This window comes from Spea bombifrons, chromosome 1 (assembly GCF_027358695.1).
Source record: "Spea bombifrons isolate aSpeBom1 chromosome 1, aSpeBom1.2.pri, whole genome shotgun sequence".
Taxonomy (NCBI): Eukaryota; Metazoa; Chordata; class Amphibia; order Anura; family Pelobatidae; genus Spea; species Spea bombifrons.
This window is the reverse complement of record NC_071087.1, coordinates 83825453-83897541: the sequence shown is the minus strand read 5'-3', so window position 1 is coordinate 83897541 and position 72089 is coordinate 83825453. Positions and strand designations below refer to the sequence as shown.

Below are 72089 nucleotides of genomic sequence, written 5' to 3'. Positions count from 1 at the left end.
AACTGGTGAAGTCAATAAATAATTACCAATTTGTCTTCTATTACATATATAATTTTCAAAATACCATGTGATCACTGATTAATGGGCCTTTAGGTCACTGATCATTAACCGATCTCAATTTTCAATAGCCAGTGACCTAATCTGATCATCATCCCTATCGCTAGCACTATACAGTATTTGTAACCTAACCCTAACATCTAACCGTACATAAAACTATCCACTAACAGGACCACTTACCCCTCTGCTAACTTCTAACATAAGCTCTAAGTATTTTCACTCAGCTGTTGCATGCTAACTGGTTCTGTGACACTAAAACACATTTGAAAAATGCAGCATCCATCCCTAAAATTGTCTGACATGTGAAAAGGTACAAAATGACCAAATGCTTTTTTCCCCCCATTAGAGTTGTGTGGGTGTCTTTGAAATCCTCAAGGGATATGCTTTCGGGGAATATATATTTTTTCAACATTTTTGTTGAGAAGCATGACTATTTCTGTACTCAGGGTGTGTTGCGCAATACAAATCATGAACTTTTTTGTTCTTTCACATATCCACTTAGAAAAATTATGGTGCAACTGCAAAGTGGATATTTTATTTTTTATTACATTGATTTAAAATATGCTGGGGTAGAATTAGCTGCATGGAACATGCCTGTATGCCCCTAATCAGATTCCCTGTCCTGTCTAGTTTAATGGGGTTAATTCTTAATATGGGACCTCTACTGTGTCTAAAATGAGACATGGGCTTAGCAAACTGATCTCTGAAAATTCCATGTATGAAAACTGTAATGTGCAAGTTCTAATCTAGAGCCTGCTGCGCCAAAAAAACTTTCGACAAATCACAAGTTCTCTCAGTAATTTTTATTTACCCATGGAAAGAAATGGGACAGATTAACACTCAAATGGTTAAATAAAAAGTAATAAAATGCCCCTAGCAAAAAAACTTTTAAAAAATCTATACTTTTGCTCAGCACTATTGTTTTTTCTGGCCGCTATTGAGGCCCAACTCGCAGCATTCAATATTTTTAAAAAATCTTGTTTGGAAGCAGTGATGCAATATCTTTTATACTTGGCCTTGGAACAACCACAGTAGATGCAAATAGCATTCATATGAGGACAATTGTCGCGTCTGCTACACCTGAGGCACTCACCGCAGAAGTTATTCTGCCCAGAGAACCGCTGAAGAGAGAGGGGCCCTCAACAGCGATAATCCAGGACTTAGATGATCCCAACAGTGAGGAGGCCTCTGTGTAGGCAGAATGTAGATGTGCACTGAGTTCTATGCAAGGTGAACAGCAATATGCGGTATACCAGCGGATCAGAACAGAAGGGGTTAATCTCAGAAGAATGGTCAGGGTAGCCAGGTCGGTAACGAAGCAGGTAGTCAGACAAGCCGAAGTTCAAAACACGAGGAGGTAGTCAGCCAAGCCGGAACACTAGAATTGACCACAACAGGGTGCCTGAAAGTAGCACAGACTGGCTTTTAAATCTGGCGCCACTCTCAAGCCCCACCTCAAGCTGACGTCATGGCCGCGCCTCTCAGCCATCCATCAATTCCCCGGGACCTGCCTCGCCGCACAGCTGCGCCCCCAGAGGAGTGACGGACGACCGGAGGGGAGGTAAGTGTAACTCCCTGGGAACTCCTGAGCTTACGAGCAATCGTAGGATTGCTCGTCGAGGAGTTCCCCAAACAGCCCCTCCTTCTCCCGTACCGGCAGTCAAGAGATCGACCACTGGCGGGAACAACCAGCACCTTGTGTATCCGTACGCCGCGAGCGGGGGGAACGCCCGCGGCCCACGGAAACCGAGGTTACAGTATCGGGTCTCCGCGAGCTGCGGACGGACCCCCATCTGCCAGCGCCGGAATCCGAGGCAGAGACAGCCAGCGACGGGACCCGCGGCTGTGATAACAAGTACCTTTTGGAGTTTTTTTTCTAATTTTTCTTATTTTCACTGACTATGTATAGTTGTAATAGGTCAAACGTGAAAATTTTGATGTCAGGCCCCATTCAGGCTGCGGAGATGCTTATCTCTAGTTTCCGCTGTCTCGCTACAGTTCCCCTGTCTCGCTAAGATTCCCCCTTTGCTGTAATCCATTCCTGGATTTCCCTGTGCTCTGCTGTTTACTTATGATACTTTGTTTCAGTCATGCTCTTAGCTTCAGCTTCTGTTTCCTTTATAAGTTGTGTCCCCCCATTTGCTATGTTTGTCCCAATCTGCAGTCTAAAGGTATTCTCTGTTCTGTGTATAGATTTAATGTTTAGCTTCAACTTTAGTGATTCAGTAGGCAGAGTTTAGTGCTAGGACCCACCGAATATTAGAGTACTTTGGCGTAGTGGTGGGCTCAGCAAGCTATGGCCATAAAATGTGACTAAATCTCCAATTGTCATTTTATAGTCCTAGGCTAATCCTGTATTTATGTGTGTCAGTCTTTTATGTGCCTTTGCCCTCTTTTTCCTGAATCTTCTGAGGATCTCGGTTCCTTTCTCCTCTCCCCATGTCCCAATTAAGATATCCTATCCTTGCTTAAAGGAGAAGCATCTGAGGATCTCGGCTCCTCACTCCATCCCTTGTGTTCTTTGCCTTGTTTCCCTGTCCTCTGTTGTGTCCTGTACCATGTTTGTCTTGTCTGGCTATAGGTTTCTTGCTTGGCCTCCCTGTTCCTTGCTCGCTCTGTCCCCCTTGCTTGCTATGTTTCTGCTGTTACTCTGCTTAGCTTCCCTACTCCCAGCCTGCAGCATCCTGCACATTTCTCTGTTGAGCTATGTCTCATGCCTGCTTCACTTTGAATGTTGGTCTGCCGGCCCAGGGACCAGCCAGCCTACCGGGAAATAAGTATATATATATATATAATTTTGAGGGTGCGTTAAATGAGTTAGTGGGCAATCACAGTTGAATAAAGACATAGCAAAAACTGCTCTCCTCATTTAGGGCAAACATGGTAAAAAAAATTCCTGAAGGGGTTAAAGTTTTCACAGAATGCTTTCCTACACATTCTTTGTTAATGGGGCTGCCCCAATAAACTGTTGCTTTAAAGTTTTCTGTCTAATGTGATCAATCATACTAGAAATGCCAATTAATGCTAAATTGTCTATGTAAAATATCAACTTTAGTGTCCTTTTCAATTTTGTCTTGAATATAGGCTCCTATTGGCTTTCTATAAATGTGTGACACATTCTCTTTATCAGGAAATGTGGAATGAAGTTTCATTTTTCAAGCATGAACAGAGGAACAAGAATAGTGCTCCAGTTCATTGTTGTTTCTACTATTATTGTTTTACATAGTTCAGTAACATTTTATTACGAATATGCCAATGTTTACACCACATCTAACTGTTGCTATAAATTTAAAATAATTCAGTATAATATAATTATTTTAACAATTGTAACATGTTTTACTAAGTGTGACCTGGAACACTTAATGCTTCTGTCTAATGTAATTGAAGGCATCATGGTCATAATCTATTTATTATAGATTATGTATAGTTTGCTAATTCAATGCAAAGGGGATGTTATTTGTAAATAGTGAGAAAAACTACCTAGAAATTGTTCCCCATAGAAGCTAAATGGTTTGTCGTGTGTTCCTTATACTTACTAGCACCTATTGCTTGCAACCTTAAGAACTAGTAAGGGTTCATATTATAGGACATTATACTATAGCAGTAGTAATCTCTATTCCTAGTCTTAAACTACTGTATATTGATCATACTTGTGAACGTCCCAGGGTAGGCGTCTTGGAGCTTCCTCTCCTCTGTGCATGAGCATGGCTAGCCACAGATAGTGATAAATGTTTTATCAATAATTCTAAACAATTGCAATAAAAGTACTTTTTTATAACAGCATAATTCTCTGAGTTTTTAATATTGCTCAAACAAGTTGCAAAACAATTTTCTTAGAATGGCTAAAAAAGTCTCTGCCTTGCCTCCTTCAGCTAAACTCCCTTTAAAGAGGAACGAAAACATATATTTCAAGTATCACAAAAAATATTTTCAAAGGTATTGTGCTGTTTTTTTTTAACAGTTCTTGTTTTTGCATAATATAATGTTTTTAGGCGACTGCATATTAATAATTTTATGTTATTTATTTTATCCCAGTCAAAAGGTTTGTCGACTACCTATTACCTACCCTTACAAAAAATTACTGCAGTTTTTCTGAAGTAATACTGCAGTTTTTTGGACATGAAAAAACTGCAATACTGCACTTTTACTGCAGTATTACTGCACATTTACTGAAGTTTTACTGCATTTGTACTTCACTGTACTGCAGTATTACTGCACATTTACCGCACTTTTTTTTTTATATTGCAAACCTACAGTTGTACTTCAATTTACTGCAGCTTTATTGCATTTGTACTTCCATACAAAAATAACTGCAGTACAACTGCAGTACAGTGAAGTACAAATGCAGTAAAACTGCAGTAAATGTGCAGTAATACTGCAGTAAAAGTGCAGTATTGCAGTTTTTTCATGTCCAAAAAACAGCAGTATTACTTCAGAAAAACTGCAGTAATTTTTTAATAAGGGTATTATTTGGCAACACTCATTGTACCACCCCTAAAATGAAACTATAACCTAAACTATAAAGCACTTTGCTAAGGTATTAATGCTCACTAAACCAAAAACCATACATCTACTAGACAAATACCCTGACACCTTATCATACTGCCATGCGGGAAACAATATAAAGATTCAGCTCATTGTGGCGTTTGAGCAGGAAAACCCTCCCAAAAATTACTGACAACAATGGCAACCTCCAGGTCTGCAGATAAAATAAGTTATATGTTATATTTATATGATCAAACTGAGAAGATCATTCTGTGAAGGCTAGCCTACATTACTGTGCACAACATTGTATATTATTTTCAAGGCGAACATATTTTTCATGAAACTTTCCTTTTAATCGCTATCATGCATATAATGTTTTGCTTTGAAATCTAAGACTTGTTATGGCCTTCACTTGTTTGTCCAATTCTTCCAATGTTTTGTCCTTGTATAAAAGATGTTCTACATTGGTAATCTCATACTCAAGATCAGCAACGTCTCTGGTGGTAGCTAATAATGCTAAATAATGATCATGGCATCCAAGTCTAAAGGGAATCTCTGAAAGCATCTTTATTTTATTTCGTCTTTAAAACAGCCATAGGGAGCTGACGAGTATTCAGACCTTAATGCCTAACAAATGCCTGTCCATGGATGGCTAATTATTATGCGTGAAAAGGCCTAGATATATGTAGTACTATAATGAGCAAGTGTTATCCGAATTACTTTCATTAGCTCCAAAATCCACAGCCTGTTATGTGCCATTACAGGTGGCTTAGCCAGGCAATGAGTTACTCCAGTTCAAAATTCAGACTCGCTGAGCAGCACAAGCTAAACCAGACATGCACATTGAATAATCAAGTCCTTGAATGCACCCTGTATGAATATCACTCTTATTCCCTTTTAACAAGCTTGTCTTGACACCACCCCAGCCAACATATGGCTATACGTCGACATATGTTCCACTAATACAAAAAACACACAGCAACTAACCAGTGTCTACTGCTTATGCTTTTAGTGGCCATACCTAAAAGAACTCCAAGTCATAAAAATAAGAAGGTGTTGTTGGCTCCTTGAACACCAGTAAAATCTAGGGGTAGTCCCATCGGCCCTTTGTTCCACTCCTTACATACTAAGCAATAGGGAGGGGTTTATCCTATACCTACAATACTTATTGCCCCGTACCATGTGGGCTAATATACAGTCATGTCCAGTGCACTCATTTTCACATGCCCACTTCTGCACCAAGAAGCATATATAAATACAGGGATTCATTTAGTTGAAGAAAAATAAGATCATTTTGTTCCAACCTTAAATGTAGAAGATTTATTTGCATTTAAAACAATGCCAACATTTCTGCGTAACACATATCGAAATAGAAACCTGCTGTGTCTGTTCAAAACTCACAGGAAAACAAACATATCAGTAAGATTGTATGCTCGGAGACCATGCAGAGGTACATATTGCTTGCATAATAAAGGTAAATCATCCTGGTGACAACTAATTTGCTTGCTAAAATAAAGAAAAGTTTATTATGAAAGTAGCCCCATAATACAGATGAGCCTGGATTTCAGTGCTCACTGCTGGTTTAGTAGGAGAGGTCAAAGTGGGTTTTTCATTTTCCTGTATTTTACAGTGTTATACAAAAAATGTGTAATGCTCATTCCAAATGAAAATGATCAACATGTATTAGAAACTAGACTTGTGCATTCGTCTTCGGGCGAACATGAAAACGAACACGAAGAGTGCGTTTTCGTGTTCGTTCCGAAGACACGCGAAGAGAAGACAGCGGCGGTAAAACGTAGGCGAAGACAAAGACAAACACCACGATTGGTTGATGCCAGAGGAAGACCCTGCAGGTGACCAATAGGCTCATCCCACTGGTCTCCCTCCCTGTTCAATTAGTTAAATGTCCGTACGAGCGACCAATAAAGTCGCTCGTACGGACATTTAACTAATTGAACAGGGAGGGAGACCAGTGGGATGTGCCGGGTAAGTTGCAGCATTGGGGTTTTAAAAGGTGATTTGTTAAAACAAATACATCTAAACGCGCTGTCTACCAAAAGGTAGTTATAATAAATTTACCAAATTTACAATATAGACAGAAGCCGGACGTGGGCATCGGTAGATGTATCTGAAGTTATATCAGATCTTATACAAAGATAAAAACAGTAGTATGCCTAAGCAAGACGTTTCGTTGCTTAATAATGTCCGATTCAAATAAATTATAACAGACCTAAAAAAAACATATATAAGAAGACATGTTACCGTATTATTTCCAATTTGTGGTGGATTTTTTATATTATAAATCACCTGACCTTTTTCTCCACTATGCTTCAGTGATCATCTTACTGGTTTACAATAGATGCGGTATTGTTTCTATATATAAATATTATATTTCTGTTTTAGGGTGTGTGTTTTTTTCTTGTTGTTTTTTTCTTTTTCCAAATACAAAGTATGACCAAACGTATGTGGACACCTGACAATCACACCCATATGAGCTTGCTAGATATCCCATTTCAAAACTATGGCCATTAATATGGAGTTGGTCCCAGCCTCCACTCTTCTGAAAGGCTTTCCAAAAGACGTTGGTGTGTGTCTGTGGAAATTTGTGCCAATTCAGCCAAAAGAGCATTTGTGAGGTTCTGGCGCTGATGTTGGACATTCCAAGTTTAAGGTCAGAGCTCTCTGCATGCCCTTTGTGTTCTTCCACACCAAATCATTTCTTCATGAACCTTGCTTTGTCAACAGGGGGCACATTCATGGTTGAAAAAAAGTGCCTTTCCCAAACTGGTACCACAAAGTTGGAAGCATAAATAAACATCTTTGCATAATGTAATATTACCCTTCGCTGGAGCTAACCCTTGAAAACACAGTCACCTACCGAGATGTTACGTAATAGATTGGCTGCTCACTGTGCAAACAGCTAGTAAAAAGGGTTCCTGTGAAAATAAGGCCGTTGTGTGATAGAATGACTAAGTGTTAGTATGTAAGTGTGTGTTAACTTACATACTAACCAATCAGTGTTCCGTCTGGACTTCTGCCTTATTCATCCCCAACCAAGTATCTAATGAATTAACAGTTGAGATATAATCTTGTTATCTTGTAAATCTGCCAAATGTTCCAGGTTTTTGGAAACTGCCTGATTTAATTTTCTGCTACCAATCTGAAAGATGAAGAAAACAACCATTTAGCACTACGATTTGAAATTATATCCAGCAAAAATCTATAAGGCTTTCAGCGACGATTCCTCAAAGATATTTTCATTTCCTGACTAATATTAGACTTCCCACTGTTGCCATAATTGTTTTAGAAGTTTATTACTGTAAATGTATTTACTAGATTACATACATTTATATGTCTCCCCATCGGCCTTTTTTTACAATTCCATGGTCTGTACTAAATAGTAAAATCAGCAAAAATGTATTATACAGAATGCAAGGGGGGGTTATTCGGTTAGCAGATGTGTTGAAGTTAGCTTGCTCCCGTTACATCATCATGCTTCATTTATGTTGATCTTTCAACTAGATTTTATATTAGTGTTTTAAAATTATTTTGGATATGGGGAGATATAACATCATTTTTGTCTCCTGTTAAAACTCACCTCAATCCACTAGACTCTTACAGTTCATTATGGATAAAACCCCAGTGATTTTGCAAGTAATTGAATTCTCTGCCCTTTTGTAAATAACCCATCTGAACTTTACGTTATTCTATAATTCACTAGCCAGCCTTGTGTTTTCTTGGAAATCTTGTCGGATAAAAAGAGAGATAAAAAGAAATATTTTTATTTTATAGCTCTTTATAACTTTCTAAAAACTCTATTGTGTATAATAATACATTTTCTGTAAAACCGATCAATTGTTTAAATATGGTTATTCTTATTAGATAGTATGGAACGGAGATCAATGCTGAGGCGCTACCTAATATTTGTAGAGGGAATGTGCTGAATGACAATAAAGGGAATCTGTATTCAACAGTTTTCTCTCCTTTTATTAATGTTGTATATCTATAGCTGAATGTCTTATGAAACCTACTAATTTTGTGTTGCAGTCAAGGATAGATCTTAAAGTCCATTTGTCAGTTTTTCTAAATATTGCATTCAGTTCTATGCACTGAACTAATTTGTTTCCACATAAAGGTTTTAAAAATAATATATTATAAACCCGAAACAAAACAAGAATTCAGCGCATTCCCAGTGAATAACGGTCAAAAAATCTAAGGTATAAATACTGGGGATTCCGTCACACTATATGGCCATATATTGCCTACAGTAGGCCGCCACTAAATCAAAATACCCTAAGTTTGGCGAGTCCTATCTAATTTTTCATGGCTATATTTTTTTACCAATGAGCTGAATCAATGGGACTGCACAATACTTAAAGCTGTGACAGCATCTTGAAACATAAAAAGTTCTGGCACTGAATCATCAACCTTCGAGTGTGTGTGTTTTTTTTGTTGTTGTTTATTTTTTTTAACGAAGCCCCGAGGGTCAGTTCTTTGCTGTAAAGCACAAAAAAGGGTTTTAGTGCCAAACTGGTGGCCACAATGGAAACCATACTTCCAAATCTTCAGGGGCCACACTCTACAGTGAAATATGTGAGCATCATAAAAATTCTCAGCACTGCTGACAAGCCTAAAAGACTGGGGCTAGTGAAAGATAAATATAAATATACTTAGTGCCAGGGTGGTTCTGAAGGTGCATGGTGCACTTACTAGAGGGCCACAAAAAAAAACTGTTCTGTGTACTGAAGACAGACGCACCCACTGTGGCATGCAATGACTATGGACCTTGTCTGGGGCCAAAAGATCAAGTCTCTTCTCTCTAATAGGTACTCAAATGATCTTAGCCAAAAGGCGTGTTAATACAGATAAAAGAGTATATTGGTGGAGAAGAGTTTAGACAGACAAGATTTGATTGGGTGGGAATAAAAAGAAGCAAGGGAGGTTGATACTCTTGAAAGCTCATCCTTAAAATGGAATGTTAGTCCAATAAAAAGGTATTCTTTATACTGCAATACTCATTTTATTTTAATTTACACTACTGGACTAACGGCTATTCTAAGCTTCATAGTTTGGGAAAGCAACATTTACTTTTTTACTTCTTGAGTGTGCTCATTAATGGGTTGTGATTTATAATATATTGGTCTATAGCTTGCCTAAATGATACCATGGGTATTTAATAGTGGAGGAATATGGAACTGTAAGCACTGTAGAATGTACAGGAAATAATGTGAGTTGGATATAAAATGTCATGCATTTATTTTCTCCTGTGTCTATATAATATCTATTAAAAAATTAGCACGGAAAGAAAAGAGACACACGTTGTATCTTTTTTTACACACAGCAAAGATAACTACATTACTGACATACCCCACTTTAATTACATTCATTTTTAAGGACATTTGTAAGGACATTGCAGCAGAACCATCCCCCTTTTTATGTATGCTCGCTTCGTGAGAATGGACACATCACATGATGACATCACCACGTCAGTTCATTTTTTGAGCGTCTTTAGGGTGTTTCCAGTTTTGTGGTGGAAATGTTGTAACAATTGCAGTGCAGTAGATCCATTGATAACAGAAAAAGTAGTGCTTAACAAAGCACATTTTCATTTCATTACATTCTCTGGACCCCATTGTATATGTTAATGTTGAATACGACAGTCTTCAATACATCATCATCATGGTGAGACTGTTGCGTGGGTACTTTTTGCAAGTAGGGTTTCCACCTGTCACAGCTGGTATTCTGCCCTTTTAAGCCAGTGCTGGCATAAGTTAAATACCAGCAATGCAAAGCTGATGGGGGAATGAGAAGCAGCTTTCCACTCTTCAATCTTCAATAGAGACACAGGTGAGCGATTACCTAGCAATCTTCTACCTCTCTCATTCTCCCAGCCACTCCTTTAAGTGTGTTTTGACATGCCCCTTATTTGCTGTTCCTGCTTTCTCTGGCCAGGCCTGCCTCCTTTTGCATCTGTTGGAGATCCTAGCTCTGCTCAAGGTAAGAGTGAGGAGGAAAATGAGTAAAATGAAGAGGGAGAGAAAAGAAAGAAAGGAAAAGAGTGAAAGAGACAGAGAAAGATGGAGACAGAGATGAACGAAAGAGAAGATAAAAGTGAATATATGATGGGGACAAAGGAATAAAGAGAGATCGGGAGACAGAAGAAAGGAGAACAAAAATAGAGGAGCAGAGTGAAAGAGAGGGAACAGAAGATAGGTGTGGTGACTGGGTGTGTTGATTGGGTATTATGGGTGTGATGGCTGATCCCTAAACCCTAAAGAAAGAAGACAGTAGAAAAAGAGGCAAGAGAAGAAGCTGGAAAGGAGACAGGGGTGTTAATCACTCTGCAGAAAAGGTAGGAAGATGTTGAGAGAGAGACTGAGAGACCATGAGTAGGAGTTTTAGAAAGCGAGTAAAGAAAGTGAGTGACAAAGAAATGCAAATAATCTGATGATGGCCGATGGGAGTTATGCTGTATCACCGTTAATTTCTGTCTCAGTATATAGTGAGTTATGGCGTACTACCATCAGTAGTTTGCAGGTGATGATTATGTTATAAATTAATATAAAATAATTATTAATAACATCAGTTGTTTCTCAAATAAAAATTTGCAGTTGAGCCATCAGGGGAAATATACTGTTTGGGGTAACAAGTTAAAAGTGTTTTTGCCAGATTCCCAGGATAGAGAGTTAATGAAATGAGCAGACTTGACAATCTTCTTTGTTGGTGGTTTTAGTAGTCATGTTGTGGAAAGAGTTAGCAAACTCCAAGCAAAAGTGTACAGTAAGCCCTGAAAACAGAACATAGGGTAGGCGCAAGGGCTGCATGACAGAGCTAGGCTGCCCACATAACTCATTGTCCTCTCTCCTGAGCACTGAGATACGGTGACATATCTAAAGGCATCCTTTTTAAGGACATGCAAGACAAACAACTTCTATTATAGCGGCTGTGCCAGCTAGTGTAAATGGGCTAGTTAGAATGGAGATCTCAGACCTCTGTAACTGGGCCATTAAGGAAGTGGTGCACTGGGAGATTGGCCCCTGGTTTGGTCTACGCCATAATATGCCGTATTTGTATCTTCCAGGATATTTGGGGGGATCAAATGTGGTACAGATTACTCTTGAGTTTTTATCACTATAGGGAATCCTTCAGTATACTGTATTCCCAGGTGCTCAAGGGCTGGACCAACCACGGAGGGAGAATTGTCCCATATCATCTGATTACATACTCTGAAATTGAAAAGTAGGCATTTATCCAGTAGCCCTTCTAGTATTTTCCATGTGTGCCCCATAGCCAATTCATGACTGAAAATATAGGAAACAAAAAGGCTATACACACAGCACCAAGTGTGATACTGGATATAAACAACAGTAGTGAGTACCCAAATTATGTCTCTGGTTGGCAAAAAAGTCTGAACGTTTATTTTGACACATAATGTAGTATGAGGATTTAAAATAAGCATATGATATACATTTTCTTGCAATTGACATAAATTAGCCTGCAAATAGCAGGTGCTAATGAAGTTTAATACAAATAATTAGAGGGTAATATATGTTGGAAGCAACAAAAAGTATGAATTGTACCAGCTAAATGTATGTCAGTTCCTAATGGAGAACTATTTAGAATAGTTGGCTGTGTCAGAAACATGCGTTATTATACTGCTACGTGTGTTACAGATGTGAGGAGTGCACTTATCACACTATCATTAAGGAACCGTCTTGTGACCCATCCACCATTTCTAACCTATTTTCTGGTTTCTCCGTTGCTGTCTAACTCAATGTCTTCTGACAACAATTTCTCGTGTTTTTATTTGCTATTCGTTGAAGTCAAATAGAGCCGGCCTTATCGCACAGATAGACTAAGCAGCTGCCTAGGGCACTCAGTGTGTGAAAAAACTGAAAAGCTTTCATCCTACAGTTCACATTTTATGAATTCAAGTGCCAAGATGTGTCAAGTATCTGACAAAAAGGTAGATAGCCTTTATAGCATAACCTAAGACAAGTAGAAATTGTATGATGTTACAAATACCAAGTGGACCCACCTAAAACTAACTTTCAGTGTTATGTTTAAATGAACTATGTGCCCAAAGTAAAATGCACAATAGAGTGACTGGAATGTGACTTTAAGAATGACCCTTGATGCACTTTCTATCCCTCTCCCTTCTAGTATGTGCAACAATAATGTTAACCCCTTAAGGACAATGGGGCGGTCCCTAAACCCATTGAAAACAATGCATTTTGAGCCTGTACATGTACGGGCTTTGTCATTATGGGGTTAAATACCTTTCAATAATATAGAATATGCTGTAAGGATGTTGTTTCAAAGGACACACATAATGTATTCATTTTGCTTTATAGGACACTGATGCCAGTTCCAGTTTTTTGCACAAGATTTCAGCTAGCCTTCAACTGTGACTACGTGTCCTGTTTGTCCGGAACATTTCCTGGTGGAGATAATTTGATTGTGATGGATGAACTTTCACAATAGATGAGGATGTAGCCTGCTGTGGGTCGTTACGTCATCTGCAGCTAAGTACTGTGAGGTGGCTCTTCGAGTAAGGCAGGTGGCCACAACTCCAGCCCCACTTACTTCTGCCTATGGCCCCTTCTACTCCCACTTCCTTTCTAGTTGCATGTCTTAACACACCTGAAACAGACTCCTGAAATGAAATAGCGTTTTTTTCCAATATCAGCTGCAGGTGGTTTCCAATGTGCTTTACTTGCTTAGCAAACTAAGGTACATGAAATATACATTTCACTCTCTACATATTTTTCTTGTTCTTTCTAAACCATGGCCAGCATTTAATGATATAGACTGCAGGACTAAAATTCTAAGTATACTTTTTCACTTTCTGTCAATTTCTCAGATGTTTCAGTTTCCAGCAGATAGTTCTATTCAGTGATGTATCTACCTTTGGGGCCGCCCTAGGTCCGACCTAAGGCAGCGTTCACCTCCGTGGTTGCAGTTTCTGGTACAGCAGAACCATGGGCAATGTGCAGCAGAACACTGGGGGACTTGACACCTAGTTGATCTAGGCCAGGATGCGACACTGGTTCTATTAAATCTTTTAAATCTTTTTTGAGTCCTAATCAGTTCATCGGCTATGATTTTCCTTTATACTAAAACAACTCTAACATGCCTCCCAGGGAGACTACTTCCACTGACAGGATTTGCTTTGTTATATAACAAAAACTGATATAGGACATAACTTGTAAAATAGACACAAATGAGATATTTTAAATCCATTCTGAAATGAAGACAGCGAGCTTGCTTAAATAGTGAAAGCGACATTCCGCTATTGTAAAATGTCTGGGCTACAATAACACTACTATAAAGGGCTGGACAGGGGCTGATGAGCATACCTGGGAAATTCTAGGTTCTGGCTCCCCAGGGCCCACTTCAGGTAGCAGCATGGCATTAGTGGGTGGAGCATCCATCTTAGTGGATGGGGCCAGATTCTCTGGGTGAAGCCCTAGAAATTGGCAGGTATGCTGATGAGGTGACCCTAGTACTTTAAGGCCAGCACCTTCCTGATGTTGTAAGCGTGGCTGGATATGAGAGGACGCATGTTACATTTGTATGCTCACATAGTGTGCACCTGAGTATATTCCCTGGAGTGGCTGATGAGTAGGTGAGCAGGTGAGTATAGAGCACTCTCAGCCAATGCCGCCTAAGTATCTCAAACAGGGCCGGCCCAAGACATAATATCGCCTGGGGTGAAGTTTAAAATGCCTCCCCCTGCCGACGCCAGGGGTCATTATCTACCCTTCCTCTCCCTCCCTCCCTATTATCTATCCAACCCACCCCGCCCCGTTGTACTTCACTTACCTTTCAGCAGTCCTGCGGCGAGTCTCCCTGCTCTGCCATGGTGCGCGCTGCTTTACTGCTGAGCGCCGGAAATTACGTCATATTCCGGCGCTCAGCATTACAAGCGGGCACTGAGACCGACAGAGGAGACAGAGGGGCGCCGAGCGGGTACTGACTCTTCCCAATGCGCTGCTCTTTGACAGGTTTTTAAAGTTGTATGATTGGTATATAAAACAGGTAATATGGGGGGATTTACAAGAGTGATCCAAGGTGCCCAAAGCCCAAGAACAGGTAGTTTAGATTTTTTTTTTTTTATCGTTGCCATTTAATTTTGTATGGTTGATTTATTATTGTTGTCTTTTTATATCTGACATTTGAAAAGAATGCAATATGGTTGAAAATTATTAAAATGTTTTGCAACAATATAACAAAATAATAAGTTATTATTCTGTAATCACAGCAGTGATTTAGAACAATGCATATGCTTTTTAAAATGATGAATTTGAATTTGCCATTTGAAATAATTAAAAAAGCAAACACAAAGGCACTTTCATATGTGGGAGGTTTACCCATATATACAGTATATATATCGAACAACGCGGAGTGTTTACGAGCAAATATAACACGGTCTCACAACAGGTTAGCGACAGCATCCGGAATGCGCACCATCGATATGACCTCCAATGAAAAATTTCTAGCTTCAATTTCTCATGAGTCTTAAATGATTATGTTACAGATATCTGCAAAATTGTTATGATTCCTTAATTTCAAATAGACAATATCGGAGGAAAGGATGTATCAGGTGTTTAAATTGCATTGCATGTGCTTACTCGATTCGGAGTACACAGTTTGTCCTAAAACTCATCAGATACAGAATCACATGTACTATTGAATGTGTGATATATATATATATATACACCGTATTTGCTCGATTATAAGACGACCCTGATTATAAGACGACCCCCCAAATCAAAATATTAATTTAGGAAAAAAACAAAAAGCCTGAATATAAGACTACCCTATAGGAAAAAAGTTTTACTAGTAAATATTAATTAATGTAAACTAATTTTCATATTTAATAAAAGCCATGATTGAGAAAAATATATTTTTTATTTCCTTTTATTTGCCAACCTGCCCCCCCCCCAGCTATGCACATCTGCCCCCAGGCTTGCCACTCTGCCCCCAGAAATGCCTTATACCCCCCTATTTGCCACTCTGCCCCATGATGTGCCTTTTAACCCTCTATATGCCACTCTGCCTCCATAAATGTCTTATACCCTCCTATATGCCACTATGCCCCATGATATGCCTTTTAACCCCCTATATGCCCCTCTGCCCCATGATATGCCTTATACCCCTATATGCCACTCTGGCATATAGGGGGTTAAAAGGCATATCATGGTGCTGAGTGGCATATAGGGGGTTAAAATGCATTTCTGGAGATATATATATATATATATATATATACTGCTAACAGCAATCACACTCCTATCAAGCCAAGGCAGCCAGTACATGCTGGAACCTGGGGATGTTAGAAGTGTGATTACAGCCTCCCTATGCCATGCTACCACCCCCACCCCCCTTACACATCCATGCTATCACACACACACTCATTCACAAACATTTAAATACTCATTCATTCCATTAATCACACATACACACATGCTCAAACCCCCCACCCCCTTACCTGAACTGCAGATCTCCCACTCGCAGACTTCTGCAGGGGCCCGGCTGTGTGAGCAACTTCTCTGGCCCAGCCCCCAGAGGAAGGAGGGGGGAGGTAGAGTTATGTGAGGACTGTGCTAGCTTCCTGTTTCCTGCTGCTAATAGCAGAGACGCTGCTCGCGATCAAAGCCCGGTGAGCAGCACGGCCCAAGCAGAATGAGGTCTGATTAGAAGACGACCTCGATTATAAGACGAGGGGTATTTTTCAGAGCATTTGCTCTGGAAAAAACCTCGTCTTATAATCGAGCAAATACGGTAATATATATAATATGTTCATGTGGTTTATCATATATCGGAAAAACTGATTTAACGTTACGTGACCGGATTCAGGGTCACAGATAATCGATCATGGCCTCATATTGTGATGGTGAATCAGATAACCCAGTAGTGAGACATTTTAGATAGATCTTGTCTGCTCCTTCAGCGTAAATTGTATTAGAACTTTGGATACTGTTGCCCCTCGAGGGTCTGAATGAACATTTATCGTTCTCTTCCTTTATAATGCCTCGCTAATTTTGCATGCAGCGACTGTCTTTTTTCTTTTCTTTTTATTATGAGCAACTTTTGTAATATTGCTATAGTTGCCTGTTTAGTCTAGAATTTCAATGTATTTCCAGTGTACAGTTGTAGTAGGTTGAGTGGTTCTAATGTATCTCCTTTAGGGTACAATGTAAAATGTAACAAATGTTATACCTTTAGACAATTGTAGCTGTGTTGTTGGTTCCTTCATACACAATAGGAAGATGCATGACAACGAGGTTAGCGTCTCTGGTCTCCATAGTAACTTAAGGTGGTCCTTTTTGAAAATTAATACACTTGTTGGTATGTTTAGTTGTTAGGAGCCAACGTCAGCAGTAATTAATTGTTGCGATACACAGGTGTATTCATTAATCGTTTAATTCCTGGCACGTTTATGTGTGCATTAAAACGGCTCATTGGGCTATTGTGAATATCTTGATAAAGGTCCAACATCTGGAACGAAACATTGATGATGTTGTTCTGTCAAACTCAATAAACTAGCTGATTTTCTATGATTAGAAGTCCCATGAGTGCGTGCTTATTATGGATGGTTGTTTATTGGCTGCGCTGCACCCGGGAATTGAGAACTTTTGTTCCTGATTTAAGAGTGCGGACACAAGTGGACTATACCTTGATCTGACCAGATTTTATAGGAACCAAAGAAAAGATTTTGCCCTCTCCTGAAAAAAGGGTACCATCTACAGCTTCATAATTTTTTTAAAAAACAAGTGTATTAAAACATAGCACATATATTAACAACGGTTTGGTCTTCAGGGTACTAAATACCAATGGTAGTGAAAGGGTTATTGGACTTGTGTTCTTTTACAATCCAAACTCACTTGAGTTTGAAATATCATAAAGCGAGATCTTTGGAAGAATTAGCTTATTCTATGAATAGCTCAGCAAATTATTGCATTTCTCACATCTACCAAATGCTTACCAACATCTTTGATAATGAGTATAATGAGAACTAATGATGTCCTATTTAGAATCTGGCACCATTTCTTACAAATCTCTGAGCTATTAAAACCCCTCCTCTATCTATTTTTAATTCAACAATTTTTACAGCATTTTCAAAGTGTGGCTCTTTTAGAGAATATTCCATCTCTATAATTCTTTTTCTAATAAACAAATCTGTTTTTTTCTCAGCCTCTCCAGGCATGCAGCAATTACATTCCTTGGACATAAATATATCATGCTATTTCTGTTATTATTTTTTTTTTAAAAAATAACAATATAAATCAAATATATCAATATATCAAATAAAGCTGTGATCTTCAAAATAACATTATCATTAAAGTTGGTGGATATGAAATAACAGTGGTTATGGTAGATTGGCCAATTTGTTACCAGACATCGCGAAATAACATATACATATGTTCTCTGTTGGTCATATTCCATTTATGAACCTGGCAAAGCATATTAACCTTTGTGATTGATGATAGTGATGGGCCACAGCTGGGCCAAACCAGGTTGAGAATCCCATTTCTATCAGATAAATGTCACAGTGTTTACCACTCTTTTTTACCGCCCTACAATTTTCTTTCCCTGTATCTTCCACACTTCCACCACTTTCTAAAGCGAGTTTACCATTTTTTCCTTCACTTTCTTACCCTTGCGGAAAGTACAGTATGTTTTATATATAGACACATTGCACTAGCCCTATGTATAGTTTTTACCTCACTGGTGTCTATTCACTAAAGAGCGACTTGGCCGTCAATTCAAATTTTGAAGGTAGCAAAAACACGTTTTATTGGGCTTTGTAAAAAAAAACCTTAGTTTGCTATTGTGCGTTTCAGAAGCATTCCACAAGATGGCACAACTGAGCTCTTCTCTTTGGTGTTTTAAAAAAGTATTATTGATAACAAAAGAAAAAACACTTTTTTTCCCCCAACACCAATAATGAAGCTATAGAACCACCTGAAATGATGTCATGCGGCAGCATTTGATGGCCTATCCAGTTGTCAGATGAAGCGTGTCAATTCCTTAATTCCAGAAAAAAAGTCTAATTTAGTTATAATGCCTTTGCAAGCTTCTTTAGACGTAGTCATGCGACTATACATACATTTGCTCTTGGCTGTTATCACTACTCTTTAGAGCTAATGTGTGATAGTTACTTATGTAACAAAAAATATAATTAAGAAAAATAAATTCTGAATCCTGCTACATCAGTAAAATATGGCTAGAATGGAAATTTTATTTACATAGTGACATATGAGTAAAATAAGTGAGCGAATAAACCAATAAATACGTAACCTGACCCCCATAAACACCTTGTTGACTATGCAAAGTAGCATTAACTAGGACATTGCATATGCAGATATGCGTACCTCTGCAAATATGTACCTACCTCCCCATGGGCCCAGAAAAGTCACACATTTAGGTGAAGCACCCTGAACATCACATGCCACCAATAAACACTCTAAGATTATTTTTCATATTTTGTATGGTCAACAACTGCGGGATAATTTATATTAGTTGCATAATTGTTTTTTCCCTCAAGTATCATCTTGAAAAGAAAAACACACAATTTTGGTATCCAAAGTTCTAAATTAACTTTTAAAGAGTTACTCTAATATTAATAAGCAAGTGATTAGCGATAAAAATCCAGAGTAGCCAAAACTTTCCAGCTAATGTTCGTTTCCCGATATTTTTTTTTTATTTATTTATTTTTTTTTTATTTTTTTTTTTTACGAATGTAATAACATTTTCATGATGAATATAAAATGATCTGCCTTAAAGCCCATTTTGTTGCCAGCGCACCCGGTACTCACTCTTTTAGCACCTTCCCATATATCTAGTGAGAACGATTGAAAAGTGCACAGAATTATCATTTTGTTAAAGACTTAAACGTGCATGTGGCTGGGTATGCCGAAAGCCTCCCGTTTTTGAAAGGGTTTTGAAATAGGAACATAATCTATTGTTTGAGAAGATCCTGGAAAAATAGCTAAGAACAAAAAAGTAAACTCTACAGAAAAAAAAATATTCTTTAAAACTGAGTGAGCATTGTATTGTGATGTCCTTGTAGTGTATAGTTTTAAAACTTGATTTGCTGTACAGCTAATTTCATTGAGGAGCTAAGACTGTTTTTTTTTATTGGTTATATTAATTTATTTTATCTCCAAGTGGTTACAAGACATTGGTTTCTTAGAAGTGCGGTTTGGGTAATTAAGATTGGACTGGAATTATAAATGCAATAAATGCCTATAAAAATAACACATTGACAGATGGACTCCCAGCAACTGTTATATGAATCAGATCCATTGGTTGTACTGTGCAGTCCTGGAAGCAATAAACACAAAAATTAATGTTATTATCATCCATCTTTTGAGAGTATTTTTACATTTTAATGTCCTTTGAAAATCAAGTCCCCAATAAATACAAGAAAATCCCACTCTCCTATCCCCGACTCATTATTATTATTATTTATTGTTTTATATAGCTCCATCAAATTCCGTAGCGCTGTACAATGGGTAGACCGGACATAACAAGTAGTATGTAACGTAACAAATTGACTTACAGAGACAACAGGTGAGGAGGGCCCTGTTTTAAGTGCATGTTTTAAATGTCTGTACAAACTGCTAGGCTTTACTACACACATACCTCTCACACTGCAAAGAGAAGGGACATTTGTTTCAGTGTGTGTGATTGTTCCGAGATTTACCTAATAATTATTATTTATAAAACAGGAGAGGACATACCCAGATGCCCAACCCCAGACCCGAGGTTCCGAGCACCACCAGACAAGAACTTCCCACCGAAATACCACCAAATGCTCTCCCCAGAGCATTCAGGCCCTAGATGCCTGGTAAGCTTTCACCCTCCACTGTGTCAAAATAAACTGCTCACCTAAGCACCACAAAAATAGAGAGGTAAGGAGGGTGGGACAAACTACACAAGGAACGGTGACACACAAAATGGCCCGTAACCTAATGACACCCGTCCTTAAATAACCTCCCAAACTAAAGAAAATGCCATCAGGCCTAGCCCTACTCAAGGTCAGTCAAGGCCCACTTCCGGCCCATTCTGATCTCCGTGGGCATCAACACAGTTAATTTTTTGCTTATGTACACATGGCTGTACCATCATACCCACCAAACATCTGGAGCTCGTAGAAATATAGAATACTGGGAAAGAAAAGATGGACAGAAAGATTTGGGCCCTATCAAGGACTGTCACTCCAAAACAATAGACACAGACACTGAGTCTATTATTCCACCTTGTGAACGGTGTGGTTTAGGTGGTAGTCCACCAGCTGCCCTGAGGGCAAATGTCGGCAAAGCTCATTTGGGGTTCAGAATCTGTAAATTGATGCTTTTTGATTCAAAGACTGTTGGAGTAAATACAATGAAAAAATATATAATTTATGTTTTGGAAATATACAAATGAATTTTGTGAATTTTGATTTATGTATTTAGCCTACATATTATGTCTCACAAACAGGACCCTTCCTGTTCCAGTATGATTTACCTTGTGTTATTTTCGCTGTTCCCTTCTGCAACAGAGCAACAAATTCTGCTGGTCCTCAATACATAAGTATGTAAGTTAATGTAAAAGTTGTTGGCTGCTCCTGCTTGTTTATATCCACAATGTTGAATGTCAACGACAGCTCAAGGCAAGCAATTTTTTGGAAGTCACAATTTGATGAATTCTCAATTTATCTAAAACTATTTTACTGTTATTTATGCTACGGTCACATTTAAAAAAAAATAATCACGATAGATTATAGATTTCTTCAGTTACATTTGTCTTTACAGAAAAAAAAAATTGTCTCACCTGTGTGTACCCAGGGATGTTGTTAAAATAGGGATTTTTGCTAAAGTTAAATACCAGAGTAGAAGGGTATAGCATCATATAAAACTTTTTTTGGGGAGTTCTAGTAAAAAGGTGCAACACAAAGGATGAGTGGTGGAATGTGTTGTAGTTAATAACATACCTCCTGATCTGTTCAATTATTGTGCAAATATCTCAAGTAGGAACGAAATGAAGATGCAACAAATCTATGTGCTAATACATGATCAGTTTACTTTAGGCTAATCTGATGGCTCTTAACACATCTTTAACAAGTTCATTATAAGGCAATCATTACCTTTTCTAAAGTAAAATAGAAGATCCACTGGAAAGAGGAAATAAGTTAATTAAATCATTTAGTTACATGGATTTACACACCTTTAACAATTTCCTTCCTTTTAACATATTTGAAAGGCACGGAGGGTGCCACAACTTTACAAGTGTAAGGATTTAGCCACCAAGGATGCTACAATGGTGTTAAAAATGTATGATTAATTACAACCGATCTCAGCCTTTTCCTGAACCATTTTAGCACCCAGTGCAAATAAAGACGTATGTTTACACTTTTAAGGACCTGTCTGAGAAACATGTACACTTACTACATTGAATTAAATGAATATATATATACTTTATTTTTTAAAGTTCTGTTTTGCGGTTTTCTGTCTCCACCAAAGGCATATCATGCAAGTATTTTATTTTTCCACAATCCCTCACTAACAATTGCATCGGAATCACGCAGTTAGCCCAAGCAGGAATTTGTAACACCAGGAAAGGGCTGGCACCTTCTGGCCCGGGAGGCAGCTACAGCCAAGGGGCACTCCCTCTTGCACTAACACACACTTAAACTAACACACACGCTAACACAAACTAACACACATATGCTAACAGATACATACACTCATGGTAAAACAGACGTATACATACACTTACACACTCTCTCCAACACACATTAACACACCAATTCTAATACACACACTTACACATACACGTACATACTCACTCCCTAACTCTTTTATCATCTCTCTCACTCTCCAGTAGATATGTCTTGAAACATGTTATTGAAATTAGTGCTCGTGTGTACTTATATTATGAAGAAAAGAAACACAATATTGCTCACAATATCACCCAGGGATACGTGAACAAACACCTTGTGTATGCTCAGTAATAACATTTTACAGGCATCATTAAAGGGACGTTCCAGTGTTCCAGACAGCCTCCTGAAAATCTGACATTTTGCACAACTTATTGACACCTTGAAGGAGCCAATCAGTGGCAGGTAAGAACTTCCATTGAAATCAGTAGAAGCTCTTTATGCGCATGGGGAGGTCTAAGATGTAAACTTAAGAGGACCAGTTATCATATGCATTAAAGTGTATATGATGGTTGAAGTGTCTATTTAAAAGAATATAACGATCAGCTTCAAAGGGCCTACTTTTGCACCAAAAATTGTGGAATGTAGAGGTAAATGCTACCTCTCTTGTAATTGAATATTGATATTTACAGATATATTTTACAGCCCTACACATTAAAGATACATATTCGACTGTGTTTAGTGATTAAAATAATCAAGAATAGTAGTCACCTTCGCCTAGATCTAATAAAACAGTCCTGGGTTTCTCTGCTGCTCTGGATTAGGTGACCATTAGGTCTGTAGACATTGGCGGACAATCTGCCATTTTGTCTGCGGGCTATCTAATTTCCTAGTTGATTCTCTATGGTATATTTAAAAACCTCAACCAATTACTAATGGCTGCTGTCCAGCAATGCAAGGCTGGTCAAATATTGCTTTTTTTTAAAAAAAAAACATTTTTTAACAAAATACTCTCTAATTCACATGTTTTCTAAACATGCAAAGACCAGTTTTTTTCCTAAAATTGAGAATTTAATTGATGACTTTGGGGTTTTACGAACAAAACAATGAATAATGTGTGAAGAAAAGTCATTCCATGCCTTTACTAATCATCATGAATAGCTTACTCACACTTTCTTCCTGCAAGAAGGGTTGACTTGCCCTTTATCCTCAACATGTTGATTTTTTTTTGTCAGTTATATGTGCGTACGGTTCTGGAGACCCCATCTCCAGATGGATATTTATATTTCGGAGGGCTACCAAAATAGTGAATGGATTGCAGCATAAAAATTATCAGGAAAGACTACGGGAGTGCAATATGGATGAAAGACAAGAAAGTCAAGATGTGATAAAAAGTATTTAACTATTTATAGGGATTTAACAAAGTAATGGAGGGAAGTTTATTTAAAAGGAGTAGAAATGTTAGAACAACAGCTCATAATCTAAAACTAGAGGGTCAGAGGTTTAGAAGTAATGTAAGGAAGTAATATTTTATGCCGGTAGATAAATGGAATAACTTCTGATCAAAAGTGTAAGAGGTTAATAGAGTAAAGAAATTTAAATATGCATAATACTATCCTAAATCTAAGGCCAAGTACTGATTAAAACCAAGAAAACCGGACAGACTTGTTATCTGCCATCAAATTCCATGTTTCCATGTTCCTAGACAGAACATCTCTAATACGTTAAGAAAGCAACCTCAGCAGATCTCTCATTTTATTATTTCCTCCGTAGGTTTAATTATATTAATTATTAAGTAGCATGAGTGGCAAGAGTAACAGCACCTTTAAGTTCTCTAGGGCAATAGAAAGCACTGGTTTCTTTAAACCCTTCATAAAAAATGTGACATCCCAAACATACCATGACCAAATATTCAGAAGCAAAGCGACAAATATAAAGTACATTTTAAAGAGACACTTAGATACTTCTAACCTTGACCAAACATAAACCTAGGCAGGCTCCTTGATAAAAACAAAACAAAACATTTTTTCCATTTTATTTGTCTCATAGGATTGCAAAAATGTAATTTCTCTTTTTCAAGGCTTAAAATGTGATAGTAAAAAAAAAAAAAAACTGTCTGCGCTTCTCACCCTAATAAAGTTGGCAACAAATATATAAACATAATATAAATGAGAGGTTTTGGTTATATGAATTGGCCAAAGCATAATTAAGCTCACCCGCCACGTCAAGTTTGGTAGGCCTCGTATGATACATTTGTATTATTTGAGCCTGTGACTAGCTTAGCGCCTGCGACATTTTTTCTTTCTTTTTTTTTTTTCTTTTAAAATGTGATAGTGTCCCTAGAAACGCAGGTTCTACTGTCACCACACATTGGCATCATTCAGCGTAAAAGTGAAAACACTTTTTTAATACATTTTTTTAAAGTACATTTTCATTAATAAGCATTAAAATCCCTTTAAAGTACATGAATAAAAGTTATAAAAATTCTCAGTAGGGTTTATGCTGGTGCTCTCTAATGATGATAAGTATAAGATAACAATAAAGCAGACATTTTTTTTAAAGGCATTAATAAAAATCAAATACTAGATTAGAAGGTTGTAGTCTTCCTTATATCCAAATAGGATGTAATTAATCAACACCATAAATAATATGTTTGATTAGAAGAACTATTTCCTTTTTTAAGAGACACAATTTCCTAATGGTGTCAAGAATCATAAACTTACTACTTAAGTGCACTAGACTGATGATTGGAATACACAAACACACCCTTAAAAAAATGTCCATCTTCAAACCCCCCAAAACAGCCAAATTACTTTTAAAGCTCTTAATCTCCAAAGTTTTTGAATCACCTTGTTGAAGTGCTTACATTAATCAGAAGAGAAAATGCATGCATTCTTTCACACTGATTATGATTAGATGATGAAGAGCCCAAGTAATCCCATCAGTGTCATCCTCATCATCACAGGTAGAAGAAATGTAGACAATGGCATTGTATTTAGTGTGACCCACATTGTCTATTAATCTAATATACACATTTTATATATATATATATATATATATATATAACACAATTACTGTGTACGTATATATATATATATATATTATATACACATTTTATATATATATAAAACACAATCACTGTGTATGTATATATATATATATATTACAAACATTCCAACTTGATATATAAAACACTGTACTATATATGTAAAACACAATCACTGGACAGAACCAGTACATACTCGTCTTGTACTGCATGTTATAATATGCACTTTTGTGCAGCCCTTGTTTTTTATTGCTAATATATGCTTAAGGACATCGGGGCAGGATTACAATGGAGAATTAGTAGGCAAATTCATGGGACAATGGTTAATTATTACAGAAATCATTGGGTGGCTGTTAACACTCGTACTATGCAAAGCGCCTCGGGCCGTCCTGGCCAGTTTCATGTCTTCAGCCCAACCTGATTTTTGGGGCTTTGCCTGCAGCTTGATGAAAGGCTGTCTATTTAAATGACAGTGTGCTGTGCAGAAAGCGGACAGTTTACATAACATAGAGATCATGAAATTCCCTCATCTGATCTCAATCGTTTCTGTGCGCACCATACTGCTCGCCTCCTCTATGAGCCTAGCATGGCCATCTAGATGGGGGGGGGGAGTGGGACTCACGGAGGGGATTGGATGCAGCGAAAGGCAAATGCAACAGGGGGGGTGGGGGGATAAAAGTTCCAGGGCCCCTCCCACAACTTTCTATTTTGTACAGGGCGATGTGAATGTTGTCCTTCACACTCTTACATGGATCTGGGGCAGGATGCGTTTGAGTGACGTTGATGAGCTTATTACAATCATCGCACGCTATAAAGAGCTCCCAAAATTCTGTAAATAAGACAGCATGGCACTGGGGACGGAGACATCACTGAATGACCACTCTACAGAGGGGATCAAGAGCAATCACATCAGCTTAGGTCCCCTTTAATATACTGGATTTTTGATGTCATATATTTTCATACTTATAGATCTATCTACTTTTTTTATATTTATACTTTTTTTAAATTATTATTATTGTTGCTGCCCACAAGTAGCAACCATTCCAACCCCCTTTCAGTTCTTCTTTACAAGGTTAGCAATTTTGTTAACCATTAAGCGATGATGGTCATTGTTTGGAATTTATTTCTTCAAGTATTCCTCCTGGTGCTGGCAAAAGCGAGTCTCAGGAGCGTCAGAGAATTGGGGAGCTGTAAACTCAACAAAAAGGTAAGCGGGAGATCATGGGGTAAAAGGGGAGATGTATTATATTAACCATCAGCCTGTCCTGTATCCATTACTTTAATGCTACATGGTCCAGAATAAACTATGCTCATTGATTTGTGCAGAGAAATAGCCATTCCCTTTATTATAGACATTAAAATAAGTTTGCAAAGTTGGAATAAATTACTTTAATTCTTTTTTTTTTATGTAAAACGATGGTTCTTTATGCACATATGTTTTAATTTCCACATATTTGCAATTCTTTTCATAATAAAGATTATTATTATTATTATTATTATTATTATTACCGTATTATCTTGTAGTCATGCAGTACTTTTTACTATACATGTATTCAAAATGTATGACAAAACCAGAATTGACAGACTAAGACCAACTGATACATTACGTATAGAGGGCCCTGCTCAGAAGCTTACAATAAATGTTTTTTTTTGGTACACTTTCTTAAATGATGTGCATAGAATAATGATCATTTATTTGAAATACAATAGTTACATTTGACTTTAAAGTGGTGCATCCTGGATATGAAAGCATTCATTTTGTAAGAGGATACTATTAGCAATATATCTTTCCTTCAACCATAATGTAAAGTAATGATTTGCTATAAGAATCTGGAATTCCCTAGTATTTTAATCAAACAAGTGGCATCTTGCGATCAGATTTTCCATGGTTTGTTTGAAGGTGACTTTTGCAACAAATGTTACAGTGAGATCTATTGCACATCTGCGCCTGCATCACAAGTCACCCTCTCACACTTAGAAGGTTACACATATTTGTATGTAGCTTGGGGGGGGGGGGAGAAATCCTTCTTCAAAATTGTTGAATTAAAAAGTAAACCAAAATCAAATACAGATGTTTTGCGTTCCAGACTTTTTAATCAGGCATCAAAATCACTTAGTGCGTTAATTCATCACCGTTGACTGATCATGTGGGTATTATATATGAGTTTTGCATCTGGTACAATTCAGAAGTGTAGTTCCAATCATACGGTTGTACAATTTAATATGTAATATATACCGTAAAACTGTAATGTATTATAAGACAAAAACTATGATCTTTTTACTTGAAAATGTAGATCTAAATTAAGAAATGTGTATTATAGCTGCATATTAAATCCACGATTTTACAATATCTGTATAAACTATGGATAACTATTAGTGAACTAGTTACTGGGGAAATACAAAAAGTTTAAGTGATAGTCATTAAATGCATTTTTTTTGTTAATATTGACCTTTGGCTTTAATGTACCATTGCTTACATAGATTAGATGTGTTCTTTTGTCTAATGTGGTTGTCTACTAAGCAAAAAAGGTTCTACTTTATAAAATTGGATTTTTTTTGTTTTTCTGTTTGTGACATCTGGTGGTTTGTTTTTGCTAAATAACCTGTAATTTGTAAGAGCCATTTGTACTTTAAAAGCAATCACATGCCCCAAATTGCCATTTGTCACTATCTTAAGACAGCTTTATTACAGAGTTGTGAAAATTATTTCTAGGTGCCATCCAAGATAGGTAGTTGAGTGACCTTAGATAGTGTCTGAATAATCGCTAAGCGAGATATCAAAAGTGGAAAAGTGTATTTCATGCACCTCTGATCTTCAAAAACTTTCATCGTTGGAGGAACAGATTGCACTGCTTGACAACCCCTGCCAAAATCAAACTTCAGAAATTACGCTGAACACAATTACGCTGGCCAATTTCCAAATCTAGCCAATGGAAAAAAATCTCCTAATCTTACATTAGTTTATAGCTTATTTTTCCCTCATAGCAGTGCCAATCACTATTCTTCTAAAATAAAGAAGGCAAGTGATACTTTCAGAGGAACCTGTGCAAAAGTGAACTGGTTTGTTAAAGTGTTTTATTTACATATTATAAGAGGTTACGTTCCCATGATCCGAATGATAATCTAGTGTTTACCTTTGCTTTGTAATGCAATGCATCCTTCTCCAGTGGGTTAGAGGAGAGGCCAACTTTCGGCTTGTAAGGTATCTTATGTGGCCCTTTGTTTACTAGTATAAGTATGTAGGCTTTATTATGTTGTATTATTGGCATAATAATGTATTAATGTTAGGTATGGGCCATTTCATGGTATTCTGAAAAGACAATATTTGGTTGATTATGATCTTCTGTCAAATAAGTCTAATGGCTATGGTTACATTGTGGGATGAAATGGAATAGCCTATTTACAGGGCCGTGTTAATGGACTATATTATTATTATTATTTTCTTTTATTTATATAACACCAACAATTTACACAGCACTTCTTACAATATGATATGTTCAGGGGGCATGACAAGAATAGAAATGACGGACCAAGACAAACCGATTCATTAGGTGGATATAACAGTGGCCAGCTGTTAATGTCTATGTGCATGTGTCTAGTTGTCAATGTAACTATTCCATTTAGGACATTTTTTGTAAATTAGGCATCTTATAGAGACTGGTTGAATGTTTGGTTGACAACCTGGGCCTCTGTTGAGTCAATGTCTGATGTCACTTATAACCCATACCTATACCAGCTATGCCAGTATCATGATTAGTAGTAGAAATTTCTTAAAGGCTACCAAATGGAATTAGAACTTTGTTTCATCCTACACATATCCAGCCACACAGTGACCAGAGGAGCAATCCATTAGTTGGTTTGGCTGCTACTTTCATACACTGACACCAAAATTATGTGTTTGTTTCACTACCTCACTAAAATATTTTTTCTGCCAGACTCTTCATGTCGCAGGTTCAGAGTAACGTGTTGTTCACATGCTTTAGCCAGTATCAAATATGGACACATGACCCCTGAATTTCCCTTGAATGGCTGGTTTTAGCAATAATATCACCGAAGAGAGGATTAGCTTCTTAGAACAAAGTTTTGCGTGTAAATGATCAGTAAATTAAATATAGACATGACATTTCCTCTTGACAATTCCTCTAAACTTTAGTTTAGTTACAGTGTTTCTTTGTGGCCATCAGCAGGGTTGATAAAGGTTGATAATTGCCTGTCAAATGGGGACAAGCAGTTATGGCTACCATTTAGGATGTCATACACCATGCAATCATTTTAAGCAGCTTTTCCTTGTGGTAAAAACTCCCACAGTACTGGTAGAGTAGGCCTCTAGGGCCACAAACAGGCCAGGAATTCTATGTAACCTTGCCTGAAAACAAGTAAGAATATTTTTTATTGAGATGCCTGTACTCAAGCTGAGATATCCACAAATTGTGGCATATTTGCTGCCCTCGTGTCTTGGTATAGAAAGGCAATTGTGAAACCCTCTCAGAGCTTTCCAAATTTGCCCCTTTATTGTATTGTGGCCACTAAGACCGGGACCTGTCTACAGAAGCAGATGGGTAAATAAACCCCCACAAATGGTTGTGATGTATATTCCACATGTTGCCATTAAGGATAAACTTGGAAATAAACAAGTTAGTGGCATAAGCTGTAAGCTAATTGATATAATGGCATTTGTAAGCTGTGAATAGTAGTGCTTACGGTGCCAGATAATGAGATCCAGTCAGGGGAGATAAAGTTGTGTGGAGTGTGTGAGAGTTTTGTTTGCTTTGGTTCTTCTTTTCTTGTATTATTTGTTTTAGTCAAGCTCTCATCCCTTTGCCAAGCACCTCATTCACTGCAATCTGACCCCTCTCCTCTCTAGCCAATGATCACAGGAGGTCGGCCTCTCTAAACACAACCATTTTTGCTTCATTAGGTCCTTTTATTCTGTCTCCTGTTCCCATTATCACTATTTCAATTTGCATTTTAATTAACCGAAATTCACGCTGCTTGTTCTCTCTTTTATCTTACAAAACACATAGTTAGCTTCACAATCGCACTGGCTGCACTGTTCAGTACAGAAACTGGTAATAATGTATAAATGTGTAATAAGTCCTTTCTACCATAAGTGTAGAATTAGCCTGCTCTTAAGAAATGATAGGGTTCAAGAATATGGGACATTCACACATACTGTACGTTCTATGCACAGAAACATCTAAATGACCACAGTAATACCTGTCTCAATGTAAAAACAAGGGGAAAAAATAAAATTTAGACTAGTGTTATTTTATTTACATTTATTACCTTAAAATTTTTATTTTTTATTAAAACATACATTTATTAAGCTAAGAAAATAAACCTTAGCAGATCTGTCATTTATGTTCTCCTCTATAGGTTGAACACAGACACTTTGAAGAAGTGTTTCCATTTTCAATCCCTACAACCTATTACTGTCCGCTTTTGTGTCACATGACAGTTAAGGGTTCCTGGGGAAAATTATGAATGAGGCACATTCTTGTAAGATTAAGGCATTATTCTATTGCCTTGTCTAGGTCACTGCTGCATATGTATTTTGGTACTCCTTCTTCATATCTGCATGGAAACGGAAAATAACAACAATAAAAAAAAAATTCTGGAAAGAGTTAATATATTAAACATAGAAGTGATACATCTAATGGAAAAGATCCTCTACGTTTTTGGGAATGAGTTACTCACATTTTGGCATTCAACCTCCTTTAGCCCTATTTCGTTTCCACGATTCCCTCCTCTGCTCAGCCCCTCGTTCCTATATCTCCTACCTCTGTCCTTTCACTTCCCTTTCTCTGTACTCGATTGAAAATGCATGCATGTGTGAAAGGATCTTTTGCAGTATGAATAGAGGTCATTTACATTGGTTTGTCTGCTTAATGGACAAGTCCTACCTGCACCTGCCAGTAATCTGAGTGCCCATAACCTGGTTCCTGTTTCCCGCAGATGAACTCTTCTAAACAGTTTCTTCCAATAAGCCTTTCCCCCAGGTGATTTCCAGTTGGTTTCCTAAAAACATAATCCCCATATAGCTATCACTTGCTGATTATGTGGTTGGAATGAGACTCAGCTTGTTGACTTGAATAGTTTTTCATATTTTAACATTATTCGGTAGACATTGGCAAGGTCCCATACCACCACTATTTTGCATTACTGATGCCGTCAGTTGGGCTTTTATTTTCTCAGACATTCATACAGTATATCATAGTCAGCTATCAGTGGTCCTCAGCTTCTACTTTTAAACTAAATTTAATGTAGTGAAGTAATACTACAAATTTCAGTGATATATTTAGAAGAGAAATACTTGATTAAGTAAAACTAGAACTTCATTTAAAGATGTTCGTAGAAACAATGCATAGGGAACAGTCACTGGTTTCAATATAGGCTTCTGTTTCTATGCCAACAGAGGGGATTTTCCTGGGTAAAGAAAGGAAAAAACTTACGCAAGGTATAAAAGTAATAGTAAATATTGGCTTTTGCAAAAATGTTTTCTCCTTCATTTTTGGATATTTTTTAATTAACATGTTGTGAATGTGTAATGGCCACTGGTGAAAATGTATTTATTTATTTCACTTTTGGCCTTTTTTTTCCCACAGGGTCATATTTTTTCTTACAGTTTTTTTTTGTAAAGATATATAAGATAAAAGCTAAGGGTTTCTTTATATTTTTATATATCTTTATATTTTTGTTTTATAACAATTGCCACATAATATTTTAATAAATAAACCTGAAATAAGTAGTAATGATTGCCGTTTATGACAGCTCATACAAAATGTAATACTGATCACATTATTTTGGTTTGTTTTGATCCACTCAGAAGGTATAATATAATTACAAATGCAAAGCAGATTAAATAAATGCCTGCAAACAATAAAATAAGCGTAACATACCTTACCTCATGAATATTCATTTTTTTCCAATATTATTATTTATTTGTACAGCAACATCATATTCTGCACTTTTAATAACATGATCACCTCATCACTAATATTAAAATGGTCTTTTTTCGGAAAATCTGAAATACATCATGTTCAGCTAACCTTAAAATATTTTGCATTTTGGCAATTAACACATTCTACTTGCAGGAATCCCAGCACGATATGTATTAATACATCTAATGTTTTGCAGATGAACCTTTATCTACATATTGCTAATCAGCTATTATATGGTTAATCAGCTTGGCTCCTGTAGAAGGTCATATATTGCCTGTGGCATATTGATAAATAGATGGAATGACAATGCCAGAAATGGTATATTTAAAAAAGATATTCTTTGGAAGAAGTACATTTTCCAGTTTTTAATGTTGCTTTTCAAGTGAATTATATTATGTATGGAGGACACACGTATTTATATAGGTGGGTTTGTAAATTGGAAGGCGTTTAAGGGAAGTCTTGGCTTTGTCTTGTGTGAAAGCTTAAATTAGCTTATTTGCGCACCAAAAGACCACTGCTGAGTTGTGTACCTAAATACTTGGGTAAATGTTTGACACAGTTTAGCCCGATATTGTCGATTCACAAATTTGCTACTTAGATTCTTCATGTTAAAATGTTCATGCTGTGCCGAACAGCAAATGTTGTATCTCATCCAGAATGGTAAAAGCAGGTAAATGAGCTATTTTATCACTTGACTGACTAAAGTAAAAACAAACATAAAATTAATTATGTATTAGGTTCTGGTGCTCCTCCGTGATCTGATGCTTTACGCCACTAATTGGCTACTTAAATCAGCCAATCAGTGGCAGAAAAGCACTCCCATTGAAATCAATGGAAGCACCTTCTGCACAAAACTTTGTGAATAGGGCTGTCTCATTAGACCCCTAGAACACTCATTGAGGTATCATATAATCAGAAAAAATCTTCTTAAATTGCGTGCTGTTTTCATGATTAAACCCTTATTAGAGGAATTAATAAATTACTGATCTGCTACAGTGTATCAGTTAAATTTGCTCTGGCAATTCCCCTAATTTTCTGTCGTGCAAACTTAAGCAGCCAAGTCTTCTCTCTTTCTACCACATAGAAAAGGGAGTGACAGACACCTTTAGTTATTTCAGCCGGTTGTGAGATTTATGTTCCAATAAAATACTCAGAGCTTTCCTATAAACATTGGTAACCACATTGAAAGACTTTAAGAACGTTGTTAACCTGTTGCTTAAAGAAATACACTTTCTGTAGGAAAATGGCTTCTCGAATCAAGTTAAAGATAAGACACTTCAATACCAAAAAAAAGAAAAATCACAAAATTCTATTTTTCAGGTGTGAATTATCTGTGATTGTGTATGTACTTCTGCTTCTTTAAAAATACATTTCGATCCAATTATTTACGGGTGCCTTGATCAACAAATCGCTCCAGCTATCTTTGGGGGAAGGAACATATTTTTATTGGATTACTTTTGCCCAGGCTGAATATTTTGCTTTGTATTATGCTAGACAGTAAATTGTGAGATAATATGCAAGACAACATAATAAAACTAATACAGCTCCATCATATTCCACAGTACTGTACAATGGAGTAAATAGGACATACCAAGTAGTGCATCATATAACAAATGTAACTTGCAGAAAGAAACAGAAAAGGGTCCTGCTCTAACAAGCTTACAATATAGTTTTGCTGAAATTTGCACAAACAACCATGTTTTCTAAAAAAGTATACATAATTGTGATATATTTGTGTGTGTGAATACATATTTGCATTTACATTTAGTCAAATGAGAATGTGTCAGCAGCTATGCTTGGCTGTTTGATCCATGATGGAAAGTATAACAGATGGTGATATAAAATATTGAATGGATATTTTAGGGGAAAATGTTTTTTTTTTTTTAATTCTCTCAAAAATGTCAGAAATATAAACATGTACGCAAACAGTTTTGGTACAAGTCGTAAGGGAACAGAAACACTGTGAAAAATGTAAAACATACATTAATTTATACATAGCAATATACAACAGAGATAAACGCAAATTCAGTTCCATCCTAAAATGGTATAACTGTTTAATCAAAGTTGATCTTCTGCCCTACTGGAATAGGCTTTTGAATTTAGTATAGTTCCACAGAACTGGAGCCTGACAAGTAAAATGATGAGCATTTGAGGGTCTTAGCTTTCAGATGAACCTATTAGGCATTTGCTACAATACATCTCCATAGCGTCCCTCTTTCTAGATTTTCCACTAACACAATTGCTTCATGATATATATTTCTATTGAATCCGATTATCCAGGGGCAGGCAGAAACCACTGGTATCTTGCTGTCTACATGGATGCAGTTGTGTGTATGCAAGCTTACAGAATGAAAGAGAAACATGGTCACTAAAAAAGTGGAAACTGAATGTAAGGCCCTAACCTCTTTAAAGTGCCATTACCACAACCTCAAAGCATAGGCCATCTATAAAAACGTAATTGTGCCTGTGAGAACATGTGACAGATGTCAGCACCATCCAAAAGGCTCTCATCTCAAGATGAACTTTAACACTCCACAGAGCCCAGGCAGCTGTCCTCTCCTTCACACCACATTCTGATGGTGCTTTGGAGGCAGAGGTCAGGGGGACTACAAAGGGAATTAACTTCTATCTGTAGGTCAGGGGCTAGATTAAAGGTAAAAGAGAGAAAGAAACATTGAGTGCCTAGCAATGCAAGCTAAAGAAAGATTTAACATCTGAGTATTGGAAGAGAGAAACGTGTTGCCAACCCGTGCGCAAATTGTATACCATATATCAGACTCTTAGAATGCAGCGTTTTATGTGCCCTGCAGTTTCAACCAAAACTGTATTATGTTTACAGTTTACTTAAAAGGATTGTATATCTAAAAAAAACATATTTTATTAAAATGCCATAACATGGCATTAGTCATAGAGCAATTCTAAACATTTCTACAGCTCATCACACTCTGTTTTTTGGACCTATGGTAAACTGTAATAGTTATCTTTTCTGAGCTTTAGTCATATTCATTTATTTTTTCCTGTAGTTTGCTTACAGAGTGTCTGATCGCATATCGCCCCCTAACAGTTTAGTTGCCCAAAGTGGGACACCTTTGTTGTGAGGCATGGTTAGAGGTGGGTAGGAACATGTTTAGGGTGGGATCAGAACGGGTCAACCTTCCCAGCTACCTTACGACTGTATTGAAGCAATTCGACAGGATATGATGTCATATCATGGTGTTTTGCTTTAATATGTTACAAGGTGGTTATGTGAGAACCTTTTTTGAGGTTTGTACTGCAAAAGCACAGACCTTGATCAATTTCACAGCTTACCTGGCAGTCAGGGGTGATCCTATGATCCCCCTAACTGGCCCATGATCCCAACTGCCCAAAGTGGGGTAGCTTGGTGGGATTGGACAATTATTAAGCTATACATGGCAGAACTGTATATTTTACTTCCATAATAACGACGGTAATAATCACTGCGGTCTGGTAAGACTGTTTAAATGGAAGGCACTACAGGGCAGCATTACTTTTAGTGGTCAAAAGACATACTAACGAGAAAGGAATTTGATGGAAATGGTGTAAATTGGGATTAGATGTGTGATTGGCTGTATATTTTTTTCGTTGTAGGTGTAATCACATTAAAACAACAAAAAACTTTCAAGAAGCATTTTCATTTTCTATGGAAACGTCCTATCATTGCAAGCTTCTCTGTCACATGAATATTATGCATTCCCTCCAATAATATTGACCGATGTAACATTTTACATGATTTTAAAAAAATGTTCTGCCAAGGATATATATATATATTATTACATATAAAGTTTGACATTTTGAGCAAATGCATTTCTGAATGGTTTTCAGAATTCCAACATTCTTTTAAATTGAACTTTCACCTCACCTCTGTTTTAATTATCATAGTTGTCACATCTTGTTTTTAGTTAGTGGTAACTGAGACAAGGGAAGTTCAGGGGTCAGGGAAGGCAGACCCTTTCATATGAAATATATTAGTTTAAAATATGGAGAGCTACAGAATTGATACTGATCATGAATGTATTTTGTTGCTGGTATAAAAGCCTGCAATATTATATATTAATGTATAATGTATTCATACTACAAAACCAAACTTGTTAATGCATATTTGGGTAAGAATGCTGGATACTTTATTTAAATGTTGTTGGAATTAAGTAATAGACAATACAGTATCTAATGACATCATAAGGTAGGGATAGCTACCAAGTAGCTTTCCAGCTTATTCATTAAACATTAAGTTGCTGAGTTGTGATAAAAGATTTTCTCACCAACCAAACTATGCACATACCTGGGGACCTCCCATATGTGCTCTCACCTCTGTCTTCATATAGGCCATCATGACATGTCTTGTTGATGGGGGTTGTGGATAGTTGCAAGTAGGTAGTAAAGGGACATAATTAGGTGAGAAGTGGGCCATGTCCACCACCAGGAGATAAAAGCCCATATTTGAGGACAGTAATCAGCTGACAGATCAAGTAGAGTTCCCAAGTATGACAGTATATTTTAAAGGGCAGCCTCATGTGATATTCTTATGAGAAGAGAACATTTCACTGACCTACTAAGAACTAAGAAGTCGGCCCATTCCTTCTTGCATTACAAATTCTCCAGGGTTGTCTCTTTATTGTGCATAGTTAAGTGATTGAAAATAAATGTCTCAGCTCAACTTATCTACAACTCTGTAGAGAGTAAAGCTCAAGCATTGGCTTGCCCAAGGATGCCCTAGAATTCACCAAAAGCTCAAGATAAGTGTGTTAAGGTTTGCCTATGCTACTAAAACAGAACAGTTACTTACGGGAAATAGCTTGTGTTCTGGTAAACCAAATACCTGTTTCAATAATAGTAAAGTGTGGTATTGAATTATAAAACAGGTGTCTCTAAACAGAACCCCAAAATATTTTCTTCAGTAGAATATTTTAAGTATTTAGGAATAAAATTGTGCTTTAATTATACAACGTAAAACCCTTTTTAGCATTGTTAGTGTATATTTCTGTTAAACATATGGTGAAAATTTTGTTAACTTGTTTTTAACATATTATCTTAATTAATCTTTTTGTTTGTTTGTTTTTCAGCAAAGCCAGTTAAACTCCTTTCTTTGGACAATAAAACGAGATCCTCCTTCATACTTCTTTGGTACTATTCATGTTCCTTATACAAGAGTGTGGGATTTCATCCCAGAAAACTCCAAGAAAGCTTTTCATCAAAGCAATATTGTATACTTTGAGCTCGATCTGACAGACCCCTACACAATTTCAGCTCTGACCAGCTGTCAGATGTTACCTCAGGGTGAGAACCTCCAAAGTGTGCTTCCTAGAGACATTTACCGTAGACTGAAACGTCATTTGGAATACGTTAAACTAATGATGCCCTCATGGATGACTCCAGATCAAAGGGGGAAGGGGCTTTATGCAGATTATTTATTCAATGCAATTGCTGGAAATTGGGAGAGAAAAAGACCTGTATGGGTAATGCTCATGGTGAACTCTTTGACGGAGGTCGATATTAAATCAAGAGGAGTTCCAGTATTGGATTTATATTTGGCTCAGGAAGCCGAACGTCTTAAGAAGAGGACAGGAGCAATAGAAAAAGTGGAGGAGCAATGCCACCCACTGAATGGACTGAACTTCTCACAGGTAAAATTAGAGAGTATGCCACATATGAAGCATAGCACTAACCGTTTGGATTAACACTGTACAGCACTGACATATATAAGATATAAGAAAATTATGTTTGCATTTTTTGGGAAGATTCTCAACTAAACATTGCTGGAAAAAGTGTGCCATCATCACTGAACCAGAACTGTTACTATAATAACAGTATACAACATTTGATATCTTTTAGGACACATATCTTGCCTGGTTATTATGGGTTACTTTTATGGTGCTTAAACCAACATTTATGTATGATGTAGTCAAAGATCTTGAACTGGTATATGAAAATTCACAGGTTGGTTAAAATACCTGATGGCCATTGGTTTGGTTTGGTTAGTCTTCTAGAGGTAGCCAACAGTAAGCACTACGTCACCATACTTCCACCGCAGACCTGATTTGATTCTGTAATATGTGTATAGATTTTGCGGTGTATACAATTTTGAAAACTGTAAAATATTAATCTTTGGTACAGTGTGTGTTAGGCTTTTTTATTGATTTTTTTCCAAGCAAGTGTGACAGAAGAAATGTTATTCAGATGTGGCAATCACAGGTGCTTTTATGTCTAAAAACAGAATATCATTAAAAGTGTTACAGAACTATTGTTAATCTTAGCTAGAGACTTAAAGTGGCAGCCTTTCATATTATGCTAATGTACATTTGGGCTCTGTCTGAACCCAATGAAAACTGTATGGGAACTCGGATGGTGACTTTGAGATTGGCCACCACTGAATATGTAAAATTACCAATTTAAATCAACAAAAAAATCATAGCAACCAATGTAACATTTCTTCTGATTATTCTATGGTTAAAGAAACACTATAGTCAACATATGCACTTAATGAATAGGGTAGCTCAGTATTACCTATAAATTAACAGTTTTCCCAGTGCAAAGGCATGGGGGATTTGTTTACCATATTACATTTTATTAGTGATATTACAAAATGTCTTAAAGGTAAGGTATGTCTTTTTTGCAGATGATACAAAGATCTACCACAAGGCATTCCTGGTGGAACAAGCCAAATGGCAAATGATTTAAGTACATTTGAAGAATAGTTGAGAGTGTTAAATCTACAGTTTAATGTTGATAAATGTAAAATAAAGCAATCGGGATGTAAAAATTCCAATGCAGAATATAACATTGGGGGCACTGTTCTGTCAGTGACAACAGAAGAGATGGACTATGGAATCATTATTTCAGAGGTCTTATAGAGGTTGTATAGTTAGATACATTAGTAGCTGGAAGAGAGGTTCTGCAACTTTACAAATCTCTGGTCAGGCCTCATCTAGAGTATTGTGTACAGTTCTGGAGACCCCATCTCCAGGAGGACCTATTGGAGAGTTCTGAGAAGAGATAAGGTGAATGGTTTGCAGGATAAAAATTATCAGTAAAGACTAAGGCAGCTCCTGCAGGACTACATGTCCCATACTCCTCAGCCAGCCCCTTAGCTCAAAGAACATTATGGGAGATGTAGTCCTGCAGCAGCTGGAGGGCCGCAGGTTGGACACCCCTGGACTAGGGAAAGAAGAGTGAATTGAGATGTGCTAAAAACATTTAAATACATTAAAGTGATTTAACATAGCATAAGAGGGAAGTTTACACTCACTGTCCACTTTATTAGGTACACCATGCTAGTACCGGGTTGGACCCCGTTTTGCTTTCAGAACTGCCTTCATTCTTTGTGGCATACTTTCTACAAAGTGCTAGAAACATTCCTCAGAGATTTTGGTCCATATGGACATGATGGCATCACGCAGTTGCTGAGTATTTGTGGGGCTGCACATCCATGATGCAAATCATCCATTCCACCACATCCCAAAGGTGCCCTATTGGATTGAGATCTGGTGACTGTGGAGGCCATTGGAGTTCAGTGAACTCATTGTCATGTTCACGAAACCAGTTTGAGATGATGTGAGCTTTGTGACATGATGCATTATCCTGCTTGAAGTAGCCATCAAAAGATGGGTACACTGTGGTCATAAAGGGATGGACATGGTCAGCAAGTATTGGTCAGCAATACTCGAAGCTCAATTTCTTGGCCCAAAGTGTGCCAAGAAAATGTCACCCACACTATTACACCACCACAAGCCTGAACCATTGATACAAGTCAGGATGGATCAATGCTTTCGTGTTGTTTACGCCAAAGTCTGACCCTGCCATCTGAATGTCGCAGCTGGAATTGAGACTCATCAGACCAGGCAACGTTCTTTCAGTCTTCCATTGTCCAATTTTGGTGAGCCTGTGCGAACTGTAGTCTCAGTTTCCTGTTCTTAGCTGACAGGAGTGGCACCCGGTGTGGTCTTCTGCTGCTGTAGCCCATCTGCTTCAAGGGTCGACGTGTGCGTTCAGAGATGGTAACTAGAAACCACAGGGCGCTGGTGCGAAAATTGCACCTGGGCCCCCAACCTTAGCAGCTGGTCTGTGCCATTATTGCCCCTAAACAGCTTGTCTGTGCCTTCTTTGCCCCCCCCCCTCCAACATACAGTCTAGCACACATATGTAAACACACTTACACAAATTACACACACTCATACTCACTAATAAACACTTCATCTCACCCCACTTACACGTACATCCTCACACACAAGCACACACAATTACACATCCATGCTCACACACACGCAATTACAAAATCCATGGTCACACTCATACACACTTACACATTCATGCTCACACATACACACGCACACAATTACACGTCCATGATCACACGCACAATTACACATCCATGATCACACAAACACAAGTACACATCCATGCTCACACACACACACAAGTACACATCCATGCTCACACACACAAGTACACATCCATGTTCACATACATACATAAATACAAACACATATACGTACATCCCACCTCCCTCCCACCCTCGCTTACATTATCTTTTTTTCAAGAAAAAAGAAATGAATTGCATTATATTATAAAACAGAACCCAGGTGCCAGAGTTTATGACATTTTTAAGAATATCCTGTCAGTATTCATCATTCAATAATAAATATTTCGCCTGGAAAGCAATTTCACCATTTGCCATTTGAGATAGGCATAGTTTATTTTCAGATTCTACAATAGTATGTTTGTTTGTGAAACTCATTTTATTGTAACTCAGTTGAGCCACATGTTGAACAGTGACCAAATACAATAGAATTATCAGCCAAGTTAAAGCATCCATTAGTCCATTGCTGGGGGGCTACATAAACCCCCACAATGATGAGCTGCTGAATAAAATTAAATGCAACGGCTACTGCCGTGCCAGCAACCTGACCTGTTCCAACTGAGCAATCACAGGTGACTGCATTGAATATAGTTTGTGGTTGCATCACATATTGTCACGTGAAATGTGCAACCAGCATTGTACCCAGCTCTCTGTATATATAACGGAGTGGTTTTAGTAGGTCTTGCCTTGCACATACTACTTATTATAGGTAGCGCCCTACATTTGACTTTGCCCCCCTCTGTGTATGATTTATGGAGGAAGAACCTTTATTGTCCCAGATCCCCAGGATTTCCACAAGTCTTGTTACAGGCACTTGGACAGTCACCTTGCCTAGACTGAAGTAATGTTAGTCTTTAACAGGGAAGTAGATATGATTGTGTTGGTCCCAGAGAAGGTAATATTTCCATAATCGTTAGTGATAACCTTTAGTGGCAAACATCAAGGACTTCTGAAGTGCCACCTGTTTGTGTAACTTATACTTTATGCTCAATGAATACAATGGCTCAATGCAACCCATAGGAAACTATTATGATCGTTACCTATTTTACAACCAAGCAGGCTGTCAAACGGAGAAACACATAGTTTTTTTTATAAAAAAAAACATTAAATGCATGCCGTAAAAGCTGTGAGATTGACATTGATTTGCATTAATGTTGTGTTTAAAGACATTAAGACATTTTAATGGATGTTTCTAAGGGATACACTAGGCACTTACCTTGAAATATTTGTAGCGTCATTGGAGCCAGTAAGTGTATTCCTGCTAAAAAGAGGCAAATATGTTTCATGTGTATCACTTGTATTTTAATAGGCTGCAGCTTAGTGGTTCTTATTTCCCACCCATAAGGCATTTTTTAGAAAATGAAGAGGCGTTTAGCCGTATGCTGTACTCTGGATGTAAATATGGCCCTTAGTTGATTGTGAGGCTAAGGTCACAGTGAGTACGGGAAGAACAAATAAAGTTGTGTCTAGGTAATTGGTGTACAATAATGCAAATATGTTATTAACTCTGTTACCATAAAAATTATATATGCTCAAAACCTGACATATGAAGAAACAAAGCCGAACAAAAACGTTCACACATAGCTGGGAAACAAATGATAGAAGTATTAGGAATGAGATGCGTAACTGGACATTTGAAGCTCTTAACGTCTTGATTGAACCAGTTTTATTAACAGCCATTCTGACCCAAAAAGCTAAATGTGAAGCAATCAGCAGGGACCATTCCATGGTTTCCATAGCAATTGCTCCACCTTTAGAATTATTTTTATAAATATGCCCAGTTTATCTATCAGACTGTTCCCAAAAGGTCGTTAACATACAATATGTGCATAATGTTTATGAGAGGAACCTAGGAATACCTGTGATGTTGCTAAATAATTATTTATGATAAGGGAACACAGATTTTTTTTCTGGGTTACCCAAATATGGCTAATAAATGTTCCCAAAAGATATTTTGTGGGAACAGTCTAATTCAGAACGCATTGCATTTTGTGCACAGTATGGACACTCGTATTTGTCACCTATTATTCTGGTAGTGGCTTTTGCCTGCTCGCCCATCCTTTGATCACTGACTGAAACTAACTACCGACCTGTTTCCATGGAAACTAATTGTTTATTCACACATCAGAGCCATCCCACAAAGTTTGACTAGCTTTCAGGGAAAATTGCCTGAAAACTTGGGAGATCACGCTGTTTAGTGTTCAAAACAAGTATATTATTTGTGCCGTCCTTGTAGAAAAACGAGTGAGTTCAGAAGATCAGTGGCATGTTTCTTTAACCGTTTGAAAACCATCTCGATTTTAATCAACAGAAAGGAATCAGTTGTACCCCGTGTATTTCAGGGTTATCAATTACACAGAAATGTCCCTAACATATTGTATACATTGACTGTATAGGTTGCTGTTCTTATCTCCTGCTACTTGCATTCTTTCATAGTCCTCTCAGATGAAACTTGTCTTTAAGGTATTTTCCTAGATTTTGGAACAATGATACCTTATCTAAATTGTGTTTAGGAGTTTACCAGAGGCGGCTAACCTAATGAACACTGATAAAGGCCCAACTGTGATTACAAAGCCATTTTGTAACATATACTGTTACATATACCTTATTATACAGACAACGTATTAGCATTTATTGTCTTGCTCCAATAGAAGTGTCTGACAAGTGCTTTATAATATGGAGGGCTCTGTGTGAGGCGTAAAATATAAGGGTTAATTGTATTATAAAATATTTTGTGATATATTCCCTTCACCATAGGAATACATCAAAGATATGCAAAGGTTGGATGTTTAAATATTTCACATGTAACACTAGTCAACTCTGCTTACGTTGATCAAGGACCATTCTTTGTCTTCTGGTCAATACGTATTTCCGGTGCAAACATTCACACCCAATGTAAATATGTTTTCTTATGGCAACCTTTTGTGCAAGCTGAGTTACTGCTAGCTACTCGATCCTCTGTAGTCCAGAAAGACAGCTCATGATTTATGAGTGGATCAGTTAATTATTATATAATGACTTTCAAATTGCTGATTAACATTTTTTTCCGTGTATAATCTGGGTATTTAATGACTAAAAAGACATGCTAATGTTTTGTTTCACCTTATCTATGTAGGTAAATAAATATCAGAATAATACCGTATTTGCTTGATTATTAGACGACCCCCCAAAATTTGAATATTAATTTAGGAAAAAAAGAAAAAGCCTGAATATAAGACTGCCCTATAGGAAAAAAGTTTTACTAGTAAATATGAATTCACATGTGAACTATTTATTTTTTCATATTTCAAAAAAACTATGATTGAGAAAAATGCATATTTTGTTTTTATTTCCTTTTATTTGCCACTCTGCCCCAGTTATGCACATGTGCCACCTAGATATGCCTTATACACCCTTTTATGCCACACTGCCCCCCAGAAACACCTTATACCCCCAATATGCTAATCTGCCAGATATGCCTTTTAACCCCCTATTTGCCACTCTGCTTCCCAGATATGCCTTATTCACCTATATGCCACTCTGCCTCCCTGACATGCATTTTAACCTCCTGTTTGCCACCCCCCCCCAGGTATGCCCTATACACCCATATATGCCACTCTGCCTCCCTGATATGCCTTTTAACCCTCTTTTTGCCACCCCCCGATATGCCTTAGACCCCCTATATGCCACTCTGCCTCCCTGATATGCCTTTTAACCCCCTATATGCCACTCTGCCTCCAGAAAACCATTGACCCTCCCACACACACACTTACCAGTGCATCCCTTTACTTATGGCCCGTGCTTCAGACTTCCTGGTGTCTAGTGCGGCAGCCGGAGTAGGTCTGTGTGATGCAGACCTCCGCTGCTACTGGCCAGTACTTCCGCCGGGGCTTCTATGACGGAGTGCTGGCATCGCATCACATCCGGTGCTCCACCATAGAAGCCCCGGCGAAAGTGCTGGCAGCAGCGGAGGTTGTCTGTGTGTATCCCGAAAACAGCGGCTGCGGGATTCACACAGATAACCCCCGCTGCTGCCGGCACTTCTATGGTGGGTACCGGAAGCTCATGTGATGCAGGCGCTCCGTCATAGAAGCCAACAGAGGAAGTGCCGGCAGCAGCAGAGGCTGCCAGAGAGGAGGAACCAGGTCCCCTGCAGTGGTGCCTCAGCAGTTGTAGTCAGACCTCTATTTGAGATTTGATTAGAAGACGACCTTGAATATAAGACGAGGGATATTTTTCAGAGTATTTGCTCTGAAAATGTTTTGTCTAATAATCAAGCAAATACGGTAGGTTTCTGATATTAACTACTTTGATAAGATTAATCAATATGTAGCTGAAAGTAAAAAATAAAAAAGACAAATTAACAGAAATAAATCTGTTTCAATCTCTTTTCTTTCCTTTGAAGCCGTTATGAAATGTTAATTAAGATTTTTCTTTTACCCATTGTACAGAGCTACAGAATATAATGGCGCTATAAAAAACAATAAATAATAATAATATGTTGGGTGTTTATCTCAGCTTTCTATGATGAATTACATTTCATCAGATTGTAGATTATGCTTTTTGTGGTCTGGAATGTATGTATGAAAGGCCAGTGCTTGACTGCGCGTTATGCCTTAGCCCTATGACTCTAATTTTGAACATAAAGTCTGTGAATCTAGGGGGTAAGAACTTTAATGGGGTGTTTGCTTACTTGAGGGGTAGGCATTAAAGTTTAAGATTTTAAAAAATCACGTAAGTATTATGAAGAACCAACCACAGGAGGAGTGAAAGTAGGAAATGAAATATTTTGTCATTGCATAAACCAAACACATTTAATTTGCTGGTACATTGGTACTTTTCCAGTAAAAACTTGTCTTGTAAGAGTTTTACATGTAAGTAATATTTCTGTAGACTAAAATGACCTTGCAGAACAGATTTGTTCACGTGACTTTGAACCCATAACCCCATCACTAGTTTGTTAATTTTCTAAACTTGCTGTTCCATTAGGAAGTAAACGCAGAATTATTTTATTATGTTCTTTTCATGTTCCTTTCATATATATATGCCCTTTAATGCATTTGATATCTGAGGTCCCTTTTCGTGGTGTCCTCTTTGAAAATGCATCGGGATTTCTGCACAACTCCTTTCATATGCATTTGCCCCTTTTCCCAGCCCCTGCTATTTTCTGTGAAGGATATGTGTTCAGCGAAACGCATCTCCCTGCGTTTTATATATTTAACTGCCAGTCAGTTCCATCTCTGGTTTGCAGAATGCTCCAAGTGGAGGTCTAACAAGACCCCAGATGCAGATGCATGGAAAAAATGTCCATTGATTTTAATGGGAGCGTTTCCCGTCAACGATTGGTTGCCTGAAGCAACCAATCGCTGACACTAAACCTGGGACCAAGGACAGGGAGCTGCAGCTCTGCAAATTATTATTTTCTTTTTTTGTAGCTTAAATAAATGCATATGAAAGTACTTATGCATTCATATACATTCATTGTTCAGGGGGTCCTTTCAAGTAAGCTCAATGAAGACTATTTAAGGTGCCCTTGTTACTAGTTGGGCACTCTCAGCTGTCAACTTCAAAAGTATCATGGGAGCTAAATCAAAAAATCTAGCTATGTAGTCCGAAGGCTCACTTTCTCTACTTATTTGCATGACAAAGTCAGATTAGTGACTTTCATAGCATTTGTGCCTTTTGTTGGGCAATTCTAAGCATCAAAAATGAATGTTAGGTTGAGATTTCAAGATCATATAAAAATAAAAAAATAGCATTGTAGCATGACAGCCGGTATATGAGAATAGAAAATCAGGAAACAAAACTAGCATGTTTTGCACTCAGCAGTGTTTGTGTGGTGCTATAGATTCCCCGGCCATAATCAAAGACGGTAAATGGCTTTCAACCCTGTATAAAGAAAGCAAAAGAACAGAATATGGGGCGAGCGTCCGAGCAGATGTGAGAGTTTAGTTGTGAAGACTTGAATGCTGACGGGGTGGTGATTGGCTAATTTGAGTTGCATAATGCCATAACCCATTCATATGCAAAGTGCAGCTTTGATCAAGTTGGATAAAAGTTCTGAAAAGTAGAGATGGTGGCAGTGGGTCTTTTGTCTTTGACAAAAAAAAGCATCTGCTGTTTTCCACACCACTCTCCCAGCCCCCTACAGCCTAAGAACTATCTTCAGCAATAATTGCATGGAAAAGTGACCTATCTCTTCTAACAGCTGAAAAAATAAAAAGGGGATGTTATATGTATGTATGTGTGTGTGTGTATATATATATATATATATATATATATATATATATATACACATTGTTTTGTTTTTATAACATAAATCATAAATTTATGTTGCCACTTTTAATTCCAGAACATTTCATATAGCTTATATAATACAGTTTTTCGTACCCGGCTATTGGCTATTTTTGCAGTTGGCCCCATTCAGTTGACACACACAATGGAACCCCGAATTCCTAAAAAAAGTCTTGCATCTTGTTCATATATTTCTTCTCGCATCCAGCTAAACATATTGTATAATGGTACATAAGTGGGAAGTTACACGTTTGCTTATGTGACATCACTCCATGTGTGAAAGAAAGATTCCAAGGCAGACAATGGAGTATAAATTTCCTTTTATTTTCCAAATTGTCAGATTATTAACACTGATAATTATGCCATTAATCAAGCAGGAAATGCACTGAAGCTTTGTAATTATTTATTTTGGAAATTCTTAATTAGCTCCACTTTACATTACATGTGTATCACACTTTTCTTTGGAAAATCACATGATGAAATGTTTAACTAACTTTACTATTTAAACAAAAAGATGCTTAATAAGGACTTTAAGCACTATAAACTAACTTGAGTAGATTTTTCTTAGAATGACTGCCACAGGCCAGTGGAACAGCAGCAGGAGAGAGAGAAACAGAAGGCTGGAGTAGGCTATTTAGACATAGACACCAGAAAAAGCACCTGGTACTCAGGGAAGTGCAGCAAAAAAGCTTTTATTTAATCATGTACACCCCTGCTGTCGGAGTGGTTTGGTCTGTTCTCTTCCTCTCCCTCTAGCTGATCTCTTCCTCTTCACTCTGGCATCTGCTCCTTCACAGGCACAGAGTCACTGCCAGGACAGAGACACACACTTAATTTCAAACACGTATTGTGCTAGGGTTACTTAATACAGCTGTTAAGACTATTTTCACATGACTCTCAGCTAGTCTGGTATATTGCGGATAATGGAAAGACAGTACTCAACAACTGCAATAGGTTGGTTGAACATCATGAGAAATGTAAAAACAGTGCCAAATTTTAGCCACAACCAATGCAAAACTACGAAGTGTCCTATTTTGGTTGGTTAGCCTTTATGCCCCTTTTTCTTACTACCTTTTTTGTAATAATTAAGGATGTTTGCTGTGCATCACAGAGCCAACATTAGTAGTTTATTATTATGGGAATAGCTTGTAACTGTAGATTGGGCTCAAAGTGGGGGCTACACTAATTCTACAGTACAAACCCTAAGTTGTTGACACCATCTACAATAATATTTACCCAGCCATATTTCTAGCTGAAATTCATGTGAATTGTAGTTACAGACTGGAATTGTGGTGGCCTACACTACACACTAACTTTTTTATGTTCTCTAGAGCTCTCATGATACACAGTGAGCCGTTACTGACTGAACATCATAGAAATTGTAGGCTGGGGTAGTTGTGGCCAACAATGCATTTACCTTCTACCCTGTTTTAGGCGTGACATAGGGCAGGTCCCCCACCCCTTTCTGTCCCCCCCTACTCGACTGAGTCTGCACTGCCTTAAAGGGCATGACATGCCTTTAAGACATGGAGCGCCTGGAAATGACATCATATCCCTGAGCTCCTTGTCTTAAAAACACACACCGCCTTCTAATGCAGACTATGGGGGCTGTGCTGAGTTGGCTCATCCTCCATAGCATAAAAAGGCAGGTTGAGGAGATCGAAAATCTCCCCTGTAACCGGCCCATTGAGCAGCGGGATAGTGGGGGTTCTGATCGTCCAAAAGGTCAATCTGCTCTCGGTTTTGCAGCAGGGGGATTGCTAGTTGGCCTAGGCCAGAATATGTCACTGATTGTGTCTAATCTAGTAGTGGTATGTTAGCTACTACTAACATGTCATATAATTTTTCTTATTAATGGGTAACTACCACTCTACCCTCTTCTGAGCCTACAAAGATAGGCAATGGGAATCATTGTAATGAATGTATCACACACCCAATAATGTTTTAGGTGCCCAAACTTGGAAAACCATTGTTGGGAGGTGTGGCATGAGACAGTGAGGCTTAGGAAATAAAACAAATCATGATACAATTATTACAGAACTCTATTATTATTATTATTATTATTAATAATAATATATTACTAATGTATGTGTTTTTCATTAAATTTAATAATTGTTACTTAACTCACTAACTAGATTTATCATGATGATTGACAATGAAGGTCATCTGTTGATGCTGCCAGAGCGCCAGCCGCTTTCAAATTTAAGTTTATCTATGCCATTTTTACAAGTGTTTTCCTTTCCTCCAAAGAAGATTTTCCTGATCAGCACAGCTTGTGATTCTATTGCCAAGACATCACTGGATGATAAGTGGCTAATGGTGTCTCATGCTGGGAGTGTTGGAGGCAAAATAAGATGAACTAAATTAAAGAAAAACAATGCAGAACAGTTTGACAGAAAACATCCTATTTAAATTCTAACAAATTAAAATTGTTTCCATTTTTTGATCTGTAATTTCATTTAATTTTTTAAATTCGGTCTTTTTTTTTTTACTTTTCACAACATGCTGTTCAGATTCTTTATACACAAATTATTTTTAATGTATTAAACTATATATGTGCAGAATTTTAATTGTAAAAATACAGGTTTTGTGGGTTTTTTTCTACTTTGCACCTAACTTAATAAAGCATGCAAAGTTAAGGAAAAGATCACCTATCATAATAGTGGCACCTGTACGTTATTTCGGTATGAAACATAGTATGTATTACGTGACTATTTGCCAAATTTGTACTGCGTATGGTTTTTGGCACTAGATATGAAGAAATATCCTTTTGTGTTTCTGCAGAATTTCCTTGGACTATCTGAGACTATTAATTATTTGGCAAACGAACACTATTAAAAGTAAATGTCAGCCAAATAAACACAGCACAATTGGCCATAATTTTATATCCAAGATACAAACTAATTAAAGTGATAAATAGCATGCAAAATAACAAATGGAACTGGTAGATAATTTTGTTTGAAAATTCAGGAAAATGAATTCTCAAACTGGAGCCTCCCAATCCATCTTTTGTAAATTAATCAGTGAGAGGTGAGAGACTTAAATGAAACCTAATACTTCTTCAAGGGTATAACATAAGAGGACAGTGTTATTACAACTTAATTTACTTAGCAAATTAATGCATAGATTAAACATTTTGGGCAGTGGTAGATTACATTACGTTGTTATTGTTTGAGTCTATTCACAAACTATTACATTTGAGTTGGGTTGCTCTGGACTTAAGTGGTTGAATAGTCATCTATTCAGTAAAGTAAGAATTCCATCACAGGGCTTGTCCACTAGAAGTTTACCCACATTACAATTTATGACACTTTGCTATTAACAGCATTGGAACTAGTCGTATTAAGTCAAGTTGAAAAGGGGCTCCAAGTTAACAAATAAACACCTTACTCTATAAGAAGAGGTGAATTGGCCCAGAATTCATTTAAGTTCAATATGAATCACAAATAGTGTCCAACACAACTACAGACTCTCATTGGCACTTTGACCAACACACATAATGACAAACTAGACAGTATGAGAGATTCACAGTGTCCAACTAGGCAGCATTTAACGCACTTTTTGGGAGCAAACTGACATCGTGAATAAACCTTTGTAACTTTACGTGACAATGGCCCGCTTATGTGGGCAGCTGGGATCATGGGCCAGCTGGGGAGATACGCTTTCCCTGTCAGGCCAGGGGAGCTGTTCAATGCAGTTGAAGCACAGACCTCTACTTCAACTTCAATGGGGCCTCCTTGGGAACTTTCTAAATGAGCTCTCCAGGTTTTACCTGGAAACTCTGGGTGAAGCGCCACTTTTCCAGGCCAGAGTAGGGGCCTTTAGGTACACCCTGCTCTCCATCCATTTCCTCCTCCTACCACTTACAAATGTAATGTGTTTGGGGCTAGCTCCGCCCATACATCATTGACCCCACCCACTGATGTCAACAGGCCAGTCCACCCACATCCAGAAGAAAGATGGCTCCGGGTAGCAGGGGCCTGGATGTTCCCAGCTGTTACCAGCATATAATGTTACTAATATCTTGAAGATTTATTGCTAATGGACATTTGTAAGAATATTGTGAACTGTAAAAAGTTGGGAGTACTTGAAGGCAGAATAGATGGGCCAATTGGTTCCTTTCTGCAGTACAGCCCTGCATATACAGTATGTATGTACTACTGGGCTAAACGCAAGAGGTCACTGTAATATGTCACCCTTATCTTGAGGTAAGAATAGGAAATCGCTAAAACCAATTGGCAAACTTTTTAAAGATAAAAGTATCCTAAATTAATAAAGATAACACAATGCTAATAACTGGATTAAAAGGTAGTGGGGAAAAAACAATAAAAACATGACTTTAATTCATCCCAAAAAGCTTTGTGTTGTCATCATGGTTTAATATATGCCCAGATAATATGTTAATATCTAACTATATATGATATTTGTTGAAATGTTAGTATTGTAACAAAATAAATATTAATTTAATATTTTATTACTTTTGAGAATATTCACAGCAGTCAGTGCCCTAAGTTTTATTCAGTATATTGAAATAAAATAAACAGCCTCTATACATATAATATTAAATTTCTGCTCATATTTCCACAGCTGTCATGTCTCCTGTGAAAAGATAAGTCGGGGAAGTCTGCTAAACTATAGGGGGTAGGAGAAAAGCAAGAGTCCCTCAGACACTAGCGTTGTCTTTTTTCCTTTCCTTTTTTTTAAGACAAAAGGACCCCTGCTGGGCTCTTTATATGCCTGTAGGATCAAAGACCCAATCTGCATATGAAAGACTTATGGTATTATGCAACTTAAATTAGCCAATCGCCACCCTGCCAGCTCTAGGACTCAACAACAAAAACTCTCACATCTGTTCAATCAATTGCCCTATCTTCAGTGTTTTCCACTCTCAACTCTTTGGTTGTCAAGTCAGTTTATTAGGTAATGGTTTAGAAAACAACTCTATCTCTAAGACTCTATTACTAAACACTTCTATTGGTTATAACGATAAAAGCAAAATGAATACATTTGCATTATCCAGGTTTTCAGGAAGTTCGTATTTTTCATGACCATCTCGTGACACAAGTATCAGCTACAACAGACTAGCACTATTTTCATAGTTATAATAGTATGATAAACATATATAGTAATAGTTATAGAATAGAGAAAAAAGACTGTTAAACTGATTTGGAGATATATGGTTTAAACGTTAAGGCAACAGGAAGTAGAGTTCTGGAAAAAGGTGGCAGACCTAGCATATCAATTGATATACCTTGCTATTATTCTCCTCCCTGCGCCCTTACATAATCTGGCTGAATCAGTAAACTGCCACCAAGGCAATTAAACAATATATAAGATCTACAAATGCAGAGAAATTGTACTTTAAAGACAAGATATTTATAAAGCTGACTCAGCAAACCTTCGCTTTATCACGCTGTTACTATTTCATCCGTCACATAACAAAATTCACTTCTAACTTGTGTTTTTTAACTTTTTTTTATAGGTAATATTTGCCTTAAATCAGACCCTCTTGCAGCAAGAGAGCCTTCGAGCAGGAAGTGTACAAGCCCCATACACCACTGAAGACCTGATCAAACATTACAACTGTGGAGACCTCAACTCAATTATTTTTAACCATGATTCTTCACAAGTAAGTGACCTCATATTTGGATGAATTATTCCTGATTTCCTGATTTTGAATTAGGTAAAAGCTAGTTTTTAGTGCTAGCGTTGTTGATAACATAGCTTAAACTTCTTAGTCACAGAGAGTATGGTTCTGAACACAACACAGCAATCAAACAAAAATGATGGTTTAATAACGCTTAAACACCCACTGAAGTTAGAATAATTATTTTGTGCGGCATTTCAAAATCAACAAGCTTATTTGTATGGAAATGTAGAACTAGGCAATATGTCAGGTTGGTAAAATCTACAACTCATCAGGCTCTTACACTGTGGCATGTGATACATATCCACACAAAAAAAGCTCAGCTGAGTTAGAACAAATACCACTATGTGAAGTAATGTTGGCACGTAACGTCTGAATTTTACAACGTAAGGCAAAGCAAATCCTTAAGAGTCGCATTTCACTTTGGCATTTAGATGTGTTATGCCCAGTGCCCCATAATATGTCCCTGCTATAACTTTCTGTGTATAAGGGGGTGGAAAATCCAGTGGGTGAGGCGGAAGCAGTTAGATATTGAGTTTAAAATAGCAAGGGTTTGGGAAATGCTAATAGGTATGTTCTGGGATTGTCAACTGCAGGGATTCCCAACTTAAGGACAACAAAACTTATCAATGCACAGCTGTTCATGTTGCCTAGAAGCTGTCACCCTGAACTGCAGGGGAGAGCAGTCTGTTTCTCAGCTTCTACCATAGTGGATGCTTCTTTATCTGTACTTCAGTAGGTTGCGGATATTGCAGTGGTACATTATAAATATACAGTATATATATATATATATATATATATATATATATATATATATATATATATATATATATATATATAGTCCTTTCCAAATAAAAAGGAACAGTCTATTGTCCCTGCCACCACCTGTAAAGAAGAATGCATATTAAAGTACTCTGTGAAGCAGTTAAACAGTGGGCAAAAAAAATGCTTCAATTGAAATTTATGGCAGCATCTTCTAAATATGTGCACCGGGGTCTTGTGGAGCAGGTCTGGAGGTCACATACAGGGAGAACACATCTCCTACAAGGCATTTAGCAGAGGGTTGGCTACCTGGAGCCTGCCCTTGCAGGACACGGCCAGGACTCCCCAATGACATCAGAGGGGGTCCCACTGCCAGATGTGGGCAGTCCTGCTGACATTGGGGGTGGTCCCTCTGATGTCAGGGCGGTCCCGCTGATATCAGGGGCGTGCCTGCTGACATTATTGTTTGTTCCAGCTAACATAGCGGGAAACACCCCCATTTAAAGCAGAAATGGGTGGGCAGTGGGGTCGGTCAAAACCTCACTTCCGCAACCCGGAGGAGGTGAGAGTTCCCAGGTATGATGATATAGCTTAGGTCTCCAAGAAACCTAGAGCCACCCCCCATTCCAGGCTAGAGGAATTAGAACATCACGTCTGTGGATGCATTTTACTTCCAGTTCTATTCACCTATTAGGGTATATAGGCATGATATAGTTGAAAATGTCTCTTTTTTTCTCTCCAGGTGCCTAATTTTATTAATGCTACTTTACCGACTCAAGAAAGAATAACTGCTAAGGAGATCGATAACTATTTTCGTCAAGAGCTGATTTACAAAAGGAATGAACGGATGGGACAGAGAGTGAAAAACCTACTTGAGGAATTTCCAGAGAAAAGCTTTTTTTTTGCTTTTGGTGCAGGTAAGGCAGAACTCATTACTCTATTTCTGGGATTATTTTCCTTATTTATAGGTCTGGTACCTGGGGGGCAATTCCCAAAATAATATCAGGTTCTCGTAATGTTTTTGTAACGTCATAGACCCAACAGGCAGGGAATACACTTAATTAAGATTACTAAACCTAATGATTGATAGTAAATTGTTTAGAAACAATACCATTTACTAACTCACCAATTACTCATTGTTTTTACAATTTCTGTGCAAGGTTTGTAGTCTATAAAGGTCCACGTCAGGAAGTTTGTATCAGGTTACATAGCATTTTATGTGAGGCCATCCACAATTATCAGAATCTTATTTCATGATCATTAATGCACACAATGTAGACTGTTTTCCCAAAGTATGGTATAAAGGGAGTTTGTGGACGCATTATACCTCCAGTGAATTCGAGGTTTTAAGTTCTCAGTTGTTGAATTGATCTATAGATGTAATTTGTCTTTGTTATAAACTTTAAGGCTTAACACCCTAGAAGAGCGAAGGGAGAGGGGAGACATGATATAAACATTCAACTATATCAGGGAATAAATAAAGTCCAAGAGGAATCATTTTAATCAACAGAGGTGTGCCAGGAAAAAAAGCCACAATTTGCCATTAGTTGGTGGAAGACTGAGAGATAGTGGGAGAAAATTCTAGGGTATGGAAAGGATAGTAGATACTCAGAATAGACTTCCAGTGGAAGCAGTACAGGCAAACACAGTAAATAAATTAAAGAACCCTTGGGATATGCATAAAGCTATTTAAAAGAATTAGTAAGAAACCACCCCTTTAATACACTATAGTTATGTTAAGCATGTAAAAATGTGTAAAACTGCTAATTTTAAGAAAAGGAAGTGAAGGCTACCCAGGTACTAATGGTTAGCCCACCCTCTAAGCTACTATGTACACATGGTTGAGTTCATATGGAAATGTTTGGAGGGTGAGTTAAACTGAGCTTGGCTAGCAAACATAAATGGCTGATCCCTTGAAGCTCTTTTTTCCCTGTGCTATAAGGCTTAAAATGGCAGGGGTGAAATTGGAAGGCGTGATTGACTGCATTCGAAGGTAGGACTAGTGCCCAATACACTTAAAATAGTATGGGAACATGGATATCCGGGCAGAGATTGGGCCGAGTAGAGATCCAATCGCTCCCGCACACCCAGATAATCAAAACTGCTCAAAGGATCTATAAACTACTGCTGACTGATAACTATCAATGACGATACAGAAGATGTTATATCCCAGTCAGTGATTGTTAGCGCTGTCAAGGAAGAACGAGCCTTTGTCACTGGAGCTTGTGCTCCTCATGCTAGATAACAGGGAGAATTCAACAAATGGTATATTACGTTTTCTAACTTCGGGAATCAGGAATGATTTTTACATGAAAACAAGGTGGCAGTGCAGTGATCATTTAATTTCAAGTTTACTTTGGTAACAAGTCAATTTTAATAGCACAGCAAGTTACAACGGATGTACATTTAGGTTAAAAAGGTATTTAAAGTACTGAGACCTGTTTGCTATTGCTGTATTGCTAATGGGAAAAAAGTAGCAATTAATTTTTTCTCGTCTACAGGACACTTCATGGGGAACAATACGGTCATTGATGTGCTAAAGCGATATGGCTACGATGTGCAACACACACCTGCCGGGCGATCAATCACAAAGTAAGTCACCCACCTGGTAAACCATTTAACATTCACAGCTCCAGAAAATCACTGCCACACGAAACAGCACTCATTATCTTCCATTAGCTGTACGGCACACAGAAACATAGAGTCTGACAGCAGATAAGAACATTCAAGTAAACTTCCCTATGTTAAATCTAAATCTTTGACCCTCTAGTTAGAGAAATAAAGTTCTCTCCTATACATTGTTAAAACCGTTTAAGTATTTAAATGTTTATAACACATCTCCCCTCTCTCTTCTTTCCTCTAAACTATACATATTGAGATTCCTTGGCCTTCCCTGATAACGTTTGCATGAAGGTATTAACACTACGCATTCAAATCATTAAGTTGTAGTGCATGGTACTTTCAAACACGTAATCCATGATGTACTCTTGATGGGACCAGGAAGTCCTTCAATGGAAGTTCACCAAACCGATGGCTCCCATTCTGTTTGTGAAGTACCATTCCCATAGAAATATTTTAGCAAAATTAGTATTAAGGCTAAGGTAAATGGTCGTAAACGGCACATATTCAGCCCCTTGTGTGCCACCAGGCTACTCATATCTGGAGGCACACGGCAACTGTGTCAACAAGAAATGTTGATGTTCTGTGTAGATGGTTGGATGTTTCCTTCACCAGCTTTATTAGTTGGCAACAGGAAAAGCTGAGAATTAGGATTTAAATTTTTATTCCATAAGAAAACACTAATCATGCCATATATCACTCTGGGATGTAATATAAATAAAATGTTTGGATAAAGACAGCAATCATGGGTTTGCTGAATGACATACCACATTTCGTGAAACGTATTTTACAAACTCAGCCTTTTTATTTCTTCTACCCTTCACCTGCTAACTGGGATGATTATTGATCAGTGAAGCCAGATCCCATTTCGAGACACTTGACTGTTCATTCCACTGGTTATTATTTATTTAATATGACTACATTTTAAATGATGTTTATAATGTTTTTTTTATATGTTTTCTAGCGGTAGAAATAAAAAGTCATCCTCGTTTTCTTCATCACCCCCGTGCACGGCCATCTCTCGGATGAAAGAGCCAGACAGTTCTCACCAAGACTCAGAAATGGTACCCAACGTATTGCTATCTGATAACCTCGGAATGATGGATAAACGTGAAAGGAAATACAAGAAAAAGAAGTCAAGGAAAGAAAAACATCGGCACTTCAGTGACCTGTGGGTTCGCATTCAGGAGAGGTACTGTTTCATATTAAATCTTGTAGTTTTTTGTTTCATAACACGCTGATTTTTTTGGTTGGAGGATTGGGGCTGGAAATGTTACTTGCTGCATGTGCTAGAACCACAGATTGGTGTAGATGAGTCTACAGCCAATAACATAGCAGGTGAATGACAACACACAGCTACTGATACAGTTAAATTGCTTAAACTAATAAATACACATTGACCATGGTAGATTGAGGCTACTACAGACTCATATTAGCACCATTTAAGCACTGCGGCTATTTTCTTTACTTTGTCTGTTTTACACGGAGTCATACTACAGTTGCCATAAGAAAAAAACATTTTGGAGAACTCAGCCTTCCTCATGGAAGAAGCTTGCACTGTATAATGCCTGAGTGAAACGTATCTATAACTCATTGAGTAAAACTTGAGAACCCGTTGAACCTGATGCAACCTTAATTGACAGAGACTAAGCTATCACACAACATTAACTCTTGTAGATGCTACTACGTTTGAAGCGTAGCGAAGATTCTACATAGTTTATTGATTGCTTTTAAACATTTTACAATCGTCCACGTTTAACATGGGTTTCACTTGACTTCTATTCATATATATCAACACGACCATTCCTAACATAGCGTTGGGCTCTTGCAAACTGTGGAGAAAATCTGAAATCACTCAGTTTCAGTGTTGTCTTGCTGCTGCCCCTTTTGTGGAACGCGGGGCGTGGAGCGCCTAGGAGCAATCCTGTTTACCATTTACAAGAGATGGCCCTGTGTACCATTATAGTACGAGTTCCACAACACTTGCATCCAAAACATGTAAATAGTGTCTTCTTTTTTTGTTTCTTTAGTGCTACAGAGTCTCCTCCGCAAATTGGGATTATTAATGGATACATTACAGTGGAGCCCCCGCCAAGACAACATGGAAAAGACAGTTACATACAGGCAGCCAAGAGCAGCTCCTTCTCCCAGTTCATTCTTCCTCCCTTTTTACTGTTGGCTTGGTGTCTTCAACAAATGGTGATTCTGTAAAGACAATAACACATTATTAAGTGAGGACATTCTTGTAAATGGAGCACAAACGTGTCTGCCAGCACTGGAAAATACCCTATGGCATTACACCGCATATCAAATGTTCTCCTGAAGGTGTGCTTGGAATCTGACCACTAATGTTATTTACTGGTTAATACATAATATATGCCTTTTGTTTGAAAAGTCATTATATTTTTCTTCTCTTTAAGAAGGATGATTTCATGTTAATCCCATAATGCACTTGGGAAATGTAAAATAATGTTGTAACATAGCTATACTCTAGAGATATAAAACATTGACATAAATGATTTTTTTAATATAAATACTGTCTATGCTTGTTTTTAGTCTTTCTATGGAGCGTTGGATCTATAACCAGGTTAATAATAAAAAAAAGTGATGATCCTTTCAGCAGCCAACTGCAACTGGCCATAAATGCTCAGAATGCCAACTGTGTGTGTTGTACATGTCTTGTATACAGTGATTCTACAACGATTTTTCTCCCTGAGGGAAATCTTATGTGTTGAAGAATACATGTAAGATGTCTATTATAGATGAAACCCTTTTATTACTGCAATTCATGGCCTATGTATATACATAAAAAAAGACAGGCAAATATTACTGTTGTCCATCCTACTGAGCATGGTTGGTTGTAGACAACCTGCACAATAGCAAGGATAAGTCTATTTCAAGCTCTCTCGGTTTCAATTTTATTTAAAAACCAGGTCCTCTACTCCATGACAGCCCATAAAGAATTGCGCCGTTCCGCTATATATCACAGTGTGTGCCTAGACGTCATTTGACTAGTGGCAGATACACGCTGCATTATCGCACACATCCCTCTCTAGGAGATCACTGTAGATTCCAGCACAAGGCTAACCCAGGAAGGAATAGCATATTAAATAGAAAACTGTATTTTACATTATTATTATTATCCTTTATTTATATAGCGCCAACAATTTACCCAGCGCTTCATACAATACATATATTCAAGGGGTATGACAAGACAAGAATTGACAGACTAAGACAAACCGATACATTAGGTGGAGAGAGCCCTGCACGCAAGCTTACAATCTTGAGGGAATGGGGTGAGGACAAACATAAGGCACAGAGAAAGCATGAGAGGTGGTGCAGGGGGTATAAGGCACAGAGACTGGGTGAGAGGTAGTGTGGTGGTTATATCAATGACAAGGAAGTTCTAGCAGCTAAGATGGTACTGCTTTTATTGACAGATAAGAACAATTTAGCCTGCCCATTTTTCCTGATGTAGGACTCGGATCCTAATCAGTCATTGACCTTAGATTCAGCATAGATTTATGCCTACCTCATGCATGTTTAAAGTCTCTTACTGCATTAGCATCTATCCCTTTCATGGGAGGTTGTTCCATTTATCTACCGCCCTCTCAGTAAAGTAAAACTTACTTGGATATAAAGTTTGAAATCTCTGATGCTCTAGTTTTAGATTATGACCTCTTGTTCTAACCACCTTTGAAATAAACTTCCCTCCTGTACTTTATATATTTAAATGTTTCTATTATATCTCCCCTCATAAAAAGTCATTATGGCATGGAACAGTGGTTTCTGGTGTAGAAGACTAGCGCACACCCGAGGCAGTCGTAGAGAACTGCTATTAACCTATCCCGCGGCTCAGAAAAGTATTATGGCAGAGTCAGCCAGCCCAATAAAATAAAATAAATTTTCATTACAAATAAAACATATATAATATAATAATAAAATGAATGGTACAGCCCCTTTTGCTAGGGCTTGATGACCAACTGGTTGCATAAGTGTCCAACTGCTCTTAGTGAAATACCCAAGCTGGTCTTCTCTCCAAATATATATATTTTGTGGGGGTATTTTCAGCTAGTGGGCTGCTCCCAAATGAGACATGGGCCACACAAAATAAAATTTCAAAATGTGTGGCCTGTAATTTACAAAAATCAAAAAAAAATATGCATGCTGCTTTTTTTTTTTTTTTCTCTAAATCAAGACATTTACATTAATATATTTTGTGGCATTTTGGTCAACTGAACTGATTTGGGAATCATTTTCATAGTAAAATACTAAAATTTAAAAAAAATATTTAAATTACTTTACTTTATTATTCATACTAAAAATGGTATCAAAAGAAAGCTCTTCCTGTCCTTGAATAAAACAATGTATGCAATTAAAGAGGAGACTCATGCTTATGGAAACATATTGTAAAATGCTGAAAAAGTCTCAAGGTTAAAAAATGCAGACAGGCTGGAGTATCAAAAGGATAATACATTTTCATGGACAGTGTTGGAAAACAGAGGGCTTTAATGTGGTTCTATCACATTTCCCAGCACCTACATTTTACAAATCTCCCTTATTGTAAAGTTGTTCTTTGTTGTTAGATGGGGAGAGGAGAATAGAAAGAATTTCAGAACACGATATAAGATAAAAACAAAAAGATGTAGGTAGCTTTAGTAATTTAGTAATCCTAAAACCATGTGTCTGGTTTGTGTGATAGACTTATCAAAATAGTTTTAAAGAGGCTAAATTTCTAAATTTCCTTTAAGTATCAATTACATGTGGATAACATGGCACTGCATCCCACAGGCTTAAGTCATTAAGCTGTATGAGCAACGCCAGACCTTCCCATTGTATAAAAAAACATTACAGAATTTGCGTACCTAGAGGAAGAGTTTAAGCTGGGTCTCACTCCACTTTTGGACTGTTGGCGGTGGGGTTCAGCCAGCACAGGGTTTCCAGCAGGCCTCTGCCATAAGAGGCCATTCCATTTCTGTTGACTCCCATAGGATCATTGCAGTAAGAAACTTTGATATTATAAAATAATATTGTGAATGCAGTTTCAAAGCAATGACAAGATGTAGATTAAAGGAGTGCAAAACTCAAAGCTCATGCATTTGGTGTAGAACTTCAGAATTTTCCTCTGGGGCAGTTGGAAGCCAACAGCTGCTTCACAAATCATACCATTGATTCAAATATTGCTGTAATGCCAGTTTGTATCATAGTTATGATGAGCACAAAAGGTCAGGAAACATTTTATATCGCTCTTAGGATCAAAAGACAGGTTGAGAATATAGCTTGCCTTTCAATTTTAATGTTCATTGAATGAGTTTCTCATGTAAGCCTGATTCCTATCCTTACCTATCACCTAGTCATTTTATGACTAGATGCAGTGTTATTAAAAATATTTGTTTAAAAAACATTTAAATTTACCATAGGGCTACCATCAGACTTTTTTTAGTACCAGTATCATCTTGGGCCCAGGGCCCAACCTAGTTATGCCCAACATATGAATCCCCAAGGCACCTGTCTAGTTAAAAAGAAAAGCGTACGCACTCTTCCCCTGGTCCACATAGGTTAACGGTGTACATCTTTCATATTACAAATCCTTTCGTAGAGAACAATGCATCAAAATAGTTGTACTGACCATACTGCTCTAATGGTGGCTTCATTTCTATTAAACAGGATTATGCAGATAACTTGGATATTTGAAGCCCCGGACTTCCCTAAGTTTTATGAAGGGTCAGTCCCACCCAGCTTCACCTATAAGAAGGGTAGAGCTGGAACTGCAAAATTTGGAGCTCAATTGATGAGGAGACGTTTAAGAAATCTTACTGGTTTAACTTTATACTATACATGGCCAGATTGGCCCTTCATGCAAGAGAACCTTATTGAGGTTGACTCTTTTTAATGCATAGTGCAATCAAGGAATTGGTATATTCAACTCAATGCAGCTCACATGGGATCTTTCTCAAGCCAAAGTCCAAGGGTTTTATTCTCTTGCAGCTTGTGGCTGCATAATTTGAGAGTACTTACAAAGTTCGGATAAACTCAGCAGGGCCGAAGCTCCTGAGAGGACCTATCAGAAAAGGCTAAATTTTAACATTTAGAGAGAGGGCTCTAGCACTCAGACGACTCCTGTAAGCCCCTAGAAACATGCATGCTTCAATTGATAGGAAATAAGTATCAGGATCTCTGTGGTTCCTTTTTTTTTTTAAAAAAAAGATTTTTCTTTAAAATAAACAATTTGTCATGTTTAAAGTCTTTACATATTATTTACGTAATATGAGTTGTGCCTGAGTGACATCGAAAACTTTATCCTATTCTATATAACTAAAGTGTAAAATGTCATGATGAAAGTACAACTGATACCTGTTTCAAACATTGGGTGGTTTATTCTCTAAAGGGAGAGTTGACAGGATATATTTAGGTAGATTTATGTTTCAGCACCTTCACTGTAGATGTTTTAGTGCCATTGCGAGCTTGGCTAGCCCTTTCTCATCTAAAGTTAAACCGTTGACAGTGCTTGAAAGTCACCATAAACTCCATTGACCTGTGTCTCTAGAGGACAAAACAGTCGAGCAGCGGCCAAGGTTGGTGTGTGTGTTATGGCCCACTTTTCAATTCTAACATAGATAAATGATCTACCTCTAGGACATCTTGAGAAACGTGACTGTCGGTAAAACAAATAATTTGTAAGTAAGCACAATTTTTACTGAAGTAAGTAAAAAGAATTATCAGTTGTTGGCAATCCCAACGAAGGGCTGTACTGACTTGCTTTTACTTTCACTGCTTATCAGATTGAATGTAGCTGAAATAAGCCTACAGTACCTACGCAACATGCAGTGAAACACCCACGCTTCTGTAGCAGTTAACATCAGGCCTTAGTAATTCCACCCCTATATTATCATTGTATATATGCTACATGACTCACATGTATCTATTTCTAATGTGCACATTGAGAAACACTTTTACCCAGCACACAATATTTTCTTTATTTATTAGTTGTGTTTAAAATTAAACGATATGTTTATCTAATCTACTTGCTTTTCCCGTGGTAACCCTAAATCCATCTTTTGCCTCATTAAATTATGGAGCATGCGTAACATTCATATGGCTCCACATATAGTTTCACAGCTCCATCTAGTGAATCCTTTGAAAATTTCAACAAACAGAACCTGTGCCGTGTCTTAAAAGTAAATAATAAAACAGAAGACTGCTTGCTATTTTGTGGATTTGAATAGTCTCACAGCCAAAAATGAAAACAATAAATTACAATTTTATTTGGGCCAGGCTCTAATGCAAGTGAAACATATTCATAAAAAGGAATTTTCACATTTAAAAAAAATATATATTATATCAAGCTTATGGTAACAAAAAGGCAAGAAAATCAATCATTTCACTGTGTTCAGTGTCATGTTGCTGTGTTCATATGGATGTGTCAAATCAGTACAATTACAGTGAAAGCATGTAACATATTGGCTATGCAAAGAATAAGAGACATATTCAATAAAGTATAAAGATCTGGATAGCTTTCAGTGAGAGAACTTTCATCACTTCATGCAGGATTCCATGATGGGCCATACCACCTTACAACATAGGCCACGTAAAATGATATGGCTGTCGCATTGCAGTCAGTTAGTACTGTTTCTCTCCCATAATTATCACACACAAATATTTTATTAGCTCAGACCATTCTTTTTTGGTTGGTGTATACATTTGTTTATTTAAATGTATTATTTTTTTTCTTTTAATTCAACTGCGCCAAATAGTTTCAGCTAACAGGAAAGATAAATATGGTTGATCAGAAAGATACCAGTCAAAGTTGCTCCAGTATGCTTTCAGTTTACAGTAAAGCTTTTTTAATTTAAATCTCTCTTAATCTCAGATTTATCAGGACACTTATGGGCCACCTAAATGTACTATAATTAAACAAGACAACAGGAAATAGACCATACTGACCACAGAAAAACACAACTGAGTTTCACCAGCATAATTGTCACTAGGTTCTCATACTACTCCGAGGAAACACTGCTCAGTTTTCATCAAATTCTAGGTGTATTTAGTCTCTGTGCTAGGGTAAGCAGGATTTTTTTTGCCTCTTATGCAAAATTGCGAAAAGGCTGGCTGCAAATATCGCCCAGAGACTGTGGGTGATGCACCGCTTCTCCAGGTCTTTAGCGAGAAACTCTGAGTCATGGGAGTGGCATTACAACACGCCCCACACTGCTGCAGCATTAGGGGACCGTTCACGATGTCAGTTGGACCCGAGTACTTGCATCCAGAGAAGGAAGGGCTCTGGGTAGTTGGAGCCTGAAAGTTCCTAGATATGGTCACAGACATCCCTTAATCTTCTAGGGGATAATTGCCAGACTCAGCAATAGCCCTGTTTCTAATTAAAGCAACGTGTAACTGAAAAGTGTTTACACATCATGTAAACCCTTACTTGAGGGTCATGGAAGCTACATGTTTTCCCAGTTTGTGAGGACAAACTTTTAATGAAGATTAATGCTCCTAAGGGGACAGTTAAATGTCACTGACAGCCCCAGTATTCTTTTAAATACAAAGAAAACTTACTCACATCAGGTAGAAGCTACAGCTACAGTCTGACAATCCTTGACACTGATTGGCTGTTTGAATCCTCCAATCAATATTAGGAAAGCACTCCCATTGGAATCAATAGAAGCACTTTCTATAAGTGTGCATGGAGGGGCTGAGTAGACTTTGCCAGCACTTAAATATTGTGGAGGCTGTCTTTCATGGTATGATTTGGGGTGCACCTAGTGGTACATCTTGTGTGGTGCCCTAAGCCTAAGCTGCCCCCACTGTTGCTACTATCCTCACTGCTGAGTTCAAGGATATGACTTCATATCCTCATGCTTTGCATTTTGTGCAACACATTTTCCTATATACCATGGAGGTTGTACTCCACACAGTCCTCTATAGTGTGAAATGGGCCATATAGGAGATCAGAGAGCTTGTAACCAGCCCATTAAGCAGAGGCACACAGAGGGGGCTGATCTCCAAGAAGGTTTTGCAGAAGAGGGACTGCTGTCCGTCAGAATACATTGGTTTCAGCAATGTTGATGGTCACAAGTTGAAGTACCAGAAGCATATACAGTATTTTAAATACCATAAGAATTTTGATCAGTGCCATCCATCCGTGTAATACAGCTAGTCTGAAGGCAAGGCTTTTGTCAATCACGCAGGTGTCCTTCATAACTTCGAAAGGACTATATTCAATGTGCTAGTCAAAGAGCTCTTAACAGTGGTTGTAGAAACTCAAGCAAAAGCTGCTGTCTGACCTTTCATATGGGTCATGGAGTTTTGTATTCAGAAGCATCTGCCACCTGCTTGCACAAGTGATTCACTACTTGGCATCTATTCGGCTTTTGTGCATAGTACTTATAACCCAATACTATTTAAAAGCGCGGAGCTTTTAACTCAGTGTGGATCCTTAAAATAAATCACACACAAAAACCATTCTCAAAACTTCAGAGAGGTGAACAGTATTGACATTCATTAACAGTTTCTGGATGTATTGCTAAAACCAAACGCATCTGTCCTTCACAGTTCTGGCTCTGATTAAAGTGCGGTTTGATTATTTGATGTGGGGATGGAAAGGGTAATAGATGTGCTTCTGCAAGGAATATTAATTCTTAAAACCTCTTTTCACACAAAAAAACATCAGAAGATGGCGTAATTCATTAGTGACTAATCAGATTTTCAATATAAAACATGATCTTGACTTTATATAAACTAATCAAAAAGTTAAAAATTTGGCTAAAAGTACATTCAATATATCATGGGTGACCAAACAGCGGCTTCTTAGCCCCATGTAGCCCTTTCACATTTATGTGCAACAAACAGAAATACTGTATGTTTGTCGGTCCAACATATTTTTACGCCAGCTGAGTCTGACCTTCTGCTTCCCTATCTCTTTTTCCACAGCTCCATTTCCTCTCTTGCCTCTTCTTGTTCTTCTGTCTTCTTTCTTTGTGAGCTTCTCCCCAGTATCAGCTTCATTGACCAGCTTCATTGACCTTACGAAATGCTTCCTCAAAACGGGCAGATGCTCTCCCCCTAGGAGAACGGAGTTGGGACGGGGGAGAGGCTGTCCATGGACTGAAAAAACCACATGCATTTCTAATAATGCGAAAAAAAGGGAATATTCTTCTGTGAATTGACCAATGTCGGTTACTCACATGACCTCTACTATCAGTAAATAGCCTTTGAAAATATTTGGTAAGTATATGTATACATTGTGATTATTAAACCTAATAAATATTAACAGTTTATATTATTTATTCATATATGTAGTTTATAAACGTACCTGTATTAATATTTAAATATAATTTTTTGTATAATAAAATGTGCATGTCTTGCAGCTCTCGAACATCTGAAGTCTATCATATGTTTGGCCAGCCCTGCAATTTATCATTATCCCAAAATAGGTAAAAAGGATTGTGTGATTTGCCTTAATGAACATTTCTTTTCAGACGAAAAAGAGAAATATGTTGTTTCTGCGATAGATATTAAGGGATTTTAATCAATATGACAAGGGACTTAACTAGAGCTGCAACGATTATTTTTTTGATTAATCTGATAAAAAACAAAAAGCTGATTTTTTATTTAAAATAACTTAATGAACAAAGTGGGTGTTAAAAACAAACAGAAGAAAAAACATTACATTTTCTCCCTTTATCACAATGGCATTTCTCTAATTGCCTTCTTATTTTACTATGACATAATAATAAAAGCTATATTTTAAAGGTACAAGAACCCAAACACAATATTTTTTATACCTAAAAAAGTATAACTAGTAAATATTAAACCCTTAACGTCCATTGCCGGGTCAGGCACGTCATGCAAAACGGTCACTTAACGACCTATGACGTGCCTGACACGTCATCAGACTTAAACAAGCTTAGAAAGTGATCAACGATCACTTTCTAAGCTTAAACGGTGTTGCTGTAATGCCTCGATGTCGAGGCATTCAGCAACACCGAGATCGGCATGATGGGCCATCTCTGGCCCCTCCCCGGGGCGTCAACAGCCGCCATACATTGTATGGCGGCGGACGCCCGTTTTAAAAGCGTTTAGGAGGCGATCAACGATCACCTCCTAAACTTCAATGGTGTCGCTGGAATGCCTCGATCAGGAGGCATCCAGCGACACCAAACACTTACCTCTTGATGGACTGTGACCGCTCCGGAGAGCGGTCACAGCCGCAGCTGCACGCTGTCTTCACCATCTGCAAGATGGCGGCGGCCCGGGAAAAAAATTAATAAATTTTTAAAAGTTGGCTAGACGGTCTCCAGACCCTCTAGAGAACTCTGGCTCCACTTGCAGGTTGAATACAGGTACTGCATTCAACCATACAAGTCAATGGAGCCCAGCTTTCTAATCACAATGTGATTAGTAAAATATTTAAAAAATAAATAAAAAAATTAAAAATAAAAAGGAAAAAAAGAAAAAGCTTAAAAAAAACATGGTAACATTTAAAAATTATTATGCTTTAGAGGAACAATCCAGTTCCAGCAAAATGTAAAAAAAAAGTCCAAAAAGAGTAAAATAAATAAAATAAAAAAATAAAGTTTATTATTATGAGCAAGTGCTAAAATTAGCGCTGTATCTTCCCCAAAATCCTGACGTGGAAAAATTTAAATAAAAGCATTTCAAATACCCAAGGGGTGTCTAATTTAAAAAAAATGAATGGTTTGATGGGGTAAATTGGAGTGGCCAGGCTCAAAGATAGGGCATAGGCACAGACTGACCAAAATGGGGGGGAAAAAGCGCACTTCCAAAATGTGGCATTTTAACCTCAAACACCAGAAAAACCCATACATGTGGGGTATGGCTGAACTCGGGAGATGTTCCTGAACACATATTAGGGTGTTGTTTGATAGTGACGTATACCTGGAGCTATAAATTTATACCCAAATTACAATTTGTGTGAAAAAAATAAAAAAAAAAATACTAACACAAAGTGTGGCAAAGGCTGGTGGTAGAATCTGATGCATGGAAAGGGTTAAATACTACCATTTTAAGTACCTTGGGGTGTCTAGTTTTCAAAAATATATGGTTTTATGAGGTAAATTGTAGTGGCCAGGCTCAAAGATAGGGCATAGGCACAGACTGACCAAAATAGGGGGGGAAAAGCGCACTTCCCAAATGTGGCCTTTTAACCCCAAACAGCAGTCAAACCCATGTATGGGTGGTATCACTGTACTCGAGAGATGTTATGGAACACATATTAGGGTGTTGTTTGATAGTGACGTATACCTGGAGCTATAAATGTATACCCAAAGTACAATTTGTGTAAAAACAAATACCAAAAAAATACTAACACAAAGTGTGGCAAAGGCTGGTGGTAGAATCTCATGCATGGAAAGGGTTAAAATACTAGCATTTGAAATACCTTGGGGTGTCTAGTTTTCAAAAATATATGATTTGATGGGGTAAATTGCATTGGCCGGCTTCAAAGATACCCGAAATGGCACATGGGGGGAGGAATTACCAGATTTGGAAAAAATTGTTTTGAAATAGCAAAACGCTACCTGTACTTAATGCTCCATAGCGTGCAGAAAAAAGCAAAAAAACATAAAAACATTGGGTATTTCTAAACTCAGGACAAATAGTAGAATATATTTAGTAGGTTTTTTCATTAGCTTTTTTGGATGAGTAAAAGATTTTTGGGGTAAAAGTCAGAAAATGTGGGTTTTTTTTTACATTTTTCATCATATTTTATTATTTTTTTTATGGGAAGTTAGATAATATGATTAAAACAATGGTATCTGAAGAAAGCCCTTCTTGTCCTGAAAAAAACAATATATAATTTGTGTGGGTTCACTAAATGAGTGAAGAGAAAATTACATCTAAACACGAACACCGCAAAAGTGTTAAAACAGCCTCTGTCCCAATGGTACAAAAGGTAAAACACAGCCTGGTCCTTAAGGGGTTAATTCACATGTACAATAAGCTATTTTTTCATATTTAATAAAAACTGATTGAGAAAAATGCATTTCTTGTTTTTATTTCCCTTTGTCAACCTGCCCCAGTTATGCACATCTGACCCAGGCTTGCCCCCCAGATACACCTTGTACCTTCTATATGCCACTCTGCCCCTCCAGATATGCCCCCGTGGTCCCCTGTGGTCCAGACTCCCTGGTGTCTAGTGGGGGCAGCCGGCGGACGTCTGCACAATATGGGTAGACAACCTCTGCTGGTGCCAGCCACTTCCACTGGGGCTTCTATGACGGAGCACCGCAAGGTCATGTCACGCTGGCGCTGCATCATAGAAACCCCAGCGGAAGTGCGTCCACCGGCTGCCAGAGGATGATCCAGGTCCCATGCAGTGCTGCGGGGGATCTGGATTTTAGTCTTATAGTCAGACCTATACTTGAGGTCAGATTATAAGATGAGGGGTATTATTCAGAGCATTTGCTCAGAAAAAAAATGCATCTTATATTCAAGCAAATCGTTTCAACTAATTGATAATGAAAATAGGTAACGATTTTCATTATCGATTATATCGATTAGTTGTTTAGCCCTAAACTGAACTGATGCTCAACTGTGACTCTTTATTAAACCGACGAACCATAAACACTGGATTTAGAGGAAATGTATAAGGCATGAAAAAATATGAAACATTTTAAATTAATTTATATCGTTTCCCTACTCTGTCATTAATATCTATTTAATAAGTTGTCAAAGCATCCATAGGTTTTTAGATCAAATTCAATGACTGAAAGAACAGGCTCAATTCTTACACCTTCCAAGATGAAAGAATTCCACCACAGGGGATGGTCAGTCTGAAACTATCTGTGTCATACGTTTTAGAGACCATAGTCTTCAGTTAATATGACCCCTTATTTATTGCATCTCTGCCATCTAGTGGTCGTCACACTGATGAATTTGAGGATAGGCTTGAATGAAGGAGGTGTGAGAGATGCAAATGTCTGTCTGGCAACATGATGTATATAGGGCTACAATAGGGTTTTTTAGTATATATAAAAAAAAAATCTATTTAGGACTAGAACACCATAGTACATTGCACGTGGCTGAATCTGAAACCTAGGTCCAAGTTGTAGAGGGTCATTGTGGATGATGCCCTCTAGGTCAGATCTACAGCAGCGCAGCATTAGAGGAATACATCACTGCTCATTGTGCATTATGAAGTGCCTTCTGTTGCAAGATGGACTTAATTGGCTATACATAATGGGCTCTTAATGTGAGATTTTGTGAATGTTATCTTACTCAGCCAACTAACAGCAATTTTTATCAAATTTTACGGTAAAACTATACTAATATTTCCAACTCTAACATATTTTAATCGGGCAGGTACATTATAACTCTTAAACCCAAAATGCCACCCGCCACCTTTGATCAACACGATTGTGTATATGTTGTCATATTTAAAAGGAAGCAAAGATTACCATCCATTTTTAAAATAATTCTTTATTTACAGTTTCCTTAACAAAAGTACACTTCAGGTAGCAGTGGAAGCATCTACATCTGAATGAAAAAGTACAAACGTTCAAAACAACATTTTCATCCTATATACATGTATGGGTCTTAAAAACCAATGCTTCCTTAGTGGATGGATGAACATTGCATAATGCGCAGGCAATGGCATAACTGTATTGCAGATTTGCATTCACAGATGTTCAAAATAAATTCTCATTCCCTATGAAACAAAACATGTATAAGAGAGCCAGATGTATGATACACACAAATATTTTTCTGAAGTCGTAATCCAATGCTAACAGGTAGCGTAGGCTTATACAACAGGGAGAGATGTTCTGGAGAAACATTTCTCAAACAAATGCAAATAACGGTACATACTTAATTTGGGTTTAGTTTGGGTTTTAAATGTTGGGGTATTTGACAAAATGATATTGCTCCTGCTTAGGGGTACAAAAGCAAAGCTATTAAAAGCAATTGAACAGTGTTCTCACCATATTAACCAATGAACTTATCTTGCTGGTTGGAACATTCTGTTGGTTTCTGTGGTGATCAGACCAACAGAATACCTTTTTAAATATATAACCCCACTTGCTCCAGCCAAATGTTTATGTTTCCTTAATGACTAGCCACAGTTCATATACTAGTTGACCATTTCTAAAAGGTGATTCGGGTGCAAAGTTTGCAAAGTGGTCTTTTGAAAAGTATTCCCACTTACTGAACCTCCAGTGGTTGCTACACTGACAGGAATACTTTTCAAAATTTGCATCTGAATCACTTTTGTACACAACTCCCATTTCTAGTATTATATAAGGGCCACCCCTAGCTCACCTGGGTTGGCACTTCATAACAGAAAGTGAGGTGAAACGGCAACTCCATCTTCAGGGAATTACCATAAGGCTTATATGGAAACATTTAGCACGCTGCTTAGTGGCACACGAAATGAAGGCCATGGCAAAAGGAGCAGGCCTAAGTTTTCCAACATGAGTCCACAGCAGCTGCAATGTGCTCCCAACTAAATTTAGTGAGGGAAAAGAAAACAAATGGATTAGAACAATGGGAGACACAATAATATAGTAATGAGAGAATGGGTAATCTTGTAGACCCTAAAAGGTGCTTAGGGAATTTGTGTGGAAGCATAATCAGAGCCTTGTCAGGGGTCCAATTCAACTTTTAAAATGGCCGAAAGTGCATTACTTGGCTTATTATATGTTAACCCCAAACCTCTAATTTGACTATAGCCCTTAAATGTTATCACGGCATCTCTAATGTTACAGATATCCATAAAAATTATTTCAACACTGGCGCAATGTTAAAATGAGATTAGGAAACCTAGCATGCTCTGTATACAAAATTACAAAACATCTAATGTTACCACATTTAAACTGTAAGCCACCGCAGTGCTTCTTTAAAAAAAAACAAAAAACACAAGAGTAAAATGTAACATCAGTGTCCAGCTTCACATATACTATTAATGAATCAGGTATGGTTGTTTTTATTAAGAGAACAGCCAACTAAGAATAGAGTATTTGAAACAAAATACACATTAAAGCTTGCACCATTTTTTAACATAAAATAAACGTGAAGGCTATTTTGTGGTTCTTTTATGTAATACTGCAGAAAAAAATGGGTAAATCAGGCAGCTATTCAGCGCCCGTTTCTATGTGTTTGCATACAAATAGTTCTATAACTATTAGAATATAACGGTTATATAGATATGAGTAGAAATAAAGTATTAGCACAGTTAAATAAAAACTAAGGCAGCCCATATATGCAAATTAATTACA

General features: G+C 37.6%; 1 protein-coding gene across 1 annotated transcript; it reads left to right on the top strand.

Moving 5' to 3' along the window:
* The first annotated feature begins 26284 nt into the window (after window positions 1–26284).
* Window positions 26285–58388, top strand: TRABD2A (TraB domain containing 2A). The gene is made up of 7 exons (XM_053465770.1): window positions 26285–26445; window positions 37261–37821; window positions 52309–52455; window positions 53978–54152; window positions 55737–55827; window positions 56819–57046; window positions 57885–58388. Exons 1-7 carry the CDS (start codon window positions 26338–26340, stop codon window positions 58063–58065), a joined length of 1491 nt encoding a protein of 496 aa, XP_053321745.1. The 5' UTR covers window positions 26285–26337; the 3' UTR covers window positions 58066–58388.
* Window positions 58389–72089: the final 13701 nt, after the last annotated feature.

Bases quoted from the DNA above. Each gene is read 5' to 3' on its own strand.
- TRABD2A (XM_053465770.1), top strand. From the start codon at position 26,338: ATGATGGTCATTGTTTGGAATTTATTTCTTCAAGTATTCCTCCTGGTG. The intron at 52,456-53,977 runs GTAAGTGACCTC...TTTTCTCTCCAG, and splicing joins TTAACCATGATTCTTCACAA to GTGCCTAATTTTATTAATGC. The intron at 55,828-56,818 runs GTAAGTCACCCA...TATGTTTTCTAG, and splicing joins GCCGGGCGATCAATCACAAA to CGGTAGAAATAAAAAGTCAT.